At 37.0% G+C, this 58,025-nt stretch overlaps 2 protein-coding genes across 5 annotated transcripts; both read left to right on the plus strand.

The window, feature by feature from the left end:
- Positions 1–25,133: 25,133 nt before the first annotated feature.
- LOC127801607 (uncharacterized protein YMR315W) lies at positions 25,134–39,854 on the plus strand. The gene is made up of 12 exons (XM_052336876.1): positions 25,134–25,375; positions 25,500–25,640; positions 32,412–32,460; positions 32,797–32,814; positions 36,096–36,211; positions 36,284–36,397; positions 36,803–36,853; positions 38,029–38,117; positions 38,205–38,265; positions 38,344–38,421; positions 38,544–38,654; positions 39,023–39,854. The coding sequence occupies exons 1-12, from the start codon at positions 25,253–25,255 to the stop codon at positions 39,149–39,151; spliced, it is 1,080 nt and encodes a 359-aa protein (XP_052192836.1). The 5' UTR covers positions 25,134–25,252; the 3' UTR covers positions 39,152–39,854.
- Positions 39,855–40,867: 1,013 nt separating this feature from the next.
- LOC127801589 (FT-interacting protein 3) lies at positions 40,868–44,593 on the plus strand. Of its 4 annotated transcripts, none has more exons than XM_052336848.1 (3): positions 40,868–41,420; positions 41,570–41,876; positions 42,140–44,593. In XM_052336848.1, the coding sequence occupies exons 2-3, from the start codon at positions 41,807–41,809 to the stop codon at positions 44,512–44,514; spliced, it is 2,445 nt and encodes an 814-aa protein (XP_052192808.1). In that variant the 5' UTR covers positions 40,868–41,420; positions 41,570–41,806; the 3' UTR covers positions 44,515–44,593. The 4 variants fall into 4 exon arrangements, with proteins under 4 accessions (XP_052192808.1, XP_052192799.1, XP_052192827.1 ...); XM_052336867.1 differs by having other exon boundaries at positions 40,873–41,420; positions 41,570–41,635; XM_052336839.1 differs by having other exon boundaries at positions 40,868–41,876.
- Positions 44,594–58,025: the final 13,432 nt, after the last annotated feature.

Below are 58,025 nucleotides of genomic sequence, written 5' to 3' on the forward strand. Positions count from 1 at the left end.
TGCTCTAACTAAGAAAATACCTCAATCCTCCTTTCGGCGAGGGTATCATACCAGTCTCGTGCACTTTTATGTAAAGCTAGGCAAAACCTTGGTAGAGCATTGCATTTTAAGCTCATTTCCCTTCCATGTCACCTTATAAAGATGCATGTCTTTGGCAAAGCCCTCCATTCTTCCAAACTCATTAATACGAGGAGATTGAAAATAATTAGACACAAGTTGACTAAGTACTTGGTGAGACAAAAGGATCATGGCTAACCAAACAATTCAGCCTCTTCGCATTCCTTGTAGACTTTGTTCAACGTTGCAAATAACATTGGGAACTTCCTAAACCAAGCTTTGACTTCCAAATTACCTCTAGATGAGCTTTGTGAAGATTATCTCTATCCCAACTTAAAAGATACTTTGGTGCATATCTTATACTTGGACTAGGTTCTTTCGGGTTGCTCGTTTAAGGGCAATTTGAGAATATACCCAGAATCCAGATTGCTTGTTGTAATTGGACACTCAAGATCAACTCGTGTGTTGATTTGGTGCTTTAACATCCAATGTGGCTTTGGTGACATGACACTTTGTCTCACCTGGATTTTTTTATTTTCTTAGACATCATCATTTACCTTATAAGCTATACAATAGCAATTTAAAATTAGTTATGCTTTTGGCTATTTTTTAAAGAGCTTAAGGATGTATAGCTTAAACGCTATTGCATTAGCATTTTTAAAAAGCTCTACTTGGGACTAATTTTTTTATTTCCAACATTTAAGATAATTTACAAAAGCTAGATATGGCCTAAAAAACCAATTCACCCTAAACAAAATCCAAAAATTACATCCAAACTCCTTAACCCCTTCTTGCCAGTTTTGCCATCGGCCATCTAAGAGGATCTTTGTCGCCAACATTTGCATCCACTACCTTCCACTAGTGCCTACCGAGTTCTTCACCTTTCTCGTTCTCCAATAGACATCACCATTATGCCAAAACAACATTACCACCGCCACCATCTACACAAAACTAATAGTCATTTTAGAATTTCTCATTGCTTATAAATTTTTATTTTATCAAATACATAATTAAATAGCTAATAGTTTTAAGAATATTTTATCCTAACACTTTATCATCTTAAAAGCATAATAACTTAAAAGCCTTTAAGCAAGAAAGTTTAAATAATCTCTTAAAAAATGTAAGCCAAGCCATCTAAACAGGTTGGTTTTGTGGTAAAGGACTAAAATAATCTCTTTTATACTCCATGTTCAAACATTTTTATATGTTAGTCCAAACATAAATTTATTTATATACACTTCAGTAACATTTGTTAAAATAAGTAAGATAAGATTGCATCAAAATAAAGTTGAAATATTTTCTGAAGCAAGATATATAATGGTCAAAATAAGTCTGATAAGCATTTTAAAATTTTTATTACTGTTTGTTAAATTTTTTGAAATGCATTAGAGGACACATGCGTCATTTTCTTCTTATCTATAAGGATTAAGATAAATTATCTAAAAGGACAAAAGATAAATTTATCTAGAAAAATTCAAATAAGAAGTCGCGTGATTTCTTTTTCAATGGTCGCCAGATAAATTTAACAAATACAATAAAAAATACTTTTGTTTGAAATACTTTTTATATTTCATTTTTTCTGATTGTGAATTGTTTAAAATTTACAAGTTGTAATTGTGAATTGTTTACCAAAAAACAACAATATCTATGAATTAATGTTTTAAATTATAAAAATTAATATTTCTCCTTATATGTTTTATACTATTAAAACAAATTTCATCTATGGATTTACATGTGAGCTTCCCTCGGCTTCAACCCAAGGCATCCCACAATTAAAATTAATTTTTTAATATAAAAAATTAAATTTTAATATAAAAAATAATTTTTAATAATAAATTAGTCTAAAAAAATTTCAACTCACCCCAAAATCTATGATGTACAATTTTACATCTAAAAAAAAAAATTCAGCCTCCCTCTACATAAATTTCTAGATCCTAATTTCATCACTTTCTTTTTTTTTTTTTTTTTTCTTCCTTGAGTTTGTTATGATAATAAGTTTTTTGTTTGGCATATTTGATAGGAAAAAAGTTTGAGGAACTTCAATTTGTAAATTTTAGCATTTAATAGGCCTCCAAACCCGGTAAGGGTTTAAGTAAATTTTAGCATTTAATAGTTAACTTTTAACATTTGACATTTAATATTTATTAGACCAATCAAACAGACAGTGACACATCCATGAGTTCTCCAAACCCAGAACGTCACTGTAAGAGGGATACACAATCTTTTATTTATTTATTTATTTTGTCCCTGTGATTCAAGGCTAGTATTGTAAAATATCTTCCTATATAAATATACACACATATATATATATAGAATCCTATAATCTAAATCATAGTTAATTGACAATATCATAGATTCAAATGTCACATTCAAGGAAGACTTGTAAGTGATAATCTATGATATTAGAAGTGACATCAAATCTAAGTAAAAGAGAAATATTAAATTCAACCTAAAACTTTTAGGTAAGTAATTGATAGTGAATTAAAGATGGTTAACATCTAAAACGTTTGGTATGATTAATATATCAAAAATTAAAAAAATAAAATTCATGTTCGTTAAGGTCATTCCAGCGGTCAGTAAGGAGAGTCGTCTGAGTTTTTAAATTCGAAAAGTTATTGTAAATTAAATTTAAATTTATTTTTTTATTAAAAATAATAAAATTCAATTGTCAGAGCTCAACAAGAAAAGGACATCCCAACAAATACAAAATTCATTACAATCCAATTCCACGTCAACCATAGTTACAATAGACTTGTTATGTGGGTGACCACTTTTGAAGTTTACGTGACTGTGACATAAAATCCCACATTTAATGTGATGTTTTCCGCTTCCTTTAACCACATATATATATATATATATATATATCTATATTGCCTGAACTGGCACGTTTATTTAGATGGTATGGGCTGTCACTACAATCTGTACGCTGAATTGAATTTGCTTAGCCGGGCCCACCCATCTTGACATTTTCACGCCTGAATTATTGTGGTACAAATCTGGCTGGATGTATCTTCTACTGATCAGGTCGCGCACGCGTGTCGCCATGTCACTGGCCAGACCGATTCCATGCTGCCCCGCTTACTTATCCTCTCCGCATTGGGTAACAGTAACACCAACGAATTTCACAAAATAGTAATGGCAAACGCGGTTATTGTCCTACCTAACCTAACCTAACCGATGCATTTAACGTAATTGTCACTAATATTGGAAATTTAGTGATAATAATTGGGTCGCTTTTCAAATGAAGGCCTGTGAAAGTACCTAGTAGGTTCGTACCCTTAGCCACTGGACCATTTCACATGTTGCACCTTTGCTTTTGGTTGCTGTTGGTGCCTGAATTTCGTCCTTGATACAATAAAATATAATAACTTTTATTGGGAGGCAAAAATAATTAAATGATTATTATGTTTATCACGAGGACAAATAATACTCTTCCATGATAGCAGGGCTTAATTGTTTTTTTTTTTTTTTCATTAAGTTTGTATAATTTTTGTGATAACATATCTTCCGCGAGATTTCCTTTAGACAGCCTTGAGGGATTCTATCAGAGAGTGTCTCGTCTCTTTTCAGCACTTCCTTAACTTTCTCTCTCTCTCTCTGGCTACGTCACCTCAGATCCAATGATGTCTCTAGGCTTCCTCTCTCTATTCAAATGCATCTCCTTAGCTTTTTTTGTCACGGCCTGTCTCCCGGAGTCTCTACTGTGGATAGAGGATCCGTGAGATGATCATTATTTGAGTGATACCGAATAATAACACAAACTAAAAACTCACATCCAACATTTTTAGAAACCATAACTCCTTATCACGAGGCATTTAATAGTCATTTTTACAAAATCATTCACAACATGAGCTCACCTGGCTTACATAACATTTATCTAATTCAAAATTATAAAACATTACACAATGACACCCAGGACCTAAGTTCAAGAGGGCTCTGCACTTGTTATCATGACTCAACGATCTGAACCCAACTCTGCGTGTACACATCTGTGATTTCAGGATACTCTTACCTGGAATGATGTAAAGCAAACGTGAGTCACGAGACTTAGCAAGCTCTAGAAAGAAAGGCTGTGGGGTACAGACAAAACTCTTTCCATAACACCCCATACAATTCATGCCAATGCAACGTCATGTCATGACATGCCCAATACTTGCCTTATTTCTAAATACATAAACATATAATGAACTTCACATAAACGGTCATTGGGGTCCACATAAAACATATGCTGGCGCCCAAGTCCAACATACAAACCTGTTGCAGCCTAACATAAGCTACCACTTCATCATTAAATGGGACTCGTCTTTTCCTGACCATAGTCGACTTTTCCTAACAACCAACGTTTGGCTTTTCTTGTCTTCCATCGGGCTTCCCCCGAGCTAATTTCTGAAGTCTTACCATGGGCCAAGCCGCCGTGGGTCTAACTCCCAAGGTCTTACCGTGGACCACGCCGCCACCCATACTCATCACTTAAAATTGCACATTCTCACCATGCAGTGCAACAAATAGGAAATGCAACGGTTTTTGTAGCATAAACGTGATGACAAGGCCCCCCCATAAACCAAGCATCAGGCCATGCTACGCCCACATAAGAATTCACACATGCGAAATGCCTCTAAATGTACCAGCTCGCCTAAAGAACCCAGGTTAGCTCTTAGACCAACCAGGTCTGCAGATGCTCACACTTCCCATCACACACAAAACATGTCCCCAAGTGAATGCAACTCAGTCCCTATACAGTACACACATCATGATATGCACAAGTCAATGCAGGAATCTGGCAGTATCAACTCTTCTGACCCATCTAGCGCTTATCGTAACAGCCAATGACTGGCACCCATACATCCAGCCATCAACTGCCACGACCTACGGTCGATAGTCAATGACTTCGCACCCCATACACTTAGACACACTTACAGATAACATTGAACTTAGCCACTTTAAGCTTATCATTTCATAAACTACAAACTTTCTCCATGAAAACATAAACTCCACTATGTCATTCTTATGCTCATCTCTTCTCATACATAGGAAACCATCTCCACATTCATAATAAATTATAAATATAACCCCATTAAACCATAATCAACTCCTCTAAGAACCTAGCCCACCAGGTACGGCATCATTCCCAAGGGAAGCGGAGCAATACGAAGCTTCGTAACGATCGAAATGAAAGACACCAGGACATCATTGCTTAGCTCATTCCATTAACAATAGACCTATTAATAAAATAAAAGTTATAAAGTGGTTACCGCGCGGATTATTATTATTAGTACGTGGAACCGAGTCACGATAAAGAAGGGTTTAAAATATCAAAAATAACGAAGACTCTCGCAAGAAATGAAGAACATGAGGAAAGGGTTAGGAACTTGCCTTTATTTGGTTGATTGTTGCCCTTTTTGCGCTCCCGATGCAAAGTAAAACGTTTTGCTACGATTAATAGAGTTATTACTTAAATTAATTAAATCTAACTACGTAATCCACATAATTTAGTCGTGAAAAATCTGTAATTTAAATATATAACACCTTTAGTAATTTAACCCACACCGAATAACTCCAAATTCTCTAATTTTTCTTCCAATTTCTTCTAGTTTTTTCTTCTTTCCTGCTGCTGGCCATCTCTTCTTCTTCCCTCCGATCTCTCCCACTTTCAGCCCTTGAAATGGCCGAAATCTGGGCAAAAAATGGCCTTAAATATAACAAAACAAAGCTGCTTGTGGTGCAAGGTGGAATGGGCGGCTCAGAAGCCACCACGTGGCGTTATCAATGGTTGTCGCGCAGCCACCCTTTCTCCCCCGAAACGACGTCGTTTCGGGGGTCTCTTGTGCTAAAAAATTCAACTGCGCGCACACTCAAGATTGGCCCCCCTCCTAGGCTCATTAATTGACAAGGCTCAGTCTACTTTTGTTCAAAGTCAAAGTCTTGCAGAGGATGTTCAACTTGCCCAAGAGCTCATGAGGAAATATTCTTGGAAAAGGATTTCTCCGAGATGCCTATCAAAGTGGATCTTCGTAAAGCATATGATTCGGTCAGTTGGAGTTTTCTTAAGCAGGTCTTGGAAGGCTTGGGTTTTCTCCCATATTTATCAGTTAGGTGTTTGAGTGTGTGTCTACCTCCTCTTACTCTCTTCTCATCAATGGTAATCTGTGTAGGTATTTTTAAGGGCAAGAAAAGCCTTAGGCAAGGGGATCCACTCTCCCCATTTGTGTATGTGATTTGCCTAGAATATTTTTCCAGAGCTCTTAAGGGGCCACAAAGGGTTTAAATTTTAATTTCCATCCCCAAATGCAATAGGATAACATACTTGGCCTTCACCGATAACCTAATGTTATTCGCAAGGGGTGATGTTCCATGTATTCGTATTATCATGAATTGCCTAAGGGATTTTGGTGCTAAATCGAGTCTCCAAGCTAATACCCCAAAGTCTAGCATATTTACTATTGGTATTGTGGGTTAGGAGCTGCAGAATATCCTTGATATGACAAGCTTTTCTAGGGGAGTTATGTCATTTCGATATCTTGGAATACCTTGGTTGTGGTCAAGCTAAGGGTTAATCACTATGAGTCGTTTGTGGGAAAGATCTCGGACTATATTAAAGCATGGAATGCTTCAACCCTCTCATATGATGTCTGGCTGGAGCTTATCCGAGCTGTTCTTCAAGGAGTTGTGTGTTTTTGGCTTGCCATTCTGCCTATCCTAGTTGTTGTTATTGAGAAAATTCATAGTTTGTCTAGGCAGTTTTTATGGAGTTCTAAGGCTTCCCTAGTTGCCTGGAAGGATGTTTGCCTGCCTAAAAAGGAAAGGGGTTCAGCTTGAAGAACTTAAAATGTTGGAATTCTACACTCCTAGTCAAGATCCTGTGGGATATACACTGTAAGAAAGACACTCTGTGAGTGCAGTGGATTCACCAAGAATTCTTGGCCACTTTTTCTATATGGGAACCACTAGTTCGACATGATGACTAGCCTCTAATGAAGAAGATTATGGTTATAAGGGATGCCATCTATAACGCCCAAGGATCAATGCCGGTTGCTATTAATCTAATAGACAACTAGACTAAAGGGCCAAAATTTGATGTCCATACAGCCTATGATTTATTATATCCAAAGGGGAAAAATAAGATTTGGGCGTTCTTGTGTGGAATTCCTACCTCATTCCCAAACATGCTTCTGGTTATATGCCCAAGTTCAACATTCTCACCAGAGACAAACTCTCATTCTTGGATATTGATCTATCATATCATTTGTGCAATGGAGTAGAAGAATCTGTGCAACACCTATTTTTTCAATGCCCAATAAGCTTTACTGTATGGGCACATATTAAGGCTTGGTTAGGCATCTCAAGATCTATGTCTTCAATCCCTAGTGCTCTCAAATAGATTAAAAAAGAAGCCAAATGATCCTCATGGATTAGCAAGGCAAAGAAGATTGCTCTAGGTTAGACAATCAAATTTGGGCAAACAGAAACTGTTTAATTTTTTATAATATTCTCCCCAAGGTTGAGGGTCTCATTAGGAGGATTAAAACATTTGTATACAAAGTAATGTTTACTATGTATCTCTTATATTTTTGTCCAGTTTGAAGCCCTTACTTTAGGATAGTTGTTTTTGGATTTCACCCATGTTTCCTTGGGTATGTCCAGTGTCTATCGGTACATTTTGATCTTATACATATTTATCGATTTGATAAAAAAAAAAAATAACATTTCTCTAATAAAATAAAAACACTTATTCTTAAATTATCAATTACTTTTTAAAAATTATAAATACTTTAAAAATTAAAAATGTTTATACTTTAAAAGTTACAAGAACTTTAAAAATTAAAAATATTTTTAGTTTTTGAAAATTACAGATTTTTTATATAATAAAAATATTTTCTTTTTCTTTTTTTATTAAAATAAACCCAACATTCAACAACCACTCAAAATGCTGATATAGAATTAAATGTTATTACTTTGAGTAAATTGATGTACATCCTTAAACTTTCATTTTGTAGTTTAAGTATCTTAAATTTTATTATTTGTTTAATTAATTATAATTTTTTTAAAATTAGTCATATTACCTCCTTAAATAGATAAAACTCATGACATTGTGACTAACTTAAAAATGCCCTGCATAATTTTTAAAAAAAATAAAATTAATTAAATAAATTTTAAAATTCAAGAAATATCAAGAAAAAATTAGTAACATTAAGGCATTTGGTTAATTTTCCTATAATCTTATCAAATATATTAAGTAATTTTACATTGAATCTGGGTAAAAAAAAGGTCAAGTTTTGAAACTATTAGTGAATTTATGCATTTTGTGGCAATTTCATTAAGCTCTCCGCCAATAGCCTGTTGGGGGTGATATTTTGCTTCTTTTGCCGAACAAGCTTGAATTGTGGGTCGACATTCAAATAGTGGTAGATCATATTTTGACTGATTTTGAGCATGTCAGCTGTCGTCCAGGAAAATATGTTAATATTGTCCCTTAGGCATTCCACAATTTCTTTTTTGGTTTCCTTGGGGAGTTGTGTGCCTACGTATGTGAGCTTCTCGAGTTTGGCCTCACTTTGTTGAACAAATCACTAACTTCTCCATTGGTTAAGGCTTATGGATAGCCTGCCTAGCGAATGACTTATGTATAACCTGCTTGGTGATAAAAAGGTCTTCTTTTTCTTCTTCCCGTTTATAAAAGAGACATAGCAAGTACGTGCCTTCTTTTGGTCCCTTCGAACTTGCCCTACTCCTCAAGGCATAGGAAACTTCATCAACATATAACAGGAGGAAACTACTGCCCTTATGTCATTAAGCATTGGTCTTCCTAGAATTACATTATAAGCAGTCGAATGGGTCTTTACCACCATAAAATTAACTTGCCATGTCACTCTTTGTGAGTTATAGCCAAGCATGATTGGCTGCTGGATTGAGGCAAAGACTAGTAAGGCCTCCCCAATGAAGTTGTATAGAGAAGATGAGACCTTCTTTGACCGTTCGTGGGAGATATGCATTTGTTCAAAACAGTTTCAATAAATAAGCTTAATGAAACTGCCACTATCTACCAGTATTCTCTCAATTTGTTGTTTTGTAATGACTATCGAGATTACCATGGGGTCATCATGTGGGGTAATGATGTCCCCCTTATTGGCTAGTCTGAATACAATCGGTTCTTCATTCGTTTATATTTCCATCACCGAGTTAACTTGATAGGCCTGTGCCTTTTGGGAGGATGAGAAGTCCTCAGTCAGGGTTTCGCTACCCAAAATGGCCTAGATAGCCAATGGATTGGCTAGTTGTCTAGGAAAGAGGTTTGTCTATCATCCATCCTCTTTTCATTTCATCATTGATATGTCTTTCTTAGCCCTCAAGCCTCTCTTCCCTTCTACGAGGCTCCCGATCATCTCTATCCTCATTCCTCACATACCTTAGCAAGTGTCATTTCCAGATAAGTGCCTCAATTTGGTTTTTTTAACTCCCGACAGTAATTAGTTGAATGACTATTGGTTATGTGATATCTATAGTATTCATCACGATTCTTCCCCATATGAGGCTGAATCCCTCGATCGCTGCCAGGATTGTGGATCGGGGTTCACTAAGCCAGGCATGGTGGTGGAACTAAGGCCTAGATCTTTTAGGCTTCCTAGTTTTATCATGCCATTGACTAAGGCCTTCTTTCATATCTCTTTGCTTCCCTTTTTGATCCCTTTCTTCATTCACCCTAATCATCCTCATGACCTCTGACTAGAGTATGTATTTGTTATCCCTTACAAACAAGTCAGCCAGGGTCGTCGACAAATTTAGGGCTAGGAATTCTTATAAAGGGATAGACCACATCCCTTGTAGCATAGCAGCCACTACCACTCCAACTTACAAGTCACGGACATTGAGGGTTGTATTCTGAAACCTATCCACATATTGACAGAGGGTTTCTTTGCCTCCTTGTCAAACACTAAAGGGATAGGTGACATCTTTCTTCCTTTGACTGTTAATAACAAAGGCCTTGATGAATTCTGATCTCAACTGTTCAAAGGATGATATGGATCCCTTAGGCAAACCGTTGAACTAGTCCCAAGCATACCCTATTAAGGTCAAGGAGAAGGTATGGCACATTATTTCATCTTCCCACCCATGAAGCATCATAAGAGATTCATAATTTTGGATGTGATCATAGGGATCGTCCCTACCTAAATAGAGGGCTATTTGAGGCATCTTAAATTTCTTAAGCAAGGGTTTCTCAATTATATTCGCGGTGAATGGGAATCTCCTTCAAGGTTGCTCTTACAAGGTTTCCATCATATCATGCCTTTTGGAGGATCCTAATCTCCACCTATGGTAGCCATAATTTCTTGATACCAATTTCCTCCTGGGGCTTCTCCTGTTCTCCCTTGCCTTTCATCAATCCTTTTCTCCCTCTTGGTTTTGATTTTTGTGAGGAAAAGGAGATTGAGGGCGAGTTCCCCAAGGAAGGGACCTTGGTAGGTTTCTTCGAGGAGGAGTAGATCGAGACTGGGTCTCAAGGGTAGCCTCCTAGTAGGAACTGTCCCTTAGTACCTCCTATTGGGTCCCGTATGTTGGAGTCATTTCCAGCAAAAATTTCCTCAAGGTGGATGGAGTCACATAGCAGGGAACCATGTTTTGCAACATTCCAGCCATATCTCGAAGTGCCTACATCCCTTTGATGTGTTGCTACTATAGAGCTTCATACTCCGCCCAAGGGACCATGGGTGCAACTTGTTCAGATGGGTTTGGGTGACTATGGGGGTAAGTCCCTTGTGGGACATGTGAGACATTAGGGTGCAAGACTTGAAGTTGGGTTTCCAGTGGGTGTTACTGAGAGTCTTGCGAGGGTGGATAAATCTAATACGAATAGGCACCTTGAGTGAGAGAGATGGTCTCTTACCTCAATGAGAGAACAACTTGGGTGCGAGAGTGGGTCTCTCACCTGGGTGAGTGAGTCTCAACATCATGAGAGAGGGTCCTTCAATTACTCATTGTTTGGGCCATTGTGATTTGGTGTGTCTTGGCTTTTTGATCTTTTCCTATAGATAGCACCAATTGTTGTTGCCCCACTACAACAATAAATTTGTAAGGTAGGAGAGTGAGATGCAAATAACCCAACAAGTTGGGTATAAGTATTTTGAGTCATGTGACCCAACAAGATGGGTATGAGTCTTCTGAACTGAGTGGCCTAACAAGTTAAGTGATGAGAGGGTGCCAAGGTGTGAGTCTTCTGAATTGAGTGGCCTAACAAGTTAGGTGACGAGAGAGTCCCAAGGTGACAAAAGAGTCCCAAAGTGACAAGAGACCTACTGAGAAAGAAATCGATTAAGGACGTGGGTGAGTGTTCCCACATAAACCCTCTAATGCCTGAGTTACTCTCTAAAAGTATTGTATGTCTGACACAAGAGGAAGCCTAAGTGTAAGAGTGAGCATATCTTGAATGAGGTGACAACCCTTTTATTTATAAAGGAGGAAGAGACTGACAGGTGGCATGTGACCCTCATTTCTCGGTAAGCATCTCAGAGAGTCTTTGACTGAGTCTTGCAGCCTCCAAAAAGGGTCTCTCACATGGCAGTTCATGAGTCTCTCGTATGTCTTCAAGGGGGTTAAGTGACCTGGGAGATGCCCCAGAAAGGTCTCTCAATTATGTCAAGAAAAGCTTCCCTGGAGAGAGGGGTTACTTGATTGTTTTTAGGTCTTTGGGCCAAGACATAGCTTGGTAGTAGGTTTGCTCCACATTGCTTGGTTGTTGGACCACCACACATGCAACTCACTCGATTCTTATACACACACAGATACCCAATTACTTGTGCACCCCATGTATGTTTTAGCTCCAAAGTCACTCAGTTATGTCTTTGTGCTTGGGTATGTCTCACATGGTTCTTGGCAGGGCTACATGCTACATTATTTGTGGTTTGGTATGGCTTGTTTGAATGTGCCTTTTTCATGCGCATGGTGTGCAATTGGTGGTAGCCCTTTTGGTTATAATTGAGAACCTAAGAATCTCCCGATTATTAACTTTAACATGGCTCAAATGTCGTGTGTCCTTGGTCATGGCTTCGTAGGCAAGGCTTTCTTCTAAAGTCATGTTGCACCTCACTCAATATATAACTAAGTGACTCTCGATTCAAATGGGTACCCGATTGGGTGCTTATATAGTTTTTGGCCCTAACCCTCTACAGCCCACTTGGTCCATACTTGGCCAACCTTAGTCAGCCCCTTAGCCCATTTCCTAATTAGCCTTGAGATGGGATGACCCAATGTGTTGCAGGCCAACCTTGTTGTACTTAGGCTCGTTAACTTGGGCATAACAAAACTATTTAGAATTATGAAACGGATTCAGCAATTTTCAAAGATAATATGGATACACATCTATAAATACATAATGTATGTATGTATTTTGCTAACACCTTATATGTATAACACAAAATTTTAAATTAAATTTAAAAAAAAAATTAAAAGGTAGAAAAAATTCAATAGTGTGACATATAACACAAAATTATTATGAAGCAATTAAGATAAGTAAATTTTAAATTATTAAATTTACAGTTACATTATTTTTTTATACTAAAATCTTAACTATATTTTATTTGAATATTAAATAAAAAAATTAACAAAGTCACATGTTATATGAAGTGGATGCACGATGCAATTAGGATAAGAAAATTCTAAATTATTAAAATTTTATTACCTTTTTTTGAAATTAAAATATTAGAATTTTGTTATTTAAATTTATTAAATTCCATTTAATAGATTTTATTTGAATTTGATAAGCCTCCAAGCCACTTATCAACATCTCCAACTACTTCGGATTCAATTCAACAGATTTGTCGCAAAATTCATCCATTAATTTAGAATAAAAAATTTAGAATTGCAATTGTACTTAACCGAGCGAAGTTTCGCTGAATTTAAGCTCGGCTCGACAAACCAACTTCTAGGAAAGTAAGTGATTATTTTTTTAAAGGAAGATTTGTGTCTTTTCTTTTTCAAATTGTTCAATAGATTTTTGTTTTTTCTTCTAAAATTGCTAAGGTGACACTTCTACAAAGTTTAATTGACAAATGGTAGACAATTAAAGTAACAAATGATACACAATTATTACCCGTTTTATTAATAATATATAGATGTGCATATGGGCCCCTCAAATTGGTCGGACTTTAGTGTTAAGGGCCGAATCCTCTTTTGCTGGACCCACTTGGGATTTAACTTCCGATTTTAATTCAAATGCATCCTTCCTTTAATTTTGGGCCTTAGTAAAGCCTATCAACACCTCCCAAACTTTTGGGCCTATTTTAAGCCCAATCCAATCCTTTCGACTTTTATTAGGCTTTTTATTATTTTTAAACATTTTCGGCCTTTTCTGTTTTTTTTTTTGAAGCCCAATTTATCTTTTTAAAATGGTTAGGGCTTATTTAAGCCCATTTGGCTCATTTTTTAAAATACTTGGGCCTATGTTGAAGCCCAATTGCCTTAATTCCTTTTTTAGCCTTATTAGCGTTTATTTAAACCTTTTTAGCCTATTTTCTCTTCTCAATAATTCACCTGGGCTCTCAAATCAAGAGTGTAAGCTAAGGCCCTGTGGATACAAATGATTGACAAGGTAAATGTAACACCTCATATGTTTCATAAGAAAATATATATATAAATATAATAAGAAAGTAGCAAATAGTATAAGGATAAATATGGAATAAAGGAGATAATGAGCCCTCACTCAACTGACTAAACTAACTTGGAAGTAAATTCTTGGTAAAATTAAAGAGATCTAACTGTGGCATGTGTAGGTAACGTTTAAAAGGAAAAAATGATAATAAATAAAATTGGTGGTGGGCTTGGAGGTGCCATGTTTAGTGGTAGGTCATAAATTTTTAACTGGACGAACAAAAATTAAATAGTATAAAAAAATTTAAAATAATATAATATTAAAAAAAATATCGATAAATTACTAAAATTGTTCTCGAATGAGAATGAAAGACTAAGTGGAAGAATGATTAACAAGCTACTGTCATCTGTCTACCAAAGTACCGACAAAATCTTCATAAATGTAATAAAAAAAAAAAAACTCAAAATCTTTCAAGAATGCCTCAAAATGCAATCCCAAAATTCTTCAAGAATTATTCAAATTGCAATTCTAAAATTCTTAAAAATGTCCCAAAAAATCAGTCTCTAAATACTTCAAAAAAAAAAAATCAAAAATTCAGTCCCTAGATCCTTCAAAAAAAATCCCAAAATTTAGTCCTTAAATTCTTCAAAAAAGAGCCCCAACCTTAAGCCCCTAAATCTTTTAAAAAAAAATTCTAAAATTCAATTTTAAATCTCTTCAAAATATCCAAAATAGAAAAAGATATGATGAAAAATGAGAAAACACTATCGACCAACGTCCAAACACTAATTTTATTTGATTGGGGACGGTGAAAGAGAATGGTGAGAGATCAAAGAAGTGAAAAAGGTGGAGACTGAAAGTTTTTGAATATTGTGTCAAATACGTTTTGTGATTTTTATCTGTTATTTCTTAAATTATTTTTTTAATAATTAATTTTAAACTATTAAAAAAACAGAAATTGAGAGTGGGCAGGCCCACCCTTGACCATATGTGGCCCTGCCACTGGCCATGTTTACTCTTCTAATTTTTATCTGATTACCTCGAGGCATTTATTGCTCCCAATCACATGGTTATTTATGCTCTGACCTTTATATTTATATTTTACTACATATAAATATTTATATTTATATTCATATATTGAGAGTTTATATTTGTATTTTCACCACTTCATTCTTTCTCACTTTGATCTTTTTCGACTTTAAGCACCAAGTTATTCACCTTGTTTAACTCTTTCACTTCATCCCTTCTTATCATGATTTCATGAATGATCAAAAAGTCTAAGCAGCTCACCAAATGATAGAGTAATAAAATATTTTGCCTCTTAAATTGCCATAATCTCATATCCTCACCAAGCTTTTAAGGATTCTTCTTTCTCTTTCTCCATTTGGATATACTTTTCCAACAACTTTTATGTCCGTGGTGATATCATTGAATCTTGTGAACCTCTCTGTAATAGTCTCATTTTCCTTTATGGGGAAATGCTCGTAGTCATGGGTAAGCAAGTTAATCTTTGTCTCCTTTACTTGATTTGTTCTTTCATATGTGACTTCCAACTTGTTCCAAATTTTCTTAGTTGTATTACATGTAGAGACTCGATTGAATTCTTTCCAACTTAATGAATAAAATAAGATGTTCATTGCCTTTGCATTGAGCTCACAATTCCTTTGATCCTCTTCACTCCATTCATTGATGTTCTTCATTGAGTGTACTTTTACTCCATTTAGTATCGCTTTCAAGATTTTGGCATCTTACATTAAGTAATGAAAGGTCTTTTTCTTCCAATAGACATAGTTGGTGCCATCAAAGAAAAGTGGCCTAGTGGTGTTATGGCTATTGACTTGTTGAGCTCCAATAATATGTGCCATTTGATAGGATCTTCTTTAGGTTGTTAAACTTGAAAAACAAGGATATAGGCTCTAATAATAATTGCTAGACAATCTTTACTTGTTTCGCACCACACATCTAGAGGGGTGAATTGGGTATTTTAAAAAAATATATATGTTTTAAAGAATTTTTTTGAATCATAGTGAGTAATGATATGTTGGAAATTTTGTATTTGAAGTAGAATGTAATGAAATGGTTTGAGAAAATGCAAAAGCATAAGCGATAAAAAGATTTTAGAATGGTTCATGTTGATGGTGAAGCATGTAACGACACCGTTTTGCTAAGGAAATCGAGTATGAGGGTCAGCTGCAATCGATGCCTCGTGGCAATGGAGGGCAGCTTGGCAACCGCCCGATTGTCCTTTTCTCGATCATACCGAATGTCTATTGATTATCCCCTATCCTTCACGTGTGCAATCTGGATCGTCGATACTGCCTTTATCTAGTGCAATCCCAGCCATCCTTTTTGCACCGTGCGATCCTTATTTAATGCACTGTGCATCGTAATATGTAGAAAGATTGAGAGAGAAAAGAATCGAGGGTTTTCTCATTTGTGGTTATTTTACACTCTTCGTCTCCTTCGTGTTCTTCTTTTTGGTTCGATAGAGTAAGCCTCTAATCTTTTTTTTTTATATGGTTTTGAGGCAATTTTGTTAGTGAATTAGTCTTTGTAAATAGAGTGATTGTGAGGCTTATATGTTGCAAGTTTTGTAAATCCTATTTTTACTCCGATAGTGCAATGAGCCAGTCTTTTTAAAGAACAATGACAACTCTTAAAAACCAATCGAAAATCTTAAAAGAGGAAGTGACTGTCAACAGTCATGAAGAATGGGTCAACAATTTTTCACTAGATTCAATATTTAAATGACATTTCTTTAATTTTAGAGTTATATTATTTTCCTTTTTTTATTATATTATAGAATCCACAAGATTCCATTAATTTAAAAACAAGTTTAAAACCATTTTCAAAAGGTACTCAAAATAGTGTGAGTTTAAAACTTTGAAGTCCTAAACCTTTAACTTCAAAACACTCATTCATTTAAGCAACACTTATTAAAATTTTGGGATAAGGATACTTTCATCATCAAAATCAAACCAACATTGAGGTCAATCTAGAGAAAATTCAAGCTATCTTGAATATGAAATCATCTACTTCAATAAAAAAAAAGTGCAATGGTTAACAAGAAAGATAATTGTCCTAAATAGATTCTTATCAAAGTCAGCAAAGAAAAGCCTTTGCTTCTTTCAAACACTAAAGGCAGGAAAAGATTTTGAATGGATAAATGAATGTCAGAAGGCCTTCAAGGAATTGAAGCAATAGCTGAAAGAGGTCTCGCTCTTAACCAGTCTAGAGACTAGGAAGCCCTTATTTATGTCCTTTGGGGTAGGTGACACAACGATCAGTGCAATTTTGCTAAAAAAAATATGTATGCACTTGCATCATACATCATACTTTGGGCACACCTTGGACTATTATCGTACTATGGAACCAGATGGCTCATGTGGGAGAGTCTCCCACGTGCCTTTCTAACTTCTATTTGTGACTGCAGGGTTAATCCCAGCCTAGCTCACTCGATGGATTGGAAGCCTTGCCTCTCGAAGACCCATCGGGGTCCCCTTTCTCTTGATTCCCTGAAGGCCCATCCAGGCAACACATCTAGAAGCCCTTGAGGACTTATTTGGGTTTTTACCTCTTCGGGTTCTGCCTTTAACCCATTCCAAATCCATTTAGCCTGGCTTGTGGCATCTCAAACCCTCTACTGTGGTGAAAGACTCTACTCTAGATGATCCCAAGACAAATAAATTTAATTATTGTAGTTAGACAATAACAACAATAAACCCTTTGGAAAGAGCATGGTTCACTGAGATCAGCAAAAATGTGTTATCCACGCCAATAAGCAACTATGGGTGTTCTCATCTTGGGAGAGTAATTACTTCACCAAGTTGGTCTTGAATTGGCATTCTCTCTTAGATGGCTCATTCAGGGATCTCTCCAACAATCTTGTTTAGTTGAGACCCTAGGGGATTCTATGAGGCACCCTTTTTTCTTTGTCTTTTCTTGTATCTTTGGAGCAATCACACAAGGAGGTGGCCTTGAGATGTCTTCGTGTATTTCATCACGAGGGATAATTCATGGCTTTGTTCTTGAAGGTCCCAAAGTTCTCATCGGGATTTGGAGTGAAAGTGTAAAGATCTGGAATAATAATAATAATAAATAATAGTAATAATAATTCAATTCTAAAAAATATATATATAAATAAATAAACTAAAAAATATATATAGAAAAAAAACTGAAAATATAAAAAGAAAAGGAGAAGGCGCGCGGGCACCCTCTCCCACAGAAATCATCTCTCTCATCTTGGTGGTTTTTGCAATCCAACCATTCGATCACTCATTCGACTTCATTTTCGCCATTTAAGAGCTCCCGATCTATAAGGAGGTAAGTGTTTTGGTATGGTTTTCGTTGGTTTTGCCGTTGTTTCGTGAGATGTATATATATAGGTGCGATTGGGTTTTTGGCCGATTGCACTACAAGAAAAATGTATTTTAACTACGAAATTTAGTGACGAAATTATTCTGTCGCTAATTAGCAATGGAATTTTTGTTGCTAATTTCTTAAAATATTTTTTAAATTTAGCGACTGAAACCCCGTCACTAAATTTAGCGACGAAAATTTCGTTACTAAAAATAAAAAATATTAAATAAAAAAATTAAAATTTAGTGACGGGACCAACCCCGTCGCAAAAAAATAAAAAAAAATTAAAAAACTTAAATAAAATAATTCAAATTTTGCTAAAAAATAAAAAATAAATAAATAAAATTTAGCAAAGAGCAAAGCCCTGTAGCTAAAAAATTAAAAAAAAAATAATTAAAATTTAGCAACAGGGCCAATCCCGTAGCTAAAAAATAAGTAAAAAAATTAAAATTTAGCGACGGGGCCAATCTTGTCGCTAAAAAATAAAAAATAAATAAATAAAATTTAGCGACAAGCAAAACCTCGTCGCTAAAAAATAAAGAAAATAAATTAATTAATTAAAATTTAGTGACGGGCTTAACCCCGTCACTAAAAAATAAAAATAAATAAATTAAAAAAATTAAAATTTAGCGACGGGTCAACCCCGTCGCTAAAAAATAAAAAATAAATAAAAAATCAAATCAAAAAATTTAAATTTAGTGACGGGTACTCCGTCGCTAAAAAATAAAAATAAATAAATAAATAAAAATCAAAATATAGCGCGCTAAAAAAATAAAAAAAATTAAGTAAAAATTAAAAATGTAATTAAAAATTTTACATTTAAACATATCATAATAATTTTTACTAACATTAATATTAGTAAAAATTAAATTAATAATTTTTAAATATGTTACAAATTAAAATTAAAATAAAAACATAATTTTTCACTACTAATATAATAATTAATAAATTTTTATTTGAATTAATAATGAAATAAAATTAAAATTAATATTCATTTCCCTTTACAAACATTAATGTTAAAATTAATATTATTAAATAAGTTTAAGAAATTTTGATGTATAAATATAATTCTGAAATATTTGGAAGAGAATACTATAAATATATTTTATGTATAACAATATACAAGAAGGCTTCTAGATCGGCTGACTCGCGCGCGAAACTTGGTTATGAGAGGTTGGGGGTTCGAATCCGATAGAAAGCTTGAGAATAATAGTTGGGGGAGTAATATCCCAGCATTGCCACGTTGCGAGTAGAGGCGCAGCCACGTGGCGCACATTGGAGAGGTAGCGGGGCTTGGCGCGCATTGAATTTTGAAATTTGGGGTTGAATTTAGTAACGGAATTAGCGACGAGGTCAGCCTCGTCGCTAAAAAATAAAAAAAAATTAAATAAAAAAATTAAAATTTAGCGACGGGATCAACCTCGTCGCTAAAAAATAAAAAATAAATAAATAAAATAATTCAAATTTAGCGACGGGTCAACCCCGTCGCTAATCAGCCAAGGGTACAACCCTTATCGCTGATTCCGTCACTAAAAAATACCCGTCACTAATCCCATCACTAAATTTCAGCGACAGAAAGGTACCCGTCACTAAATTTGTCGCTAAAAAATTTAGCAACTGAATTTGATGTTTTAGCGACGGAATTTTTCATCGCTAAAATGCTGATTTTTTGTAATGTTGTTTAAACTCAGATCTACGGAGATTTGACCGTTGGATTTGCTTGGTTTTGGGATATGATGGTTGGAATACTCGAGGGTGTCGAATAGCGGTCTCAGATTGCCGAAAATTGCAGGCCACGGTGGGCGGCGGCTATTGGTAGTGAGTTTTATTTTTTTTGGCTAAAAATTTAACCCTAGATCTACGAAAATCTAGCCATCCAATCTGTCATTTTTGGGTATGTTTGTCACTGGGTGCTGTGCACCTCGTGATAGCCTCCGATAGTCGGAAAAATAGCCTGCAGTTGGCGGTCAGCGATGGCTAGAATTCGTCCTTATGTTGGCCAAAAATTAATTTCCAGATCTGTTAAGATCTAACCATCTTATGGCTCTCATTTTAAGAAATGTTGATGTTCGTGGCGAGGGCTTCGATTCGATATGATGGTCAGCCATATTTCGCATGTTGCCGATGGTAGAATGTCAGGAAGAAAAAAAAAGAGAAAGAAAAGAAAAAAAAAGAAAATAGGGTTTTTGGGGTTTGGGTAGGTCGAGTAAGGTTTTGGGCCTAGGATGGTGGGACCCAATTGGGTTATAGAATGGCCCAATGTGTTGGGCATGGTTTGACCCAGTTTTGGCAGCCCTTAGGCTGGCCCACTCGATTTGTTTTCCCTTTTTGTCACTTGTCCGTGAACCTAGAATAACTTAGTTAGGTTGGTGTTACTCAGAATATTGACATTAGTCTAATTTGGGTTCTCCTTAGGTCTTTTGGAATTGGCAATGGGACTAGCGAGTCACTTTGTTGATCGGAGTTTTAAAGACGAAACCCTATTAAATGACTCGAGGCCGAGCAAGACTGACCCCGAGTGCGCTTTAGGCTAGCCCATGATGATAACTTGGGTTTATCCCGAATCCTGATTTCTAATAAATTCATTTTATTCTGAGGCTAGCACGTTGCAAATCATTTCTTTTAAGCCATCTATTAAATCACTAATTAATTAATTATTATATTTTTAAAAATTTACCATTTGAGTTATAAATATAAATATATATGTATTATGAAAAAAAAAATTAAAATATTATCTATATTAAAAGAAATCTAGTTTATGGGTGAATATAGAAAAATATATATATATTATTCTTATTATAACCTATAAGTGGGTATGTAATTTCACTATACACTTACATGTAGCATGCAAGGCGAGGCATGATGACGTAGTCGATGGTTAAGTTCGACGAATTCCATGGCTCCAAATTCAAATATTGTGCGTGCCAAGGTATAAAATAACTGATTTAGGGTGTTAGGCAATGGTTAGGATTTTCAGTAATTTTTATTACGTTGCTACTTTTATTACCCAAATGTGACCACCCCATTTTATTTATTATAGGCTTGGATTCCCAAGATTTTGCTCGATCTTCTCCCCAGGTTTGGACTTAGTCATTCCTTCCCAAGCGAGTAGATATGATATGTTATGTTTACCTTATTTTGTGCACGTATATATTGTTCCATGCATAACTTGTATATGATTTTTATATGCGGATCATAGAAAAAAACTTTTAAATATTTTTAAAATGCATGAAATATTTGCATCCTACTAGGAGATACATAAACAGAAAGATTATAAGTGATACCCTAACTGATTTCTTTTCTTTGAGCATGTGAAATATTGAATGATATGGTGCATTTTGGGCACCACATAAAATAATAAATGGTTATGACTTGTGCATTAAGTAGGGTATCATTTGCATTATTATTAGAGGACTATCTAGTAGATTCCCTAGTGACTCACAGTAGGAAAAGATTATGGTACTGTGAGGCTTGGCATGCCAAGGTCATGAGAGACACGGATAGTATGTTTCAACACTGCTATCACATGGGCTATTATGGTATTATAGTGTGATGATGATGTATGTGCCAGTATATGTACTTGTGTGCATGTGTGTATAGGCGCTATGCCAGTTTCTATTAGTGTGTCCTCATATTGGTGCATACATCACATGTAAAAAGTATATGAGACTTAGGTGGTTAGGTGAGCAACTTATGGGGGTTGTCTCTAGACACATATTTTTCCTGCACTATGTTTTTCTTTTGAACCTCAAATTGTGTAACTTATGGTACACATACTCGTTGTTCACCTTACTATTATGTTATTGTATCCATGATGTTCATCCTAGCATTTTTATTGCATACTCTCCTAGTGCGCATAGCATACCTTATACTCGCAAGTCCACAAGACTCACCCATTTTTTTAAAAAAATATTTTCAGGAGATTCTTCTTTTGAATACTAGTCCAGCAAATCTTCTGGTATGATGTCGACTTCTTTTGATTCCTGATTTGATATAGAATGCTCTGTGGAGACGCACACGTACTATTGAGTCTATTCTTTTGTACTTTATTTTTGTGGTACACAATTGTGTCAAAAGCCCGAGATATGGGATTGTATATGTATTTATAACAGCAGGATGATGGAAATTCATTTTTTTTTTTTATAGCTACTGTATATGAGATATTGAGATTTTCGTGAAAAAATTGACATAGTATTTTATTCCATGTCTCTATATTTTGTCAATAGCATTAATGTTTTTAGCAAATCAAGATAGAAAAGAGGTTTACTAATCTAAGGTGGAGTCGCTAGGCCTAGGAATTAGTGCCAGTCATGATTTATTAGAAATCCACGGTGAAGTCTAGAGTGCAGTATACAGTATGTGGTGCTATGCAAAATGTATGGGAGAAAGAGTTTCTCCGGGAGAAGTAGTATTGTTGAGTGTCTAGGATGCAAAAGGTCACCCATAACAAGAGGAAAGTAGAGAGAGAAAGTCTTGGAAGAAGAAGTTAAAAAAGGACAGAAAAGATAAGTCTAAAAAAGAGCTAGGCAGAAGTATTTGAATATGAGGGGTTAAGTGCTATTTATAGTTGTCAGCCATGACTGGGACATGTGACACGCATATGCTGGATTACAAAGTGCTTTTGGCGCATGTAGTGTCGTCTGGGATTAAGTTTGAAAGAGGGTCTTCATGAGAAACCCCTCAGAAGAATGGTCCCTCAGAGGAAGGAGAGCCTGAAATAGGTGCGCCACATTATGCGAGACAACATAGGGCAAAGTTATGTAAGAGATAAGTCTCTCAAAGTCTTCTCCAAGAGTTGGGCTCGACCAAAGGGACTGCAAGATACGACTTCGAGAAGCTGGTCTCGAAAAAATTGTCACATGGTCCCAAAAGAGGATCAACCCAGGAGAACTCTTCCAGGAGAATTACTTCTCTCAAGAATGTTGCCTTCTTCGGGAGAGCTCCTTCCTCTAGAGAAAGGGCTACAACAATAACTCTTCCATTTCATTTCATTTTTATTTAAATTATTAAACAAGGAGAACATGCATTAGTCGAGTTGGGTTTATAGTTAGGTATTCTTTTTAGATCTTTGTAAACATTGTCTTTTGGAGTGTATATGAAATTCATACCTTCTAGTTCTTTGTTTTTGTGTTTTACACTACAGGTTTGTATTTCATTTTTCACGAATGCTTGTTTGTCAATTACAGGGATTTTTTTAAATGTTGTCTTTTGCTAGTTGGTTTTGTTTGTCAATTATATAGGTTTGTTATATTTAGTGAATGTTTATTTATTTTTTTGTGAAATGAAGAGGTCAACATTAGAAATCTTCTTAGAGAGATTGTTTATAGCTACTTATACAAATGCTCAAGTGCATTTCTATACTTTGCTTATAAACAATCTTCTTAAAAACATTTTTCTCCCTACCATGCAAAACTCGATACCCTTGGGGGTCACTTAGTAATCCACTACTATTTTGATAAATAAGTTTGGACTAATACTACTCAGTTAATATTTTTGAAATAACATTATTTAAGTAAAAAAAACTCGTCCCAACTGGAGCAAGCCCAGAACAAGTTCTTGCAGAATTCGATTATTTTATCAACTCTAATTTGAAAGATACTTAAAAAGAAAAAAAAAAGATTTGAGAGAACCCAATTCCCCTCGTTCCATCTCATTTTTCCAAAATTGCATACCCCAAAATTGGAGGATATAGAAGGGATGTCAATAATTTTTAACTATTTTTTTTTATTTATGTTTATTTCCCTTTACCCTATGCATTGAAATTTGAAATATAAATATAAGGGTTTCATTGAAAATATAATATTAAAACTCTTCCATTTTATTTAATTTTTATTTAAATTATCAAATAAGGGGAAGAGAGTTATCTTTCTCTTTTCATTCAACATTCAAATAAGAATAAGGCAACCCTATCTCCCTCTCACTCCTTTCCTTTCCTTTTCTTTCCCTTCAAAAGTCCCAAATATATCCTTAAAAAACCCTTCCCAATGAAAGCATTACAGTTTACATCCCTATCTTTTACTTTGACAAATCAAATTTCAAATGAAGAAGGGATATGAAAGTGGACAAACTGATGCAAAGGCAAGGAATTCCAAGCCAAGTAGAACAAGTAACTAACTACTACTTCAAATGTGATATTAATTACAAGTTCGGTCATATTTTCAACTTTTCTCCTTCCTTAAAATTAAACTACTTTTGATTTGAATTGCAGGTCTTTCTTAAATCTTTTTTTTATATCTAATATCTTCTCCTCCATACACTTTGTTGGAAAGTATCTCTTAGTTTTCTTCATCTATTAACATTTTTATTACTTTTTGAGTGTATATTAAATAAATTCATTAAATAAAAGTAATAATTTACAAATCATATGTACCAAATAGACACATATAAACTTATATGTAAACTCATTTCTTCATATATTTGAATTCTAATAGTGATGAGTGATATCGTAGTCCTTTGCAATCGAGTCTATTTCAAGAACATAAATCATATTAAACCTAAATTATCTTATATTAAATAGAAATCACATCAAGTTATTACTAATATTGTATGTTCTATTTTATATTCTTCTTGTATAATTATATATTGACTATAATATTTTCGTCTTAATTATCTTCATATTTTTGCATGTTAAATTTTTTATTTCCCAACATTTGTTGTGACATAACAACAAAATTGATCTTCCAATCATTTAATATGACTTCCATTTTAACTTTATAGAGGTTTTATAATAATTATTATATAAAATATTAGATATAATTCTTCTTTTTTACTATTTTATTTTTATTATTATATATAACAATCTTGGTTCTCTCCCTTTTTATTTGGATAATTAAATAAAAATATAGGAACCATATTTTGAGGCAAATTAAGGGAGGGAAGAAAAATCCCAATTGAACAAGAATTCGTCTCGAAATTCAAAGCAGTTGATACACAATCCATGGATGAATAAGACATCCAGAAATAATAATTAGAATAATTGAACAAGCAAAAACAAAAAGATCAAAATCAAGAACACGGTAATCAGCCAACACATGGCAGTAGAACGCATGGAATGAATATGAGGACCCACCAATGGATCCAATGAAGTTTCCCCCTTCCCCCGACCCACCCCCGTTGCGTATCTAATCGAACTGTAAATTGCTGACTTCGACCCCATCTTTCGGCCTTTATTTAATTGCATACATACATACATATATAGATAGGTATATATGTTATACGTGTCGATAGCATCGTATTGAGCTGAGTGAATCTGGGAAGATGGCAAAGCCTCTGCAGATCGCCATTCTTGGTGCTGGCATTTTCGTCCGAACTCAGTACATCCCAAGATTGGCCGAGCTCTCCGACCTCTTTCTTATCAAAGCCATTTGGAGCCGTAGTGAGGTGTCCAACCCATGTTTTCTTTTTCTCCTATTTTCTTGTTAACCAAACGGGCAATTAGAGAAAGTTTGTTGGATTTTGGGTATTTTTGATGCGTTAATTCTCTCTTCTTGGGCTTCTCGTACAGGAATCAGCCAAGGGCGCTGTTGAGATTGCCCGCGAGATTTTTCCTGATGTTGAATGTAAGTGGGGTGACAAGGGACTTGATGAGATTATTCAGGACAGTTCTATTGTTGCAGTTGCTGTGGTTCTTGCTGGACAAACTCAGGCATCTCTCTCTCTTCCCCCGCGGCCCTGCGGGGGGATTTTTGATTCAGTAATTATGTGTTACTATAAAAAGTGTGTTATAACATTTTATCAAGCAAATAAAAAAATGTCTTATGTATTCATATATGTCTGTGATAGAGGGAGAGGAGCCCCCATTTCCATAGATTTGATAGATGCTTCTGTATGTGATTGTATTGTCTTTGCCATTGTAGCTTGGCACTTCTGTATATATTACAGGGAGTAAACTTTTGTCTATTAATAATGCAAACTAGCACAAATGAAACCTGAAACATTTTCGTGTCCATTTGCAAGAATAAAGGAGATGTGCAAACTTGTTCATATTCTAGAGGGAATAAGCTAATAAGCAATACTATAAAACTTTTGCTGAGGGTGTTTGAACAAGGTTAAAGAAAAAAAAAAAAACTGAGGTCTTTGTAAATAAATTTGGTTTCATGCTTAATAGGTCAACTATGGAATATATACCTGCTGAGGTGACTGATTGAATGGTCTAAGGATGAAAAGGATATATATATATATATATATATGGTGTTTATAGATTTGTAAAAGACCTATAGCAAAGTGTGTGGAGAAGTTTTATGGGGTTTTTTTTAATTAGAAGCGAGTCCAAGTTTCTTGTATACAAGTTATTAAAGATCTCTATTACATAGTAGAAAAGTGTGCTAGAATTTGTGAAGGAGTATGAAGACTTTTCTAATTAAATAGGTTATATCAAGGATTTGTACTAAATCTTTTTCCGGTTTGCCCTATTAATAGATGAACGCATTGAGCACATCCAAGATGAGTTGACTTGATTACTGCTATTTGTAGTGATATTATCTTGGTAGATTGAACAATAGAAAGCGTGAATGCTAAACTTGAGTTCTGGAGGGACATCTTAGAATTTGAAAGGTTAAGGTTGAATAGATTTAAAGTTGAATTCAACGTCAATTCATAGACATGGGATTGATTTCTTAGGTCTGAGTGCATCTGCAAGACGTTATCCCAGAGTTCCTTTGCGGTTGAATAACACATATAGTTTGCACTAATGTCTTCAACCATAGAATGCACCAACCAGGTCATAACCATCGAGTTCTCATTATCCCAAGTGGAGAAAGCTGGATCCTTCTCATCGGGCTTCTACGTTCTCCCATGATATATCTGAACTTCCTTTGTCCCCTGATATACATTTGGACTGACTGTGACCACCGCAGGAAGTTATCTCTATTGAGGCAAATAGTGGTGATTTGAATAGGGTGGTTCTTGGTAGAGGCCCGAGGGGTTTGGGATGTGGTAGTGGGTGTTGACTTTGCTGTAACATCGGACATGGTGGAAAAACAATGAAATATTTTAGTCCCTAGGGTTTTCTACTCTGCTTTGATACCATAAAAACAGATGAACAAGAATGAAATAAGCTAAATATTTTGGAAATCATTTAAAATATCTCCTAAAAATTAGGAGCAAATTTGAATTAGGCTTAGAAGATAAAATACATCAATTTAACTTTAAAATTGCAGAAATTATCTTTTGCAAATGGCCTCATCCCTTTAATCTTTTAACCTTATCACCTTATCCCTTTAATCTTGTAATCTTCTCCTATCTCCTAACAACCTTATCACTTAATTCTCAGCCATAAGAGAAAGAACCAGGATTTTATTTTAAAACTAGATTTCTCCAAATATTTTTCTTTTTTCTGTTTTCCAACAAAACTAATTCAAATCTTTCAACATTATCTTTCTCCCATTTTTTGATTTAGATGTCAAGGACCAAAAGCCTATGTTAAGTGGTCAGGAATTCTTCCGGTATAAATTTGCAATTCTTACATCATAAGCGATCATTTTGTTGGACAATAATCTATTTGGATAATTGATCAGCCATTTTTATATCTAACCTTGGTTTTATTCTATATGACGATATCATACATCATGACAAAAATCCAAAATAGTTTTCTCTCTTATTACGTTTTCTCCAAATCGATAATCTCTATGATCATCTTTATACCCATTCACTTCTTAACCCACATGTCCATTTAAGTCACCTCCTATAACGATCTTCTCTCCTCTTGGTATTCCTTGCAAAACTCCTCTAAATCATCCTAAAATGTTGTTCTGATCTTTTCTCTCAACCCAACTTGTTGCCATATGCGCTGGCAATATTTAAAGTCTCTTATCCTAGGATAGCTACAACTGCAATAATCCTATTTCCCAACTTTCTTTGCACCCACTATCTCATCCTTCAGAGTCTCATAATAATCCCTACTACATTCCTTGAATGCTCCTCTGTGGGCATCAAAGTACATGTCTAGACTCAATCAACATATTAGCCTTCTCACCAATGCATTTCGTCTCTTGAAGGCAAATAATATCATTTATTCTCCTAATCATCACATCCACCACTTTAGATTTGTTTGTTGGGTTAAAGTTCCTATGTTCCATGATCCAATCCTTAGACTTTGGGCTTGGATTAACTTCTTTACTCCCATCCGTCTATGAAAATGTGAGAACCCTTGTAAATTTAATACTATACCTAGGTGCCATTGCCAACAAGGATTTTAGCATAAGTTCCTGCTTGAAATATGAGTTATCTTGGGAACTTGATGGTCGTAGAACTTGTCATATAGTTTATCAATTATCGTGTTTTTGGTTTGTAAAATTAATTACATGTTTGAAGAATATTATAATGTTATTTATTGCAAGGAAGTGTTTTCCCTTGAGTGTTTGTAAGCTATAAGATGAGTCCACAACCTTACATTTAACTAAGAGTAGATGTGCAAAGCTTAGATGCTTAAAGGTGTGATCAAGGTTATGCAAAAATTATGAGAAATAAAGACTATGAATTTTGGCCAAGAGGCTGTTTAGTGGCCCTTTGTCTGTGAACACAGTTGAGTTAAGCATGTGAAGGTTTTTCCCTACTTACTCTAATTGACCCTAAAAGGATTGTCTATAATATTGCATCAAAGTAAACCCAAAGGCCTGGGTTAAGGGACAGTTTTGAAGGAATTAGCTTGCTGAAATCTTTGGTTTAAATGGATGGTCCTAAAGGTGTGCGCTAAACAAGAGTGGGTAATGGGCTTGGGCTTGGGCTTGGTTAGAGTTTGGGAGTTTGTAAAATTTAAAAGGAGTTAAGTGGGCATGATTTGGGCTCAAAAACTTGGTCTTTGGAATTGTTAGATAAAGAGAGCACCTTAAGGAGGGTAGGAAAAAGTCCTAGGCTCCTCGTACACAAAAATGACATGCCTGAAGAGATGGGAATTTTATCAGGATGCCTTGCTTGAAATATGGGTTATTTTGGAAACTTGACATCTATTTCATCATGTTTTTGGTTTGTAAAATTGGCTATATATTTGAAGTATATTTGTGCTAAAATATTATGTATTGCAAGAAAGTGATTACTTAGTTGTTCCTCGAGTATATTTAGGGCTCTAAGGTGAATATACAACCTTATGATTAACTTAGAGTAAATGTGCAAAGCTTAGGTGCTCAAAGGTGTGAGGCCAAGGTTACACGAAATGAGATGTACGCCTAGAAGTTTCAGCCAAGGGGCTGTCCAAGGGTACCAAACTGTCATCATATAGATGAGCCAACAGGGTTTGTCCAAAGTTACTTCAATTAACCCCAAAAAACCTGCTTCCAGTATTGCATCAAAATGAGGCCAATTATGAAGGAACTAACTTGCTTGAATTTTGAGTAACTTCCTAAAATATGACTAACTCAAAATATAAAGTTACTCAAATAGGGTTATATTTGGCCTATTGCTATCAGTTAATTTGAGTAACTCAAAATGAGGCCAAATTTGAAGGAACTAACTTCCAATACACAATATTTTAGTGGGCTTGGGTTTGGCTATATTTGGAATTCCTTAAAATATGAAGAGACTGAAATGGGCTTTGATTTTGGCTCATAAACTTGGGCTTTTCAATTTTTAGATTAAGAGAGAACCTCAAGGAGGTAGGAAGAAGTCCCTAGTACCCAAGAATGATATATCTGAAGAAATAGGGATTTTAGCATGAGTTATTGCTTGAAATATTAGTTCTTTTGGAACTTGATGCATATATATTTTCTATCATTCTTTTGGGTTGAAAAATTAGCTACATATTTGAAGTATATTTGTGCTAAAATATTGTGTATTGGAAGTGATTTCTTAGTTTTCCCTTGAGTATTTGTGTCTAGAAGGTGAGTACACAACCTTACCTTTGACCAAATGTGCAAAGATTAGGTGCTCAAATTTGTGTCCAAGGTTACAAAAAATGAGGAAAAATAGAGCCTAGAAGTTTTAGCCAAGGAGCTGTCCAAGGGGTCCCAAATTGTGGCCATATAGGTGAGTTATGTGAGGGGTTTTCCCAAAGTTACTCAAATTGACCCTAACCCTAAAAAGGCTGCCCACAATATTGCATCAAAATGAGGCCAAAACAAGACCAAATGCCTATGTTGAAGAACTGTTTTGTAAGGAGTTAGTTTTCTGAAATTTTGGTTTTAGATGGGCCTAAGCAAGGAAAGGTAATGGGTTGAGTTTGACTAGAATTTTAAATTTTGGTAAAATTTAAAGAGAGTGAAATGTGCTTGATTTGTGCTGAAAAAACTAGGGCTTTGAAATGGTCTATTCGTGGGCCTTATTTTAGTGTGCCAAGACTTTGATTAAAAAGTTTCAAACCTGATTTCAAGTAATTGACTCGTAATATATCCCTAAATAGGCCTATTCTTTATGTAAGGTGATGCCCAAATAAAATAAATGCAAAGGAATTTGAGTCCAATGACCTGAAGTAATGGACCAAGGAAAAAGAACTGCGTCTACTTTTTGAAGTAGAATTATACATTGTATTAGTGCATGATTGTGGTGTGATTGTTGCATGAAGGACAAAGAACACTTGATAAGAAACTCTTAGGCATAATGTAGGATATATTGGCCTTAAAGAATGTGTGATCACATATAGAGATTATTAACAAGCACGAATCCATGTAACTGACTCTACCTAGTGGGGTTGAGACTTGGTGTTGTTGTTGTTGTTCCTTTTCATTCTCTAAAAAAATTCCATATGAACTTTTATTCAGAACCATATACTCATTGTCTTCATGATGTGGGACAGCCAATGAAATTTACAGTAGATTGCAGAAGAAGATGTAGTAGGGGGAGGGAGGGTTCAATGTCAATCAGAACTGGTTTTCTGATTACACCCTTAGGCTATTTATAGGCAAAGACCAACTAAAAGATAATTTCCATAGGTAAAATTATCCCAACAAAATCAATAAAAATCTAGACCTAAAATCTACATAAAATAAAACAAATCAAAATAAATAAGTATCCTATCACTTCCATAAATGCACATTAATCTGTTGTTCATGGGTTGGTATAGGCCATTCCCAAACTTGCCCTGTCCTTTAAAGGTGAAATATTCCTTCATGTTACCACATCTGAAGTGCACGTAAATTCTGAAGTGAAAGTAAGTGGTTAATGGATCAGTCAAGGCAGCAAGAGCATGAATGCCTTTACTTCTAAAATTCATAGGAATTAGCACCTTGAGAACCTGTATAGTTATATTGTTTTATATTATAATTGTATAAATTACTTATCTATTTTTAATATTATTAAGTATTTTGTCACATGTATTTTATTTTCAATGTTAGTAAGTATTTGTAGAACTAAGTAATTTAAAAAATTCTGGGTTATTGAGTATTGTTAAATCATTTGTCTTAGATTAGTTAAAAGTCTCGGGAGGTTAGTGGTCAAGGATGTATTCGATATTTCATTAGTTAGTTTTTCTATTAGTTGGTTAGTTGTAACGGCGGTTATGTCTTGTTTGGTCCACCCCTTATGTTCTATAAATAGGGGGTTGTGAGGTCTCTTTTATCATTCGGTTTTTCATCCTATCTTGAGAGAGTTATGCGAGTATGTGCTGTGTGAGAGAAAAGCTGTTGAGTGCTTTGTAATCTTATGTTAACTCTGTATTGCCTGAGGATAGGGCTGTGAGAGAGTGTTCTATAGTGCATGTAATCATTCTTGTGATTCAAGATAGTGTAAAAGAGGCCTAAGGCAGTCTGGATGTAGGTTTCCTTTCAAGGGAACTGAACTAGGATAAATTCTATGTCTTCTTGTGTGTGTGTTAATCTATTTTCTATTGTTTCCATATTCTGCTTTCTCTTTCGTGTGTGGAGAGTTTCTTATTATTCTTGAGGGTTGAGTGTTTGAATAAGTGAGGCAGAAGACTGGGATAACAAGTACTTATTTTATATTCTTTAGTATTTATGTTTACATCTGACTTGATTTAGGGTTAAAAATAAACGCAGAAGCAGATAGGAAGCAAGTGAGAGAGCACTTCTACTACTTGATCTCATGTAGATCATGCATTCAAATTTCATGGACTGCAATATTAGATGATCTATAGCTTGTATGGACGAGGGGCTGTGCCCTGCAATTGGGTACCTTGCCTGCATGATTGCCCAGTTTTGGCCATGTCTTGTCTTATTGTTGACTTGTTCATTAATGTAATAGAATTTAGACTTCTAATCCACAAATTATTTGTGAATTCACAGTGAATCCATGAATTAAAATGTGATCTGCCATTTGAATGTGGTGCAAGGAGAAATTGCAGATGCTAAGAAACAAAATTGGGGATGATTAGCTTCTTTAATGTCCAACCAAGGATAAATTAACTTTAGGACTATTATTTTCCCACCAATCACTGTGTACTGGTCGGTCGTATTTGCAGATTATTTCACTGATCATTAAATCATGAGTGTAATTTTAATATCTTCTGTTGCATGTGAATTATTTCATGCAGGTAGACATGTCACTGAGGTTGCTAAAGGCAGGGAAGCATGTCCTTCAAGGTGAATTGGCTTTAAATAACAATAAACCAGAGGTTTAGGGTCTTATTGTTTCTCTAGCCTCCAGTATTCTTCCATAGATTAGGGCAATATGCAGTATTCCTGAGAGAAATATAAGATCCCCTGCAGCAGTTGCTCCTAGGATTTTATTGATGGTTAGATATTGAATTTTATGATGTCTGCATGTACCCACAAGTGTGTGCTCGTGCTCGACTCTGTCTGGATATATATGAAAGATATAGCCTTTCTATTTTGATAGTACCCTCTTGTTCAATAAACTAACACGTTTTTGTTTGGGCATGTGTTTATTATTGCTTGGCTGATTCGGTGGATCAAAAGAGAAACCAGCTGCAGCTTGTAAGTATCAATGAAATTATAATTCTTGTATATTTCTTTACTAGCCATCCACAATTTCCAAAATTAATGATTGTCTCCATTTGTGGTCAAGTTGTTCAGTATTCCTATTAGTTGCTTGAAGAAAATCAGAGATGTCTGCTTCAGGAAATTATGTCAGATACTAAAAGTAGATTATTCATAAAATAATGGATTTATATGTATAAAAAAAGTGACTGATAGACTTTTAATCTGGTTGAAAATGTCTTCTGCACTCAAGCAGTCTTACTATATTATTTTTATTTGTTTCAATATGAAAACATCTATATGATAGGACCACATGAAATAGATTATTTGAATCTAGCAAAAAAGAAACAGATTATTCAAAAAAGTACTGTATTAAAGACTCGGAGTCGCTCTAAGTTGGGCAATTTGCACTTCCATGCTTTTCATCATGTGGGAAAGTTGAAGAGATGCACAGAATCCAAAAGTTGTTAAGGGTAAAGAATCACATAATCATTCACTTATTAAGGAAAAACAGAAATCTCATACTCAAAAGTTACAGAAAAGTAAAGGCATTGAAGGTAGTACAGAAAGGACATTAAAGGCACATCTATGTTACCAGTCTTTTTCTTCTTCCTTTTTGCTGAACTATTTTACCAGTCATTACGTGGATGAGTGATTTGTTTGATGGATTAGGTTGCTGACCTAGATTTTCATTCTACGATTTTATTTTCTTTTTAGATGCATTATCATTGTAATATAGCAACAATAATAGTGCAACATTGATAGGGTGTAAGATAGTTTTCTATTTAAATAAGAAGTAACTAGAGAGAAAGACCTTTTCATACACACCACATCTCCATTGCACTGTTGCTACTGATGCTTTCTGAATATAACCGTCACACTGCAAGCTTGGAATATCTTCAGCATCGTAGTGTCAATTTTAGAGTACTGTGGCATGTCTTTTTGCTAATCAGGCAGTCATATTCAGCTTCAGTTAATGATGACAATTTTGATCCTTTAGTTACTACTCCATAAATTGAGTATGCAACTGGGCTAGTGTGTATTTTTCTTAGAATTATTTACAAATTTCTCAAAATACAAGATTCATAGTCTAGATTGATAAAAATGGCATATAGAGTAGGAAGGACATGCCCCCCCCCTCTCTCTCTCTCTGAACTGCCAAATTGTTTGTCTTTGTTATTCATGAAAAAACATTTAAGTTACTTTTCCTCATTTAATTTCTAAACACGTTGAGTGGCTTTCCTAATGTTGAGACCGCTACGTTGGGATGTCTTGGGAGTTTCAGAACTTTGAGTAAAGGAGTGAGCCAGATTTACTGTTTCACTCAATTTTCTAGATGCCTTGGGAAAGGCTAGAGAAGTCGCTGAAATTGTGATTGATGTTGTGGGCTTTGCTGGACACTGCTTTCTTTCTATACATATTTTCATGAGGTATTCTTCTTAAAATGAGATCTTGGATGCCTATCCCTTTTTCAAGAACAGCCAACATGCTGCTGTAACCCTCACTGTTCTTTTGGGTCTCTTGAAATATATGAAAAACAGTAAGTCATTTGTTCATGCAAAAGGGTTTGGCTTGAAAGTTTTGGACCATTTTTTCCCTGGGTTGAGATGGAACTCAGCATTAGATTTTTGTAGCACGTGAGTGCCTTACTATGGAGTGACTTGGAGAATTCCTTCAAAAACAAGTAGTGATTGGATCCACAAGTTCACTACTAAATGGATGTTGTGTTCCTTTCACTCACGTGGCATCCATTGAATCAAGTAAACTTTGGGATCAGTACCTTTTATGGGTACCAAGAATTGAAGGATTTAAGAATGGAAAGGACTTGAGTCAACCACGAGAGAGTGGTATTATATATTGGAGTGGAAGAAGAATATGTTTTGTAAAGTTAGGTATTTCAAAAGACTAGCAATCCCACATTGCTAAGAGAAGAGCCTTTAAAGCACTTTATGTTGAGTGATCCACCTTATGGGCTTGAGACAAGGAAGAAAGAGGTATGGGCTTGTGAAAGGGGCTAACCAAAGGCAAATGGGCTGATCCCCCCCCCCCCCCCACACACACACAAAACAATATTCCACGAGGCCTTGACCAAGCCCAGTTTTTTGGTTTTGAACCTCAACAGCTATCAGTTTTAGAATTTTGAAGTAATCTTTAACAGCTACTACCAGTTACAGCCTTTAAAATGTAGCGGTTTTGGCATTATTTTCTTCTTTATTCCTCCTTTTGTAGCTGAAATTTCCTCTATGGCCGCCAGCCTATAAATACCTGTTTCTGTTAGCTTCAACAGGGACATCCAACGAGTCTCTTCTTCTACCCGTTCATTTTTGTCTGCTGGTTAAAAACTGTTTTTTGTTGTTCCTGCTTCCGCATTGGTGAGTGCACACCAATTTGAAGGCCTGTCGTATCCTGGGAGGTAGCTAGTTCAACCTTTTTTCCACCTAAAAGGTAGAATCTACCTTCAAGGACAGTGTTATACATGCTTCAGGCAGATTATTCTATTCGACAACTTCTACAGAATATTCTTTATTTTATAAAAGGGGTACTTAGGGCCCCCTTGTGCCAAAAAGGTTTTTGGCAAGTGGGCTGTATTGTCCCAGAAAATTGGAAATTTGACTTCCTTAAGAGAAAGTCAGCAAGGCTATCACTCTTGAGATGCTTAATTTTTTGGTATGTCATTATTCTCCCTCTCTCTAGGCCCATCAAGGACAAGTTCGTTAGCATCCAGTTCGGAGAAAGTATGCTAGGACTCTGGTCTGGTTCAGCCTAATCCTTTAGGTAATGGAGGTCTTCAGAGGGAGACAATTTGAGGTCATTTAAGAAAGATAAACCAATTTTAGGGTATGCTTGAACCTTTTTTTCTGAGATGTCTGGCTGTTAGAGCCTATAGTTGTACGAACCATGCCAACCAAGTTACCTCATGGGACTTACACATGTTTTCCAAGCAAGATATGCCTGTATAGGTTGGTGGATAGGTAGCTACAAATCGTCTTAGGGCCTTGTTCTGGGAACTCCAACAACATCCATTTTCCAAGACAGTTCTAGGTCCTATCAAACATGTGCTTCAATCTTCTATGTGTTTCTGCAGCTACTCTTGGAAAATCAATGTGTCAGCAGAACAGAATGCAGGGATATTAAGCTATCTACATAGGCTTAATTAAGTCAACTCAACCAATCTCTTTTCTGCTAGCTTGACAGTCTAATGTGAACTGTATTGAACAACTACAGTATTTTCATAAGATGATATTTTTAAGCAAATGAATAGCTATTTAGTTATGCAGGCAGCAGTGAAGCAGAAAGTGCACTATCAAGCTATAATTCTACCTTGAATTGTACTCTTGGTCAACCAATCTGGGCTGTTGCTGAAAATTATCGTTTTGAACCTGCTTTTGTGGAGGTATTACTTATGTCATTTATAATTTGGTTATCTTCTTATTTCTTGTTACTAATTGAATTTTTGTCTCTGCAGAGCAAAAGACTAGTGACTGAGATTGGGGATATGATGAGTGTCCAAGTTATAGTGGAAGGATCAATGAACAGTTCAAATCCTTACTTTTCAAGCTCATGGAGACGCAATTTTACTGTATGTGTTTCATTGTGAAATTCATAGCCTTTGCTTGTTCCTTAAGCCACACAATTAGCTATCAGATGCCTGAATCAAGATGATAAAGACCTATTACTGGATGTTATGTTGATTAAATATTGTGATATGCTAAGGTGCTGAACTAATACGCTTAGTTGCAAGAACTCATCCCCAAGAGCATGCAGCTACCTGTTTTGGCCAAAATCAAGATTATTAGGGCAAAGTCATAATGTTTTATATTTTTTAGTTTTGGTCAGAATATGTAATGTACTTCCTTTACAGACTGAATGTTAAAGAATTTATTGTCTTGGTTTGATTGTTAATTAACCAACTTTCTATCGTGTTATCCAACTCAAGTAGCCAATTGCTAAAGTTTTATACTTAGTTTCTCCCATTTTTTGGCAGGGCGGATTTATTCTAGATATGGGAGTACATTTCATAGCTGGGTTAAGGATGGTAAGCTCTTGCTTTTCAAGTTTATAATCAAAGCAAAGTAATTATGGTTCTGGTTACAGCATCAACTTTTATCTAAGAAGTGTTTCTGTATGTGGCATCCTTAGATTTCATGTGGAAAGCAAATTCTTTTGTAGATAGTTTTGCAAGTCTTCATCTTAAATAGCTTCTTTTGCATTATCATACTACACTAGCAATATCTCATCTCTTTATTGAAGAAAATAGTTAACTTCATAGTAATTTTATGGGCACACATATGTCTTGCATAATCATCTTTTTGTTGAAGTAAAGCAAATTCTTTAAGTTCTAATTTTTCCTGAACGAAAGATGTTGAATTTGATTATCACTTCCTTTGGGAGAAAGTTGCTCGTGGCAATCTTAAGGTCCTTTACATGCAGAGAGACAATCAGACGGGATATAGAGTTTGTGCCACCCATATTTTAACACAATCATCAATCAGCAGGCCACAATTCTGACTTTGTCTGAAATTTTTGGCAAAGAGATGGAGGTGGTTCTGGAAAGACAGGAGGATGTTGACTGTGACTTCAGGATTTTCATTGGTTTTATATAAACCCAAACCAAAAACTTAAGGTTCCATTCAGGAAGAGAGAAATCCTGTAAGCTATTGGTCAACTGTAATTGCATCATTGATTTTCAAATAAGGCTAAGTGAGATATTGGAGAAATCCTGTAAGCTAACCTTAAATATAACTGCTAGGTCCTCTTCTTACAGCTTTGGTAGGTGGAGTGCAATATTGAACCCTAAGCTGCTAGTTACTTCAGGATTCAAATCTTACTAGTTTATAAGCTCAAGATAGACTGTTGAGTTGAAAATGATGCATACTACCAATAATTTGCTACTCTTATACTTAAATCAGTTGAAACACCTTATATTCAAATTTTTAAAGCATAAAAAGGATCCACTGAGGAAGTTGGTCTGTGTTAAATTTTTTTTCCTGATATTGCATTTGTCAATATGTTCCTCCTCAAACAAGAAAGAAACACCTGAACTCTGACAAAGTTATTGTGGTTTAATTCTGAACCCCATCTCTAATTACAGAAGCTGTCCTGATTCTGTTGTTTCTTTTAAATATGTGAGGTATTAATGTTTCTTTAATTTGAAAGCATGAGACTCACTGGATATATCTTTTGGATCATGATCTGATATCATGAAAACAGCTTGTTGGATGCGAGGTGAAATCTGCGTCAGCTTTCACTTCTCATGTAGATTTGACTTTGCCTCCTCCAGATAACATCTCCTCTGTATTGTAAGTTCTGTAACATGATATTTGATCTGATGAGGTATTATTTCAAATCTTAGAATTGATAGTTTGGAATTATTTTTGGCTCTGTAGTCAACTGGAGAATGGGTGTTCTGGAATTTTTGTCATGGTGGTATCATCAAGCTCACCAAAGGTATATGGTAAAATGGTGTACTTCAATTACCTAAACATGCTCTCAGCTTTACCAACTTATGTTGTTTTAGTACTGCAGATAATCTGGCGAGTTGTTGGCTTAAAAGGAACAGTGCAAGTTGAGCGGGGCACTAGAGATGGATTACACGGATACTCGGTATGCAAAAATTGACTCATCATCTTAATCCTGGGAAGGATTCGATGTGGCAACTTTGTGCTTCTGAGTTGTTGATTTGATGAGAAATAATTACCTTTATTTTTCTCATGATGGTGTAACAGGTTTCACTCTACACAACTGGTGGGCAAAGCAAGTCCTTATTTTTCCCTTTCAGTGGGGTGAATGAAGAATTAAAGACATTTTTTAGTGATGTCTCTCAGGCTATAGTTGAGGTACCTTTTATTGTTAAAGCCTTCCTTTACCCAATTAATGTTTTTTTTCCTCACCTGACCTTTCTTTCTGTAACATCTGGCCCATAGGTCTGCTCTTAACTTATCTGTTGCTCTGCTGCACTTGTGTGTGTACTTCATCTTCAAGTTTCTCCTTTTACCATTTAGATTTCTACACTACTAATTGACAAGCTATTCCTTTCTTTTTTTGCCAAGCTATTCTTACTGTCACACTTCATCTCCAAATTGAACAAAACGAACTTCATTTTTACCAAATCTCAAATGCTAAATTTTGACCTTTCACTTGCACATTCTCATTCTGCTATTTTTTTTTTTTTTTTTGGGGGGGGGGGGGGGGGGGGGGGGCGCAGAATGGTGGCAGCTGTAAAGCTGATCCTCGATGCTCTTTCGTCGAAGGTGCCAGAGATGTTGCTGTTCTAGAGGCAATGCTTGAATCTGGAGAGAGGGAAGGAGCCATGGTCCAAGTAAACAAATTCTAGCCTAGTTTACAAACATACTACATTGTGATCCATCATCAGATGCTCTACAACTCATTGTTTCCAGAGTATAGTGCTTCTTTATAATAATGATAAGTGAAACATTGATTCAGACCTCAATTATGAACTCAGTTGTTTGTGAACCTATTCTATTGAATGAATAAAATTGCTTCAGAGAAGATATGGAGAAGAAATGTTTTGTGGGTATGAAGATAAGAAGTTGATGGGGGAAGAAAATGGAGTTGAGAAAACCATCCCCACCGTCTTTATTTTCCTCAACTGTTTGTTGAAGTTGGATTGGGACACGATATAGAAAACTCTTGATTTCTTCCACCAACTTAGAAGACTCATTAAATGGAGATGAACACAGCAAGTTAGTGATTGAGTATGGTAGTTGCCATTGGACCCATGAAGCTTCCCAATCATAAAATCTGTGAATTATGGAGGCAGTACGGACCAATTCGCTTCTTCTCAGACAAATCTTAATTACTTATCTCCAGGGTTGCTTTCACACAGCTGTCCAGTATTTGGGTTTAATTTATTTGCACTAAACCTTCTAGCAAAGTTCAAGAAATTGCCTAATTTGTTGGGCCTGCTCACCAAATTAGACCTAGAATAATAGAAAAATATGATATCATCTAGAATTTTTTGTATGACTATGACAACAATATTTGTACAAATTAAATATTATTTTCCTTTCAAAACTTGTGAGGTTTTAATAATTATAATACTATTTCATTTGTTCATTTTCTATGTTTGTTGTTGCTATTTTCACTTGTTCCGAAATTATATCTATGGTATTAAAAATTAACAAATAAATGTTCTCAATGCACGGAATTCTTTATTTTATGAGATTATATTTGTATGTAAAATAATATATATATATATATATATTTTCAATCCCAACCCACTCTTTAGACATTTTTTTAGTCATTTGGACCGAGATTGTATTCTACAAATTATAGTTATTTTGGTATGAAGCAATAAATAATTGACTGGCTAGTTGAGGCAAATTGCAATTGGAATGTCATTTTTGTAGGGCCATGTTTGTCAGATAGAACCACCTTTAAAGAAAAGAAAAATAAAATATAAAAGAGCCCAAATCTTACTTAAATACCTAGTGAAAGTGACCACAAAAGAATAAGTTAGAATTAGATATCTTTCTACTTAGTTTATAGGACATATCACGACTTTAAGGCTATTTATTCCTTGTATACAAGTTATAAATAGAAGATTAGGAAGGATGTTTATGGTTAAATAAAAATAGATTATGATTTATATTCTTTCTTCACTCTTTTTATTTCACTAAAAGATATTAAATTTCTTTAATATATAGATTATAGGATATTAAGCCATTCAAAATATCATTTTATTAAGACCAAGTACATGTAGACTTTGGTTGTTTCTTAAAAATAATACTAAAGAGGACTTGTTTTAGACTTTAAGACAGAAGAAAAATGATCTCAAATTGTGTAAAATTAGAATTATTATCTATATATTATGTGAAAATACCTAATTGGCTTGTATATATCACTAGGTTAACAACAAGTGTAACTCATTCATATCCTATCTTAACAAATAGTTTATTTTTTAAATAAATTAATATTAGAAAAATTAAATTCATTTGAAAATATCTCTGTTGACTGTTTTTATTTCAAAATTAAAGTATTTATCACTATACTTTAAATGAATATGATTATGTTATTGTTATAAATTAACAATAACATAATCATAATTTTAGACTAAATAGGAATCATCTAAATAAATTTTAAAGTTTAATTTTTTTTTTAGAACATTTAATGCAAATTTGGAAATCTTTAAAGAAATCATGATGAATCTTTTTACATCATCAGACCGAACCACTTCAGGCTCTCTGCTACCTTCTCTTGATCGGCTGAGGCTGTCACGATTTCACCAACCTTCTCTCCCTCTCTTTGAAAGAGTCTCCTCTGTAAAAAAACAGTACGCAAATGGGCTGACAACCCATGTTCCCAGGTTTCTACATTGCACTTACTTTGCCCGTTTGGTTGCTCAGAAAATGTGCTCAAACTAAGCCAAGAATTACCAGTTGCAGAAGCCTTCCAACATTCTGCAATAAATACTCGAGAATTACCTCTACTTCCAGTCAGTATGTTTCTTGGGAAAAGGAACATACGTTCTACGTATAAGAACACAGCACCTTGCGACCTTCCTTCCATGCCATTCATATATTTTTCCCGGGAAGAGAAATAAAACTTGTATTTTCAACGCCGCAACAACACAGTACCTACCAGTACTACTTCATTTTTTTTTTCCTTTCTTTTCCTTGCATTTTTCTCTGCCGTTCAGCAACCAAACGGAGGAAAAATCCTACTTGTTTGGTTTTATTGCTTGTGGTTAATCATTTCCATGTTTTGGGTTTTTGCTGGTTTTCATCCTTAGCGAGACAAAATTACCAGAGAGGCGCCTCATATTCGCAGATGGATCTCTAGCCGTTGAATCATCGAGGTTCTTCTAACCCTTGCCTTCTTATTGTCCTTCTGATCAAAGTCTTTAAGCAAATTCTGCGACAAGAAAATCATCTTCAGAATATTTTTCCGATTGTAGACCCTTCGTTGAATATGGCTTTAAGCAAACGGCGTGGTTTCATTGGTGTTGGTAAAAGAATTGTGGGTTCTTATGGTATTGTGTAAAAAGAGCGTAGCATGTTGCCGAGACTTCTTACTTTTTAAGGGTCGGGGAGGGTCAGGTTTATACATTGTCTTTTGCTTACCTTTTTGTGAAGATGATATTTCCACAACCATGACCATCCAATCAGACCTAAAAGCAACTTTACTATAACATGTTGTGTTGTAGTAATGAAAAGAAAATGAATTTTTGGGTCTACTTATCGGTGAAATACCTTGAAAATGAGCTGAATGGAAATTGATCCTTTGTAGCCTTTTGGAAGTTTATTTTTGCAATTGAAGTTGTGTTGAACAAACATATTGTTGTTCTCTGTATTTTCTGCAGGGTGTGAGTGTTGTACAAATCATTTCCTTTTGTTACATTCAGCCTGCTTAGTATCGACAATTAAGAAAATGCAGAGACCACCATTACCTGACGATTTTGCTCTGAAGGAGACCTCCCCCAAAATTGCTGGGGCAGGGATGAATATTGGTGATAAGCTCACTTGCGCGTATGATCTAGTGGAGCAAATGCAATACCTTTACGTTCGCGTAGTGAAAGCAAAGGATCTGCCCGGGAAGGATGTAAGTGGAAGCTGTGATCCATATGTTGAAGTGAAGCTCGGTAACTACAAGGGAGTTACCAAGCATTTCGAGAAGAAGTCCAACCCAGAGTGGAATCATGTCTTTGCGTTCTCCCAGGATAGATTGCAAGCATCGTTTCTTGAAGTGGTGGTGAAGGATAAGGATGTGGTTTTGGATGATTTCATTGGCAGAATTCAGTTTGATCTCAGTGAAGTCCCAAAGCGCGTTCCACCAGATAGCCCATTGGCACCACAATGGTACAGACTGGAGGACAGAAGAGGTGACAAGATTAAGCATGGGGAGATTATGCTTGCTGTTTGGAAGGGAACTCAAGCAGATGAGGCTTTTCCTGATGCTTGGCATTCTGATGCAGCAACAGTTAGCAGTGATGGTGTTTCCAAGATCCGGGGAAAGGTGTACCTAGCTCCTAAGCTTTGGTATGTCCGAGTCAATGTGATTGAATGCCAGGATCTAGTACCTAGCGATAAGGGAAGGCATCCCGATGCTGCTGTTCGAGTTGTGCTTGGAAATCAAGCATTGAGAACCAAAATAATAAAGGGTTTCAACCCAATGTGGAATGAGGATCTTGTGCTTGTCACTGCCGAACCATTTGAGGAGCCCTTGGTTATAACTGTGGAAGACAGAGTAGCACAGAACAAAGATGAGTTTTTGGGAAGGTGTGTGCTTCAGTTGCAGAACATTTCCAGGAGGTTTGACAACAAAGCTGTGCCTGCCCGGTGGCATAATCTGGAGAAACACACGATCATTGAGGGAGAGAAGAAGGAAATCAAATTCGCAAGTAAGATTCACCTAAGGATCTGTTTAGAAGGTGGGTATCATGTTTTGGATGAATCAACACATTACAGCAGTGATCTCAGGCCGACTACCAGGCAATTGTGGAAGTCCAGCATCGGTCTTCTTGAACTGGGGATCATAAGCGCAAAAGGATTGTCGGCAATGAAGACTAGAGAAGGTCTAGCAACGACAGATGCTTATTGTGTGGCCAAGTATGGACAGAAATGGATTCGAACAAGGACAATCATCAGCAATACTGCTCCCAAATGGAATGAGCAGTATACTTGGGAGGTTTTTGATCCCTGCACTGTGATCACAGTAGGAGTGTTTGACAATGGTCACCTGCAGGGTGGGGGAAAGGATTCTAGGATTGGGAAGGTCAGGATTCGCCTCTCCACGCTTGAAACTGATCGAGTTTATACACATTCGTATCCTCTTATCGTTCTACAAACTTCAGGGGTGAAGAAAATGGGCGAGATTCAGTTAGCTGTGAGGTTCTCATGCACTTCTTTTATTAACATGTTACACAAGTACACACAGCCAATGTTGCCGAAAATGCACTATGTTCATCCTTTGTCAATAATCCAGCTCGACATGTTGAGACACCATGCCACTCAGATAGTCTCAATGAGGCTGAGTCGAGCTGAGCCACCTCTAAAGAAAGAGGTTGTTGAGTACATGCTCGATGTAGGATCGCATATATGGAGTGTGAGGAGGAGCAAGGCTAATTTTTTCAGGATTATGAATGTAATCGGCGGGTTTATTGCAGTTGGGAAATGGTTTCATCAGGTCTGCCACTGGAAGAATCCCATCACAACCATTCTAATTCACATCCTTTTCGTCATTCTGGTCCTTTACCCTGAACTGATGCTTCCCACAGCATTCCTCTACCTCTTCTTCATTGGGATTTGGCGATATCGATGGAAACCAAGGCATCCTCCCCACATGGACATCCGACTGTCGCATGCTGATGCTATTGGCCCTGATGAACTGGATGAAGAATTCGATACATTTCCAACCACCAAGGGAAGTGACATTGTTAGGATGAGGTACGATCGCCTGAGAAGCATAGGAGGGAGGATTCAAACTGTGCTCGGTGACTTGGCAACTCAGGGGGAGAGGTTTCAGTCCCTCCTGAACTGGAGAGATCCCCGAGCATCGGCTCTGTTCCTCACATTCTGTTTCGTCATCGCCATAGTCCTGTACGTTACGCCGTTTCAGGTGGTGCTGCTTCTTGCTGGATTTTATGTGTTAAGGCATCCAAAGCTCCGCCAAAAGCTTCCTTCATTGCCTCTCAACTTCTTCAGGAGGTTACCTGCCAGAACAGACTGCTTGCTCTAGGTCTCTTCTAGCTTGGATTCTGTTGCAGTGAACAAATGAATTCCATCTATATATATATATATATATATCTATTCATCTTGATGCTGCTGTTCCAATTAACTCTTGTTGAATTCTAGATGTGAGTATTGGTCTCGTTTCATGAAAAACAACTTTCTTTCTTTTTCCCAATTTGAGTTCAAAGTTTAGTCTCTAAAACTTTAAAGCTGTGTTTTCACTGCAAATTCCAGAATCTGTTAATCTTTCAGCTTAGCATGTCATCTAGTGATTTGCAAGATGGGTTAATTCCTGGATCCTCATATATTGTATCTCATTTCAATTAGGAATGGATTAATTCAATGACTTGTGGAGATTACATGAACTAAGTGCAGTCAAAGGTTTAACTATCGTCTCTGTTTCCGAAAAATTATAATAATCTGAGTTGGATGCTTTGAAAAAGATAGCACCTATTGGAACCTAGGTTATGCATAAACAAAAACGTGAAACATTTTTGATATGAAATGAAAATGGACATTTTTTTTAAAAGATAGGCATAAATAGGGTTTAAAACGAAAATAACAAACGTTTCAGATCCATGCAACATAAGTCGGAATAAAGAAAATAAATAAAATTATTTTAAACCTTAAAATATGACTCTACTAGAGTCAAATTTTGGCTCCGCCACTAATGACAGTTGAAATGCTTACAAACATAATAGAAAATTTATTTTCAGAGGTATACTTGATAAAGCTTTTCAGTTCCAAGTTAAATATTATAAGGGATTAAGAAAGACAAAAGATACATGAAGAAGCATAAGGATGCTTATAAAATATGGTGTCTCATGTGATTGCAATGCCTATTGATTTCATGATAGTTAAGGGTGGCATGGTTTATGTGATAATTGATGTGTTTGGGTGGTCTCTATTTATGAGAATAAGACTCACTCTTGTTTTAAAAAGTAAAATATGTTCGTAATTGGTATAACTTTATTTATTAATATTTCTCTTATAAACGAACTTAAAAGAGTTTATTAATAAGGTGAATTTTTTTTTCTGGCTCATTTTTATTAGTTAGAGAATAAATGATGATTATCTTCAATAACATAAATATAAAAGGGTATTTTTTTTATTTGGGATGACCTTAAACGATGCTTATATATTCATGTGATATTTTTTTTATTAATAATTAATTTTTTAATCCATATCAAAAACTAATTTTAAACTTTTTCTTTTTGTGTGTGCAGAATTATTCATACAAGTAGTTGATAATTATAAAAATACTATTTCATATAATTTTGTATAAGCCTTCTCACAAAAATGTTGTATAAATGTCATTTCAGAATGAATAATGATGAAGTTATAAACAAATATGGGAGGGTGAGTGAGTGTACAGCAAAATGACAATTTTAGTCATATAAAAAATCTGAGCAAATATGAACTATCTAATCTCTATCATATAGGTGCCACTAAGATTGAAAATTAAATATTAGTAGATTAATTGTCACATTTATATAGTGTATTAAAAGAATTAGGAAGAAATAGGTCAGGTGAGGCAAGCTACGTACATTGAATTCAATGTTAAGAGTTAATTTGGTAAAAAGAAGTTACAATATCCTCTTCCATTATTAAGATTTAAGTTCTTTTAAGAGACCAAACTACGTATAAATTTTTATGTATTTATTTAGTACATGTAATTTGTGAATTATTATCATAAATTTAGCAAATGTAAACTTAAAAAATAATGAGTGCAAATGTTTATTAAGGTCTATTTGATTGGCCATATTTTTCATGAAAAATGGTCATTTTCCGTGTAAATTCTACTTTTGATGGTGTTTGATTAGTTATATTTTTCAGGTAATATAAATTATAACTTTAGTCACGTGATGCCCCTTTTCTCACTTTTGCTGGAAAACAAATTCTCAAAGGGGAGGTGAGAACAGATTTTCCAGACAATTTATGCACTCTTTTTCACATTCCATCACTCCTTTATCCTCGAGTTTCTCTTCTCATTCGGCGTTGGATCTTCCCTTTGTCGCTAGCTTGTTCGTCTCCATCTCTGTCGAAGAACAGCTCCGAGGGTTGATCTTCATCTTCGTTCAAGGTAAGGTTTCGGCCATTTTATGTTCTCATTTTCGACATCCCCTTCCCCTGGAAGTAGATATGTAGCGAGAGAGGGACAAAGAGCGAAGGAGAAGCCAAGACGAAGTGAGTGAGAGAAAGGGCGAGCGAGAGAGAGGCAACAAATGAGAGCGATGGTGAATGGCCGAGGCATTTGCAGGGGTGAGCAGCCCACGGTGAGCGATGACGAATGGCCCACGGTGAGCAAAAACCCCATCCTTGTCAAGTCCATTTGCTATAGCTTCACTTTTTGCATTTGAATCTGCCAAGGAGAAGGAGAGGGGGACAGAGAAAGAGATGGGGTTTGTATTTGAATCTAAGGCGATGGCGGTGATGGGAGGAGGCAGAAAGGAGAAGTGGATTCGGGAAGGAGAAGAGAGGAGAGAGAGATGGGGGGAGGCAGGGAGAAGATGGGGGTGGGTTTGGGGAGGAAATTATGTAGAAATCAAATTATAATCAAATGCCCTCAGTTGATAATTTCCATCTAAATATTTTTTAGGCAATTGAATTGCCTAGAACTTGTTTTCTTTCTATGCAAGTTCCATGCTTGCAATCAAACGTGCCTGTAACATCCCGAAAATTTGAGAAATAAATAATGATTAATAATTTTGGCATTTGATGTCATTTTGGAGTATTAGAGAAATTAAGAGAAAATATTTACTTATGTTATTTTGAGAAAATAAGTAAATAAGATAATTATTAATTCTTGCATTTATGGAAATTATTAATTTATTTGGGAATTTGGAGATATAAGAAAAATAAATTAATTTAATGGATTTTTGAAAGTTTTCGGGTGTAAGTGCAATAAAGGAAATTGGAGTCTGGGGTGTGTGTGCCAATAATGAAAGTTCTGGGTGCTAAAATGTGATTTGCCGAAGTGGCCGAAAATCACCTTAAATATAAGTGAAGGCATTATATGGTAAAAGGAGTCGGCTAGCGCGGGCGGTCGCGAGTGCTCGTGTGCTGGGTGAGGTCGCGGGTTCGAGCCCCCTCGGGTGTGCGCGCGCGCTGGAGAATTTTGGCTGATTTTTCAGCCAAAATCCTTGCCCAAAACGGCGTCGTTTTGGGCAAGGCGGTGGCAGCCATGTGCGGCTGCTGGGCGCGCCACGTGGCGCGCTGTGGGTCGCCCAATTTGCCAGCAGCATTTTTGCTGCGATTTTAAGGCCGATTTCGGCCAAATTCGAAGCAGAATCAGAGGAAAAAACAGAGGAAGAAGAAGAAGCAGCGCGCAGGGCTATTTTTGTGGGAGAAATCTCAGATTAAAAGAAGTTTAATCGCAGTTTAATTATTCAGGTAAGTAAATAAATGTGTATAAATCATTTTGTACGGTTGGAATTTAATTTTGGGCCCAATTTTGTTAATTTTGGGAGTTTAATCTAATTTACAGCGTGTATTAATCTGGTGATGTTTAAGCGTGGAAACGCTGTAATCAGCTGAACGAGGCAAGTTCTCCTCTACCCTTGCGATCTATTTCCATTTAGTGAACCCCTTGTCTTCCCTTAATTCGGTTTGGTTTTACGTATTAATTATACGAATTAGGGATGTTTTGGGCATGAATTAATTTAAAAGAAATATGAGATTTATTGGGATTTTATTTACGAGGTGCCTATGTGGAATTTAGATGGCTAAATTAATTATATTATACGGTTAGATTTAATTAATGGGAGCCTCGGGTTTTATTAATCGCTATTAAACGTTATTAAACGTTTTACTTCGCAGCGGGAGTGCAAGAAATGCAAGAAACGGCTGTGTAAAGGCAAGCTCCTAACCCTCTTCTCGTGTTCTTTAATTCCCGTGAAAGACCCCGTGATTTCCTGTATTTTATCACCTCCCTTGCTTTAATTTGGCACATTGCCTTATTGGTTGAACTATTATTCATTTGTTTTAATTTAAATTAAATCTGAGACTTCTATAATTTTATTCGTTGTGAGCCGAAGGGGGTTTGTACCGCCCCCATTCCTTTCGGAATGATGCTGAACCCAGTTGGGAAACTAGGTTCCTAGTCGTGCGGGTTTTATTTACGATTTTTCTCAGATTTATTTATGGTTCGGTTAGAGCTATTGAGCAGTGGGGCAGGGGTCGGTTGTTGGTGACGTTGGGGTAGACTATGGTACGGCCCTGATGTGGATCGTCGGGTGAACACCCCTAGTCACTGGCCGTTGACCAGTGCCGGGCACTGTTGACTAGCTCTGCCGATATGTGATTTACTGCATGATTAGATACATTGTATTACTGTTCATGATTTGATATGCACATGGGTACGGGATGCATGTTGGGATATTCATTTATTGAGTATGCTTGGACACGGACATTCTAATTTCGTTAGGTTGCATCCACCGCGAGCATATGCATGGCGTGTGGTTTACTATGTGGGCGGAGCATGGCCTGATGCCTGGATGTATGGGCGCCTTGTATCACGTTGATGCTCACTACGCCATTGCATTTTTATGTGCATTGCATGGCTACTGGTAGTTATTAGTTCTCGGACGGGAGTACCGTTCCGAGGGAGCCTATGGCTCGGTTGTCGGGAGTACCGACGGATACGGGTGACGGGAGTACCGACCCGGGATTGCGCGCGCAGGTTTATAGAGATATTTATTGCCTTTCAGGGCAGCGGCAGGTTGGTATGGGACTTGGGTGCCAAGTGTCTTATGTGGGCCCCAAGGACCGGTATGTGTTTTTATTTTGTAATGCTATTGAGCTGTTGTGTTGTAGTGTCTCATGGCTTGTGTGTACCTGGGGGTTTATTTTGGGGAGAGTTTTCTGATTATGTTCAGCCTTCAGCCTTTCTTTCTTTATGCTTGCTGAGTCTCTTGACTCACCTTGCTTTCCATCATTCCAGGTAGTGGCGGCGTGAGCCATGGCAAGGGAGTCAGCTTTAACGGCAGAGTCGATGTGGTGTACAGGCAGTCTCGTCAATCCCTATCCACTCTGATGTCTAAGTAGAATTTACTCTATTATTTCGTACTGTGCCAGGTGTTTTCTCGAGTCTTGTGTATGTCGGCACAGGAGTTTGTGTTTATTTATTTATCTTGTGACCGCTGTGTTAGCGGGGTACCCATAGTGCATGCATGTCTTGAGCTTTGCTTCCGCTGTTCTTATTTTTTGTGTATGCATGCCGGGGTGGTCTTTGTCTGGTGTCTCATTCTTTTCTCCTCCCGTAGGCGCTCCCGTTCGGGTAGTCCGGGCGGTTGGGATATCCGGGCGGGGGTGCTTACATTGTTGGTATCAGAGCGTAGTTGGAGTCAGTTTTGTGGGACGAGTTCCTGTACACCAAGATTGTCGAGTAGAGTTAGAGAGGTGTCTAGCTTGTCTTTAGTAGCCGGATATGAGCACCTACTAGGATACTCCGAAAAGCAAGTGCTTTTCGTGAGAAAGTATATGAATGAGAGATGAAGGCAACTCACTCAGATTGTTATGGAGAATGTGACACTTCGGGTCCATTATGATCAGTTTGCCTGTACTGTAGAGTGACAAGTAGAGATTTGGGACCCAACTAATTTCGGAACACAACGTGTATCGTTTGCTGGTCGTTCAGCAGAGGCTGCAGTGTAGAGTTCGGCTCACCTGAGAGATGAATTCATTGGACCCAACTCTAGTGTTGGAAGCAACGAGGGATTGCTGAGCCTAGTAGATGAGGTTACATCCCGAGCAAAAAGGGACACGATGAGCACCACCTAGTGGGAGCAAGCCTAGGTTAGCAAGAAAAGGTGATAGGAAGTTGTCTGTAAATAGAGTTCATGTATGTAGTTTCCTTTGGATGTTGTGGTGGATGTAATCTTTGTTATATAAAGTTTTGATTGGACATGGTACATGCTCGTGAGGCGTGTCTGGGAACGAGTTAGGACATGGGTTATCTGCCTGAGGAAACTATGTGTGTGGAGTTATATCCCATGATGTTCACCTGGTATGGGTCTGGGCGCAGCAAGCTTTAGTTTGTATGACAATAACAGTAAGGTGTGATCGGATATAAACATTTTATGAAAATGGTTAAGGTGTAGGATCACGTGTGAGGGGACGTGATGTATGATGTTATCATGACTTGCCAAGTCACTTTTATTGGTAGGTGCGTATGCATGTGTACTGATGGACAACCATAAGGAAATGAGTGAGGCAGTAGCGAGGCACAGCAAGTAGTCGACTGTGGGTGAGGGAGCTGTTGGCCGGTGGCCAACGGACACCAGTTCTCTTCCTATCTGTCGGTCTCTTTGCTGGGAGCTCAGTATCTGCCATCTGTAACAATGGGAAGGAAATTACAAATCAAATGTGTTCGTTGCGAACTGTTTTCGCTAAGGCCGAGTGGACCAGACGCCTGACTTATGGTGGACTTGTTGGGTCCCTAATCATTGTCTATTGGTGATGCGGATTAGAGATAGCACGTACCTTGTCTAAGAAAGGTAATTAAGGGTACTATTAAAGCTGCATTTAGGGCGTACGTTGCTCATGATAAGGGTGTGTTTGGCTGGATTCCTTCTTGGTTGTTAGTGAGCTAAGGATACTCTGGATTTTCTTGGAGATTTACCAAGAAGGTTTCCTTAGTAAGGGATTGACCCTACAATTGAACCGAGCAGCCTTGAGGTATAAACATTCTTTATCCCAAGTAGATGATTTGTTGGGCTGACTCCGAGGTGTTTTCTAATGATTGCTTGTCGTACTCATACGACCGCTTTGAGTTTGTGGCCAAGCCATTTGGGGCTGACTGATGACTTTGTAGTATTTAGGGATTGGTTAAGACCGGCGACAAAGATAGAGGTCTGAAGTTTCCTTGGTCTCGCCAGGCGTTGTCGATGCCCTGCAAAAGGCTTGCGTCAATTTCATGGGAAATGAGGTCGTGGTAGCATGTAAGCTGGAGGTCCATGATTAGATCTTGCTAGGAGTGATACGGAAAGGTCCCACCATGTGGGAATGTGCTAGAGGAGTTCGATGGTTAATGGTAGACCCGCAGGTACCGAGATGTGTGCCTGGTGCAAAAGTATTTATGATAAGTTTGAGGCCGAGATATAGAGAGTATGTCGAAACATGTGAGTATACTCAAGTGCATGTCTGGGAAAGGTTACCCTCTAAACTGGAGACCAAGACTAGAATGGATTGCTGTCTGGGTTCGTTAATGATCCAGCTTGATTAAGGATGTTCCCTAGGGTGCATTTGTGTTTTGAAGGTGAGGATAGAATAAAATAATAAAGGATTTGAGGATGAATAAGGATAGTCGTGCATAAAATGGGAAGACCATCCTTACCCTGTTACTTGGTTTAGGGTAAAATAGTCCATCTGATGATGTTTGAGGTGGCTAACATACTGGTGACACTTATGGACCGTATGGCTTGAGCATCCCAAGTATCTTTGGTTAGAAATTACCTTTGGTCTTGTTAATGTTGTACGAGTTTAGCTATCGGTGGGGTTGGGATTGGACTCCTGAGGTGCAGACCGTGAGGGAAAGGATCACCGTGGGTCGTCCCAGTTTCATCGATCTGTCTGCTATTTGTGTGGCCAGTTGGGCCATATGAGATGAATTGTTTGCAGATAGGGGGGACGGTTGTAGGTTCGATGATCGTTTGCTTTTGGTTTGACCAGAAAGAGGTCACAAAGCGAGTAACTGTAAACAACCGCCATAGCTTGATGAACAGAGGTTTGGAGGCCAAGGTGGAGCATTGGTAGTTATCGAATGAGCCGTAGGAGGGATCCACAATTGGGCATATCGATTCTTTAAGGAAAGGAGATCATCTGGTGACATTTTAGATATCGGGATGTATTGAGGGGAGACTGTATATCCCTTGATAGTTCTGACTAAATGATTACCCCTATTTATTGACAGGACCCCGAGCATTCACGGTAAATTATGAGAGAAAGTACTGCCGAGAAAATGCTATGTATCTGGTTACGAATCAGTTGAAAAAGTCAGACTAAAGGATATTGCTATTGAATCCTTGATTGAGCATGTCGTGTCGTTTCCACGCTCCTATGGATCATAAGTACGTGGCAGGTTTAGGTCACGTTAGCGAGTATTAGCTTCTCGACATGCAAGAGGATGGCCCCATTCCTATCGTTCTGAATGCACTTAAAGTTAGCTGCAGTTGCATTGAGGTTTGTGTTGCAAATTAGTTAATCATTGAGATTTAATATCTCTGACTTTTGAGTTTGCCTTTAGGTTGATATGTGAGATAGCCTTGAGGAACGGTTGGATTATGATGTTGTGCTAGGCGATCCATGTCGGTGTGTGTAATATGATTGATGATGTTCCTTAAGCTAGTTAAGGTAGTAGCAATCATATTATGGTCCAAGTGAGGTGATGGATTGAGGGAGATGTGCTAGTGTATTAAGTCCCGTAGGTCATGTCGTAGACCTTGGCTTGTGAGAGCTGGAAAATGATGATATGAAATGTCCTCGAAGTGATGTTGGGTAATATCACGGGAGATGCGAGCGTATCTTGAGGACATGGACCAGATGCGAATTTCGAGGACAAAATTCTTTTAAGGAGGGGAGGATTGTAACATCCCGAAAATTTGAGAAATAAATAATGATTAATAATTTTGGCATTTGATGTCATTTTGGAGTATTAGAGAAATTAAGAGAAAATATTTACTTATGTTATTTTGAGAAAATAAGTAAATAAGATAATTATTAATTCTTGCATTTATGGAAATTATTAATTTATTTGGGAATTTGGAGATATAAGAAAAATAAATTAATTTAATGGATTTTTGAAAGTTTTCGGGTGTAAGTGCAATAAAGGAAATTGGAGTCTGGGGTGTGTGTGCCAATAATGAAAGTTCTGGGTGCTAAAATGTGATTTGCCGAAGTGGCCGCAAATCACCTTAAATATAAGTGAAGGCATTATATGGTAAAAGGAGTCGGCTAGCGCGGGCGGTCGCGAGTGCTCGTGTGCTGGGTGAGGTCGCGGGTTCGAGCCCCCTCGGGTGTGCGCGCGCGCTGGAGAATTTTGGCTGATTTTTCAGCCAAAATCCTTGCCCAAAACGGCGTCGTTTTGGGCAAGGCGGTGGCAGCCATGTGCGGCTGCTGGGCGCGCCACGTGGCGCGCTGTGGGTCGCCCAATTTGCCAGCAGCATTTTTGCTGCGATTTTAAGGCCGATTTCGGCCAAATTCGAAGCAGAATCAGAGGAAAAAACAGAGGAAGAAGAAGAAGCAGCGCGCAGGGCTATTTTTGTGGGAGAAATCTCATATTAAAAGAAGTTTAATCGCAGTTTAATTATTCCGGTAAGTAAATAAATGTGTATAAATCATTTTGTACGGTTGGAATTTAATTTTGGGCCCAATTTTGTTAATTTTGGGAGTTTAATCTAATTTACAGCGTGTATTAATCTGGTGATGTTTAAGCGTGGAAACGCTGTAATCAGCTGAACGAGGCAAGTTCTCCTCTACCCTTGCGATCTATTTCCATTTAGTGAACCCCTTGTCTTCCCTTAATTCGGTTTGGTTTTACGTATTAATTATACGAATTAGGGATGTTTTGGGCATGAATTAATTTAAAAGAAATATGAGATTTATTGGGATTTTATTTACGAGGTGCCTATGTGGAATTTAGATGGCTAAATTAATTATATTATACGGTTAGATTTAATTAATGGGAGCCTCGGGTTTTATTAATCGCTATTAAACGTTATTAAACGTTTTACTTCGCAGCGGGAGTGCAAGAAATGCAAGAAACGGCTGTGTAAAGGCAAGCTCCTAACCCTCTTCTCGTGTTCTTTAATTCCCGTGAAAGACCCCGTGATTTCCTGTATTTTATCACCTCCCTTGCTTTAATTTGACACATTGCCTTATTGGTTGAACTATTATTCATTTGTTTTAATTTAAATTAAATCTGAGACTTCTATAATTTTATTCGTTGTGAGCCGAAGGGGGTTTGTACCGCCCCCATTCCTTTCGGAATGATGCTGAACCCAGTTGGGAAACTAGGTTCCTAGTCGTGCGGGTTTTATTTATGATTTTTCTCAGATTTATTTATGGTTCGGTTAGAGCTATTGAGCAGTGGGGCAGGGGTCGGTTGTTGGTGACGTTGGGGTAGACTATGGTACGGCCCTGATGTGGATCGTCGGGTGAACACCCCTAGTCACTGGCCGTTGACCAGTGCCGGGCACTGTTGACTAGCTCTGCCGATATGTGATTTACTGCATGATTAGATACATTGTATTACTGTTCATGATTTGATATGCACATGGGTACGGGATGCATGTTGGGATATTCATTTATTGAGTATGCTTGGACACGGACATTCTAATTTCGTTAGGTTGCATCCACCGCGAGCATATGCATGGCGTGTGGTTTACTATGTGGGCGGAGCATGGCCTGATGCCTGGATGTATGGGCGCCTTGTATCACGTTGATGCTCACTACGCCATTGCATTTTTATGTGCATTGCATGGCTACTGGTAGTTATTAGTTCTCGGACGGGAGTACCGTTCCGAGGGAGCCTATGGCTCGGTTGTCGGGAGTACCGACGGATACGGGTGACGGGAGTACCGACCCGGGATTGCGCGCGCAGGTTTATAGAGATATTTATTGCCTTTCAGGGCAGCGGCAGGTTGGTATGGGACTTGGGTGCCAAGTGTCTTATGTGGGCCCCAAGGACCGGTATGTGTTTTTATTTTGTAATGCTATTGAGCTGTTGTGTTGTAGTGTCTCATGGCTTGTGTGTACCTGGGGGTTTATTTTGGGGAGAGTTTTCTGATTATGTTCAGCCTTCAGCCTTTCTTTCTTTATGCTTGCTGAGTCTCTTGACTCACCTTGCTTTCCATCATTCCAGGTAGTGGCGGCGTGAGCCATGGCAAGGGAGTCAGCTTTAACGGCAGAGTCGATGTGGTGTACAGGCAGTCTCGTCAATCCCTATCCACTCTGATGTCTAAGTAGAATTTACTCTATTATTTCGTACTGTGCCAGGTGTTTTCTCGAGTCTTGTGTATGTCGGCACAGGAGTTTGTGTTTATTTATTTATCTTGTGACCGCTGTGTTAGCGGGGTACCCATAGTGCATGCATGTCTTGAGCTTTGCTTCCGCTGTTCTTATTTTTTGTGTATGCATGCCGGGGTGGTCTTTGTCTGGTGTCTCATTCTTTTCTCCTCCCGTAGGCGCTCCCGTTCGGGTAGTCCGGGCGGTTGGGATATCCGGGCGGGGGTGCTTACAGTGCCAGAGAAAAAAAATAATAAATGCATGAACTCAACCTAATCCATATTCAACATGGGGCCAAAAAGTTTGGTTGCAGCTTGAAACCACCTAGGTTTCTAGGTTTATACAATTAGACCGACTATCTTTTGGCTGCTTGCACACAAGCCCCTTTGAAGTTCTTTATACCCATTTGCATTTTTTTTTTATTAAATCAACTTTATTTTTTATTTATAAAAGGAATACCAAATACAAATTTTCATGAAACTAGCATTTGATGCTATCCAACTTGAACAAGTAAGACCTGTTAGATCAATTGATGACTTCTTCACTATGATCTTTGAAGTAAAGGATTATTTGGATTGTAAAAGTATACAAATGTTCATTGAAAAATACATGAATGTTCACCACTCAGTATAAAATATGGTGATTGATGGAGTTAAACAATCAATCTTTTCAACTAAATCTAAGGTGCCAAATGGCTCAGATTGAATGAGACAAACGGATCATTAGATAAAAGATAAGTAACATGAGTTTGGAAAAAAAAAAAACATGATTATCAACTAAAGTAGATCCTGACTTGAAACGTGGTGAACATGGAGGCCTTTGTAATTAACGAGCAAGGTTCAACAAATATGGCCTGAACCCTTGAGCCTATCTCTCGACCATGCCTGGTCACATCCTAGTTGAAGCACTAAGTGAAAATCACACTCGGACCATGCTCTATACGAACTATAAAAACCATCAATTCTCCAATGACAGGTATACATTAACTTCTATCTTATTTGTTACTCTGCTCGTCCTCTAATCATCGAATACTAACTTGACTGACAAAGCATACATTGAGAAAAAATAACCCCAAGCTTGCAAGGAATCATTAGGTGTTGTCATGGGCCCCATTCTCTAATAACATCAATAATATATTATATATACACTTTATGTACACAACCCAACCCATGTGCATTGTGACGTTGTTTAAGTAAATGACTTACTTTGATTGTGTATTTGAAATTGAGAATTGAAGATATGGATACTTTATCAACTCACTAATGAAGCACATGAAAATTGTATTGCACCACGTCAAATACAAGTAAAAACATCATTGACGTAACAAACTTCAAGTGTAAGAAAGCATTAAACGACAATTAACATGTTTAGAAAAAAAAAAAAACTTTGAAACGACAATTAACATGTTTAGAAAAAAAAAAAAACTTTGAAGTGGAGGAAAATTTACCAGTTCTTTTAGTGGGTGTAATATCCCGATCGAGTGATAGAAAGGATCGGAACAACTTACCCTGATGGATGGGCCTACGCGAACTTCCCAAGGGGGTCACCCATCCCTGGATTACCCCAGATTAAGCACGCTTAACTTGGGAGTTCTTTGCCAATATTCAGCCCAAAAGGTATCCAGCTGATGTTGTTTCATTTCTTACACTATCCTCGATATATACTAACTTCTTTGGGCTTTTGGGGTATTACATTCTTCCCCCCTTAAGCACATGACGTCCCCGTCGTGCGACCTTACAACCGGTCCCAGATCTCCCCCTTTGCATGGCCGATGTGGGATTCGCCTAAGGTGCCTACACGCACCCCCCATAGGGGCCTACACACACCCCCCTCAGAATTCAGCCTCCTCGCTGAGATTTGCCCCACCACCGCGCTCAGAGGCTTGGGGGTCGGCTCTAATACCACCTGTAACGACCCGCTCCCACTTACGGGCGCCACCGGTAAATAGTCGACCGGATTACTCACCCGACAAACCACAATTGAAGGGTTGGACTATGTTTCAACGGGAAACGCCCTAGGTGGGAACTAGGCTTCGTCCTTCCCTTCTCTTCACTCAAGAATCGGTCTCAACTCAAATAAGAAAAATCCAGCGGACCAAGACCCGAAACTCGAGTGAGCTTCACCTCTCTTCAGCTCACCCCATAGCAAGCTAGAGGTGACCCAGGCATAAAGCTAGCATACAAACACTTTGCTGAGTATTGGGGATTTATGAGAACATACCTTGTTGATCCTGACTCGGTCCGAAACTTAGCTTTACCGACTATGCCACATTCAACAAGCAATCTCACAATCATCTATTACACTGTGATGATTACAACAATTAAATACATTTAAGCTCAATAACACCGATATTTACTCACAAGGGTATACATACACCGCGCCCCCTGGCTACATACAAGAGCATGGCTAGCTATATAAGTAAGGAAGGCTAGCGTGCTTGGGTGTTAAGTATGGTCGGTTAAGTGATTGATGTGAGCGATTGCCTGAGTAGTGAGTCGATGATGTCTGGTATGA

This window comes from Diospyros lotus, chromosome 1 (genome assembly GCF_014633365.1).
Source record: "Diospyros lotus cultivar Yz01 chromosome 1, ASM1463336v1, whole genome shotgun sequence".
Lineage (NCBI taxonomy): Eukaryota > Viridiplantae > Streptophyta > Magnoliopsida > Ericales > Ebenaceae > Diospyros > Diospyros lotus.

Excerpts from the sequence above, each read along its gene's own strand:
- LOC127801589 (XM_052336839.1), top strand. The coding sequence starts at position 41,807 with ATGGTATTGTGTAAAAAGAGCGTAGCATGTTGCCGAGACTTCTTACTT. Across the intron at positions 41,877-42,139 it reads TAAGGGTCGGGGAGGGTCAG|GGTGTGAGTGTTGTACAAAT; the intron begins GTTTATACATTG and ends TATTTTCTGCAG.
- LOC127801607 (XM_052336876.1), top strand. The coding sequence starts at position 25,253 with ATGGCAAAGCCTCTGCAGATCGCCATTCTTGGTGCTGGCATTTTCGTC. Across the intron at positions 38,266-38,343 it reads TATCATCAAGCTCACCAAAG|ATAATCTGGCGAGTTGTTGG; the intron begins GTATATGGTAAA and ends TTAGTACTGCAG. Across the intron at positions 38,422-38,543 it reads ATGGATTACACGGATACTCG|GTTTCACTCTACACAACTGG; the intron begins GTATGCAAAAAT and ends ATGGTGTAACAG.